The sequence below is a fragment of the Lactuca sativa genome, chromosome 2 (assembly GCF_002870075.4).
Source record: "Lactuca sativa cultivar Salinas chromosome 2, Lsat_Salinas_v11, whole genome shotgun sequence".
Taxonomy (NCBI): Eukaryota; Viridiplantae; Streptophyta; class Magnoliopsida; order Asterales; family Asteraceae; genus Lactuca; species Lactuca sativa.
In genome coordinates, this window is record NC_056624.2 from 114,235,151 (window position 1) to 114,286,740 (window position 51,590).

Sequence of the window (51,590 nt, forward strand, 5' to 3'; positions counted from 1 at the left end):
TCAAAATCTTTTGTGTCATATTTTAACATACCTTTAGATTGCATTTTTTCAATGTTTTTAACATTAGTGTGAGCTAAACGTTTATGCCATAAAGAAATTGAACAAACAATATAACCAGAAAAGTTCACTTCATTCACATTAGCAACCAATCCATCAATTACATCATTACCAACACCCGACACTCTAGCAACACTAGAAACACCACACTCAACACTAGGAACACTCACATTACCCTCATCACTAAGACACAAGCGATACATTCCCGAAGTATTGTTCGCCCTCCCAACATGTCTTCTGCCTTTAGTGATCACAATTTTGCCTCTCTCAAGCACCATCTTGAACCCACCCTTGTCAAACTTGTCCACAGAAACCAAACCCTTCGAGATGGTAGGAACATGAAGAACATCTCGAAGAGTCACCCATTCACCACGTGTGAACTTCAACCGAACATCACCCTTTCCTAGAACTTCAGCTCTGTGGCCGTCAGCACAGACGACAACCGTCCCTTGTGGCATGGGGTGGTAGGTGCTAAAGCTTTCTCGATGCCCACAAACATGCACAGTGGCTCCAGTGTCCACAAACCAACCTCGAGCACATATTGCTCGAGTAAGAGAGGAGATCATGAAAATCTCTCCAAGGTTCACACTGGCCACCATGTCAGTCACCTTCTCGACTGCGTGTGCAACCGGTACTGATTTGCGATCTTTGCATTCTCTTGCATAGTGCCCAATCTCTCCGTAGACGTGGCAAGGACCGGCCCTTTTTGGCTTTGAGTTAGGATTCTGATGACCCGGTTTCTTGAAGCTTTGTTTCTTGGGTCCAAAGTTCTTCTTGTTCTGTCCCCCAGATTTGCTTTTGTGGCTAGAACTCCCAGCTGACACTTGATGCACACTTTGTCCAACTTTACCTTTCTTGTCCCTGATGCGAGTTTCCTCCTCAATGCGGAGGTGTTTCATCAGATCATCCAAGGAGTAGTCCTCAGACTTGTGCATCATTCTCTTAGAGAAATCTTTCCACTAGGGTGGCAGTTTTGCGATGATCGCACCAACCTGAAAGAGTTCTGGAAGAGAGATGGTGAGTGCGTTCAACTTGTTGACCATGACTTGGAGTTCATGCACTTGCTCCATAATCGATTTGTCATCAACCATTTGAAACTCAAGGTACTTGGACACAAGGTACTTGTTAGTACCTTCCTCATGTGCCTTGTACTTAAGTTCCAACGCATTCCATAGCTCTTTTGGATCTTTGACCGGTGAGTAAAGATCATAGAGCCGATCAGATAGGGAATTCTTGATGTGACCCACACACAATTCCTCGGATTCTCTACGCAAAATCCTTTGCTTTTCCAGTTCTACAATGACCGCTGGGTCCACAGATTCCCCCTCCTTGGGAATTGGATTTTCAGGAATTGGTGCCAGTTTTGGGTCCAACACAAAGGAGAGCTTCAAGACATGAAGCATGAACTTGACCTTTTCGGCCCAACGGGTGTAGTTCAGACCATCGAATTGGTCAAGTTTGGCAAACTCTTGGTTCATGAAGTGGAGGCTAGCAGTAGTGTCCATTAGTCTGTTGATTTATCACAAATAAAAACCTTTAAGAATGTTGTATATCAAACTAAAAGACACGCAAGGAAACCGACAAATAATATTGTGAATTATATGTCGATTAGTTGCGAATAATAAATTCAATTATTATTATTAAATTTACCAAGTTTCGTCCAGAAACCAGATATATCCTTCTCGACTAGATCTGATTATAAGAAAGGTAGAAGAAGACTGTCCTGTTATTGGACGAATTAAACACAAGACAGAAAAGTAAAACCGACTTGTTGATAGCTGACTTGATCTTGAAGCAACTGCACGGATCAGATTCCTGTCCTTAAAGGTTTTTACTTCGCTTGTATAGGCTGTAAGCAACAGAGTAAACCCCCAGGATTTAATGCAACTAGATCGATATTCCAACAACACTGGAAATCGTCGGAAACTAGAAGAGAAAACGCAGAGAGAGGGAGAGAGCTTTGAGAATTCGTGTGTGTTCTGAATGGCTCCTAGGGGGCTATATTTATAGGTATCGAAACCCTAGAAGGCATAAAACAGGCCCCCGCAGGCCGGCCCCAGAAACCTTAGGGCGACGACTTGCTCTCTAAGCAAGCCATTTCCTGATCCTTCTAGAATGCCCCGATGACTTATCCTTCACGAAGTCAACGTCGGTCAACGATTTGACCGGGTTGGTCAAACCAGCTTGACCCGAACTCACCAAAAACAAAAGCTCCTCAGCTCCCAGCGACCGATGCGTCGTGCGCCTAAATCGTGCACTCGCGGCGTCGGCTAGTGCTAGGCGCGCGTGTGGGCTTGGCCCAATCCTTTGATCCACTAAAGCCTTTGAAGGCTTACCAAAGGAATAGGCTTATAAACCCTCAAAAGTTTCTTCTCTCCACCAATGTGGGATACAAAGGAAATTGCCAACTTGCAATTCCTTTATATATAAATTTCCAACATTAATTACATTTCTCTTATATTTCTATCTTAAAGCGACAAAGTGTGATTTTTTTTTGCTTTATGGTTATGCTTGAAAGTGATGAAAGACTTTTAAAAGCATCAATCTTGAAAATAGCTACAAAAATCAAGAAAATTTCTTAACCAAAGAAAACCATTGGCATACAAGAAGTAACAGAACGACCACGCGAATCGATGTCAAATGCAATTGCTAGTTATTGCATGTTCTCTCATATTTCTATCTTGAAGTGAAAAAGGTAATGTGTTTTTTGCTTTGTAGTTAACCTGTGAAAGTGGTGAAAGACTATTAAGAGCATCCATATTGAAAATAGTAACAAAAATCAAAAACTTTAACCAAAGGAAATCATAAGCATACAAGAAATTACAAAACCACTGGGTGAATTGATGTTCAATTTCACATCCCTTTTCTCGTCTTAGGCGTCAACAAATACCAATTATGCAAAACACAAATCCAACGAATTGGACTTTTCAGGATACTTAAAACTTGGAGTTATTACTCCAAATGAAACACAAATTGTCAATCTTTAAACTAATTTACGATAATAGTCCATGTTCCTTATGCTTCTTACCATGTTTTGTCTAAAACTGGAACTACTTGCAATTTGACTCCCAAATTGAAGGTTTTATATTCAATATGATTCCCACAACCTTGAAATACGAATCAAAAATCTATGAAACCTCTAAAATTAGAACCAAATTTAGGAAGCACAAGTAATAGAAATCAATATATTAAAGATCAATGCTGGAAAAAGGCTTCATTTTAAAGTAAGGTAAAAATCAGAAAACATGGGGAAAATAAAAAATTAAGTAATAGTATTTTTCAGATTATCAAACCCCAAATAGATAATGAAAATTGAAGAAAGAAACTTATCTCAAACTGCAAAAGTAATTGTTTTTCTACAATTTTACATGATTATTTTACAGCTTCAAATCAACCAATTAATCATTTTCTACAATTTTGTGAATCAGAATAGGCATTATACTTCAAAAAAGCTAAGTTTTAATCAAATGACTCAAGAGATTGTATGCAATTATAGTTTAAAAAAACTAAAAAGAATGGTATTGTACTTTAAAAAAATGTTTGGTACCATACTAAGTCCATAATAGCATTATACTTTAAAAAAGGGAAAAATGCAGAAAAGTCCAACCAATTATACATGTATATGATGAAAAACCCTTATATTATTTTATGTTCAGAAAAACCCTTATATTATTATTTACATTTCAAATAAAACCAATTTGTAGATTTTGAAGAGAAACGACGAGCTAAAAATATGATATGATATACATATCCCTTATACTTCTTCGATTATATGTAAAAACATGTCAAACCAAAATACATTTCAATTACTTTCACTTGATTGTATTCTCTATATGGTTGATTTTTCCCTCCTTAACTAATTGTTTTTATCCTAAATAAAATCCGTGTCATATTGATAAACAAAAATGTAAGCGACATTAGATTTTTAGTTGTCAATTTCTCTTAAAACCCCGTATTTTGGTCTTTTTCGAATGGTAACTATTAATATAAGGGTTTTTCTGAACATAAAAATAATATAACGGTTTTTCTGCATATACATTTATAATTGGTTGGGCTTTTCTACATTTTTCCCTTTAAAAAACTAAAAATAATGAACTTACAGTTTGTCAAATTGCAATAAAAATGTGTTTTTTAAACTACCTATTAAAATAGCTTAGGTAATTAAACTGAAACCATTATGTTAAATCGTGATATTTATATACAACCTAATTTTTAAAAAACTAATATGAAATTTCACATAAAAGGTTAAGACCTATTGATAAATGTATATATATCAAGTGGATAGAGATGTTAACATGTGTGGTACCTAAGAAGGAATCCTTTTTCGTAAGATGATAAGGTTGCACACCAGATATCCCAATTCTAATTCATCAGCATGTTAACTCTATTTCAAATACTTCATTTCTACAATCCTCTTTCTTTGAAGTTGAAACCTTTACGTTTCATTGTGGTGTAACAATAACATGCTTCAAATAATAAATAACTACCTTGTATAAATATTATAGTTTGATTTACTGAAAAAAAATAGAGTTTTATACATTTGTCGTCAATTTTAAATAAGAATATTGATCAGATAAATAATTTATAAAAATAAACGTATTAACACAAGTAGATTTACAAAAATTAATTATCATATTACTAAACAGAAAGTATAAAAATATGAGGGATTCAATCAAACGGCTAAAAAAAATTTGTGATATGGAATAAGAATAGCCTTAATGCAACACTTGAATTTGGCATGATATCTTATCTATCATATTTTTCAAGTTATTTTTCGTTATCTTACATGTTGGATGAATTTAGTAGTCTATGTACGTGACAACACCAACATAAACATTTGTTGCTCTAGATTTCTACCTTGTCCCGGATCCGTGGGTATGGGACTTGGGTGATTCGGGTTCTTTTCCAATGTCAGAAATGGTAGCATACTAAGCCCATAGTAGCATTATACTTTAAAAAACTAAAAATAATGGACTTAAAGTCTCCTGATGAAAATAAGCCGATAAAATTCATGTTAGCACCTAAAATTATCGAGTAAAGCAGTAAGATCGCCACGAAAATAATAAAAATGATCATAATAATAATTCCATTAAGTTAATTTGGGCTTTCTTATGTTTCCATTTATAAAGTAAGTTGCTGTTGTTTTTCTTAATCGCTAATTTAATGGTCTTTTCCTATGTAGCTTCTACATAGTTTAACACAATCACTTGGATATGCATTTCTTTGCATTGACTGGTGAGGTCATAGAGAAGATGGTTTGAATGAAATTGTCTAGGTTTTTCACAATTTTTTTCCGGTTATCAATACCCAGATTTCAAATAGACATTTTATCGAACAGAAGGTGTGCTTCCTCACTTTCTTCAAAATTTTGTAATAATAGTCTTTCTGATTTTTTTTTTGAACAACAAATACAAATATATACTAAAAAAAGGAGAAAGCATAAAAGAAATACTTTCTTAAGTGAGGACTTTCATTAACAAATACCCAACATCAAAGCCAATAATATTTATAACCCATAAAATATCACACTTTTTTCCGACTTAGAGCAAAGAAAGTTAAAATTAACATATAGAATTACAGTCAAGGAGAATTCAAAAGGCAGAGAGACATGCCGATTTTTGGCCGACTAGGAGCATGATTGAAGAAGTATTTTAGAAATCACCATATTAACATTTGAAGAACTTTTGTCAGTATTTTTGCACAAATTCAGATATATTTGTGAACTTATTATACAAATTGCTTACATTGTGTGTTTTTTGCCGACTGGGAGCATAATTGAAGAAGGGTTCTTCACAAATTCAGAAAGATATGTGAACTTATTTCACAAATTGCTTCCTGTGTGCGCGTATGATAGAGAGAAACGGATTGCAATTGGTATACCTTATATTAATCAGAAGATTTGCACCCCGTTCCCGAGTTGAACTTAACGAGAGAAAGGAAAGGAAATGGGTGGAAATGAGAAGAAAATGAAAAAAATTGGTGTTCCCGAGTTTCATTAAAGGAAGGAAGTGGAGAGAAATGGAATGATCACTTTCCCTCCTATCTTTCCTTCCGATTTGGGAGGATTTGGAAGGAAAGAAGAAAATGATTAGTTTTCCTTCCACTTCTCTCCAACTCGGGAACACAAAAGAAAATTTTGTTTTCCTTTCCTTTCTCTTCTTTTCTCTCGTGACTTTCTTTTCTCTTCTTTTCTTTTCTTTTGATAAACTCGGGAACGAGGCGTTGGAGTCAAGAGAAGGGTTATTCACAAAAACAAAACACTATGGCCAAAAATTCATGAAAATCGCACTGCAATCATACATATTCTCGGTTCTGTAACGAGCGAAGAAGAGAGTGGAACAGAAGATGGAGATAGCGGTGGAGACGGTGGTGGAGCAGACGCTGTAATGTAGTGGTGGCGGATGAAATGTGCCTGAAATACGTCGACGGATTCTCCGAGTTTTGACACTCTTGTGGAATCAAAACGATGTAAGGGTTGCAGGAGCGACATGTTTGTAGGGTAAAATAGCATTTACTCAAACTCATAATTGTTCATTACGGTCGAAAAAAGAAACATACCATCTCTAATCTCTAAATATTACTAAAACAAAACCTTAAATTCTTCAATGAAGAAACAACAACCCTTGATTGCATTTCCCTCCTTTAGTCTCCACCCTAGGATCATTTTGCTGACATCATCCTCACCCAAAAAAAATACACGCGCCTCCCGAATCAAACTTCCTTCTTACGATTCATTCCTAATTTCATTCTTATGTTTTCTCTCTAAACAATCAACACAATCAGCTCCCCATGAAACTCAATAGATATGAACCATAACCCCTTCCTTCTGCCGATATGCATAACCCCATTGATTTCATGTATACATGGAATCGATCCTATGTGTTCTACTTTTGCTGATATGGAATCGATCCTATGCGTAACCCTAGGAATTCCTGAGGGACAGCACGTCGACCATCAACGATTTTCCACCCTTCGTTCCCGATTCCCCATCAACTCTCCACCCAAATTCACCGGAAGTTTATGAAAACCTAGAAGAATGTTCTTTTCTCTATTTGGGAGAAGTTTTGGGCATTTCGTACAAGTTGTAAAGAAAGATGTCGATTTTCTCAAGAAGAATATCGGTGCAGGCATCAATTGGACGAGCGAAGCTCTTGGTTTACCGGAGATTTCGAAAAAGGTAGATGAGTTTGTTTGGTTACGGAACCTCGAAGATCCCCACTATTCTGGTGAATTTCAGTCTCCTTCTTGGCCTCAGCCTTATTATCCAGGTTTTGCTTTTTCTCACTTTCTCCCTAATCTCTATTTTTGGCGTAATTTACTTGTAATTATAATTTGAAGAAATCCTGCAACTATTTCTTCAAATTATTTCCATTTCCACATTTTGTTGATATCTACGCTAAATGACCAATTTCATTCAATCAAGCATGAATACAGATTAATTGCAGAATTGATTTTGGTCTGAGAGTTATTTTAACTTGAAATTCAGTTGATAATGTAAAACAAGTTCCCTTATTTTGGGGGTACTTTTAGCGTTTTAGCCTTTAAGCATTCACATATTTAATTGATAAATGTAGAGCAGAGAGAGCATCAGTTATTATACAAACATCCAAACGAAAATGGTATTTTAATGAGATAATTGTTTATTAATTGAACTATTTTCATGGGAATCACATGTGGTTTTCAAGTGCAGAATTGTGACCATCAGTTTCTTTTGCTTGTGATGAAGGTACTTGATTGATGGAATACAGGTGATGGAGATGAAATGAATGTTCATGGTGTTAAATATTAATTAAGTATATTGTTTTCATTTTATATCTATTTTTTATTACGACTTTCAGGAATAATATTTTGTTTCTATATGTTGTCAATGAGTAGGTATTGGTGTTTCAAGGTGGAGCAAGTTGGAATCTCTAACCACAAAAGGGAGATGAACTTTGTAATTGGTGTTTCAAAAATAGGTTAGTCAACTTTTTTCCTTCTTATATCGAGCTGACATTTTATTAAATTTCCAATTCAAATATGTAATGATATGTCATAACTCATAACTACTTTCTTGAAATAATGATCATCATATTTGAAAAGAACCAGGATTTTCTAATATATTAATTTAAAAATTGTCCAGATTTATGTGATTGGTGAAGAAGGAATATTGATAGAGCTTGAGCTAGCAGGCTTTTCATACCTCGGGGGTCCGGTATGTAAAATGACGAAACTACCCTTCTTTGGGTACTTGTTATTTTCAGCATGAAGTGAAGTTACATTTTTTTTTTGCAGGAAGATGGTGGAAAAAAGATAGAGCTCAAGCCTGGGTATTTGATGGAACATGACAAAGATGTATGTTTTTATTATTTCTTTCTTGTAAACTATAAATTTAGTTAGATAATATTAAACTTCAGAATTTGTTTTTTTTAAATGTTGTTTTCTGAAATGTATAGGTTGGTGCTGTTGTGGTTGGATTTGATCGTTACTTTAACTACTACAAAGTTCAGTAAGTTCTTTTTTTTTTAAATAATTAATCTAATTATGCATTACTCTTTATTAAACTAAATTGAAACATTTCCAATTTTTTTTTTAAAAATTGTTTTGATTTGTAAGGTATGGGACACTGTGTGTTCGTGAAAATCCAGGGTGTCTTTTCTTTGCTAGAAACCGTGATGCTGTAACTCATCTTACAGATGCACAAGAATGGGCAGGTTTAACATTTTTTTTTCAAATGTAACTAAAAAATATTTAAATAATATTTAATATTAATAAATAGGATATAATATAAATGTGGTTTTAGGTGGTGGTTCTATGGTTGGGGCTCTTGTTGGATCTACTCAACGTGAGCCACTTACTGTTGGGAAATCTTCAACATTCATGATGGATTACTTGGCAAACAAGTAAGATGCTATTTCTTTTTTACTTAATGTAAGGGTAAAATGGTCATTTAGTTTCTCTCATTCAGACGGTTTGTTTAATAATCTGGAAAAATTCTTATGTGAAAAACAGATTTGGAATCACCAAGTCGCAGATATGTATGGTTGGTGATAGATTAGACACTGATATTCTTTTTGGGCAAAATGGTGGATGCAAAACTCTTCTTGCTCTCTCAGGTGATATATAATTACACATATTTTTGGTTATTATATTTATAAATGTTTTTTTATTTGTATATACATTTTGATCCCTTTTATATTATATCATTTTTATAGGTGTAACAAGTCTATCGATGAAGGAGTTGTCCGGGAGATAGTAACTTCGCTATGGCTAGCAATGAAAGCGAATACATGCTTGTCCCTCATAAACATAAAATCAATTTCTACAAAACCACAAAAGTTCGTGTATCCAATGATTTTGTTGATACAGTAGATCCTTATCATTTTATCTCTTTCCTAGATTTGGTAGCCAGGAACTTTGACACTCGTGTTGCATTTGGTATGTTATTCATTTGTTAGTTTAACTTATTTCTATACTTCAATTTTTAATGTAATACACATTTGGATTATTATTACTAATTTATTAAATTTTTTCACATAGATTTTCTAGGTGAAGTTATGTCAACTGATCCCATGCGAGTCATTGTTGAGTATGGAAGAGAGAAAAGGTTAATGAATCTGATTGCTCATAATTTAAGGTACACATTCGTATTATTATTACACATTCCCCCGTTTATATTTATCTTTCATTAATAACCACCATGCATATTTAGTGGTACGAGAATTGCAGTCGCTTTGTGGGGCAATTTTGCAATGAAGTTGAATACTTACATTTCACAACATAATAATGACATTGCTCCTGTTATTATCCTGCTACGTTTGGCCAAACTCAAAATTTGGGGTGGTATGTATTTTTTACAACAAATTATCATTTCAACTTCAAAGTAATTACTGACAATATTATTTTACTTTTTTCTTGCAGGTCAACCTCAAGTTGGTAATTGTTTGTTTGGGTCTAGATTGCATATAAATGATGATATGGCTCAGATTTTGGAGTTCAAATCAAAGTATGTTATTTACCATATTTAACACATTTATCTTACTAAATCATTACTTTTGTTGAATAACCTCACTTTTTTGTTTATGTAGTCTTAATGCTTTGGATACGAATGTTGAGTCTTCTAGCCGTACATCCTAGCTCAACTCAGATACCGTTGTGGCTAATCCAGAGGATTACTACATCCGTTTTCAGATAAAAAACATTGATGAAATTCCTGATTTTAATGAGGTTTACTTAATATTTTTATATAACAGTTTTCGCATTCTATTATTGTTTTGATTTTATATCTACAATTTATATGAAATAATATTTTAATATGATTCCTTTTTTTCCTATATATGAAACAGGAAGTTGGTTTAACCATTATCGCTACTATCATTGGTTTTGATATGGATGATGGTTGGTATTCATTTTATTGCCGTGATTGTTCTAAAAAAGTTACTAAAAATGATGATGATGTTGATGTTGGCCCTTTTCACTGTGATGGTTGTGGATTTGTCTCGGATGTATTTGGAAAGTAAGTAATTATTATCTGTTTGACTATGCATGTATTTTACTTTTTTCATATATTTCATTGTGTATGTCAAGCTAAATATAAGTATTATGTTATAATTTTTAGGATTAGGATAGTAGTTCGTGTGCAAGATGAAAGTGGCTCTTCTTCGTTGGTATTGTTTGAGCGTCATGTAAAAGATCTTATTCATCGTGGAAACCAATGGTTGATGGACAAAATAGCTAAGGTTTGATAAAATATCTCCGTTATTTAAATGATTGACATATATGATTTTTCTTCTTTAACTTTTCCAACCATTTTATATGTAAATTAGGATCAAGGGCGACAACAGATACCTGATGAGTTCAAAATTCTTCTAAATAAGAAGTTTGTCTTCAAAGTTCAGATTTCCATGTTCAATCTGCAGAACAACTATCGTGCTTACACTGTGCATAAGTTAACCAATAATGAAAGGGTTCTTGCTGAGGTGAAAAAACGGTCACCAAATCATCAACATCATAATATAAATGATAATGGTACTCCTATTAACAAGCCAAATAAGGTTGGTAACTGTCATATATTTCCAAAGTCAAACCCTGTGCCCTCTCTTCAATATATTTTTCATGACTTTGTGCAAATATGGTATGTTTTGTTTTATATTTTTCTTGATCGATATTAATTATTTTCTGTTTTCTGCAGGAAAATACTAATTATGTGCATGATATATGACAATCTTGATGTTGTTGACCTTGAAGTTGTAACACCATCATCGAGTACGGGGAAGCGCCCTATTGAGATTGATACCAACACTGACTCTTTGGAGTGGTCTTCTTCAAAAACTCGTGCTATACGGGATACCTTGAAGATCCCAAAGTTGGAAAAGTTGGACTAATATGAAGCCGCCCATCAAAATTTTACATATCATCTTCGATATGTTTATAGACATTTTCTTTTTAATGTTTTGTGTGTCGCATTTTTAATTCTTTGTTTATTGATCTTTTGGTTGTTTTTAAAATTTTATTGAGTTTTTATTTGGTGTGTACACGATGATACAATTGGAGGTTATGACAATTTTAAGTTTTTCTAATATTATTATCTTATTATTTCTTTCTTTTGCAGTTATCATTATTGACTTCTGAACTAATTATTGAAATTCTTTCACGAACATCATTACAAACATTTGCTACTGTACGTTGTACAAATACATATTATGGAAATCTAACATACAACAACTATGTTCTTCATAACTACAACCGTAGAAATAATGTGGTTTGTGGAATTATCGTTCAACAAAAAAAACCATGGAGAAATATAGAGCGTTAGTTTCTTCCGTCTTTTGGTAGCAACAATCATGACATTAATTGGCTACCACATACTTGTACTATTTTAGCATCATCATTGTGTGGACTCCTTTTTGAATCCTATGATCCAAATGAATATGTTTCAAAGATTTTATTTGTTATCAAACCAACGACTTCAGATGCCAAATGGATACCGTTTCCGACCTCTGAATACACTGCAACAAAGTTTGCTTTGGTAGTTATCAGTTCGAACACGTTACATTTCAAGGTCATTCGATTGTCATACACAAAGCCATCGTAAGAGTTTATATGTAGTACATTTTATGTTATTAATTTACTTTATGATTTACTTATATGTTATTTTATTTGTAGTGATATGCCTACGGAAAAAGTGGACTATGATTACTACAACATAGAATTGTTTTCATCTACTACATGGCAATGGAGGGAGTTTCAAAATATCCGGTTACCATTATCTGTTTATCCTATCTCTGATGAGGCAGTTACAAGTGGTGGTTCCTTATACTTCTTATTATCTAATGATACCATATTGCGATTTGATATTTATTCAGAAGAACATATACTCATATTTGCACCTTCTACTATTAATGAATTAAAACCGTATGCATCGAGACTAATCAAGTTTCACGGAAAATTAGGATATCTCTCAGTGGAGATAGTTCGTGGGCTATTTGGATTTTCATTCGCAATCGGTGGGTTAAAGTAGATGATAGTACTTACAATGAAAGTGCACATGAATGGTGGGATTATAGAAACAATACCTTATATTTCTATAGACGAAATACGATTGAGTATGTGGTTCCGGAACATCACTCTCAACAAGTTTTTTCAATCCGTTCTTATTTTGATACAGTGACTATGCCAAGTCGATATTACTGATTATATATATTTTAATTTGGATTCGAACATACTTGTTTTTATTGTAATGAACTATTTTAATATTTTATATTATTCTATGATTTATTAGTTTTTTTTATTTATTCTTTTAATTGTTATGAAATTAAAATAGCTATTGTAATGTATGTTAATGAATTTAAAATACCTATGGTAATCTACTTTTAATTGTCATGCTTCCTATGATGTAATATATTTTTACAATTCAATGTTTTTTATATGCTCCCCGCGTTTAACGCGGGTTTTAATCTAGTTGAGTGTAAAACATATAATTATGAAGCGAAACCTATGTTCCCCATTTACTCACCAAGAATTAACATGTTTTTTCATAGGTTACTTATAAATGCCCTAGTAAACACAAAGGTAAAACAACCTTTTATTCATATTCAAAAAGTCCATCTAGTCCAAAAAACAAACTTAATGTATAAAACACTTGCTTTGAAAAATTTTCTTTATCCACTCAGCAAATAATGCATTATAAAGAAAATTTTCACATACCTGGATATGAGTTGCAACATTTTCCCTGGTAATTCTACCCATATTTGTCAAATTAAGAATCCTTTTAGGTAAATTTTCTGCAAAACTTACTCTTTCAAAAAAAAAAAAAAAAAAAAAAAAAACATTTTCTGCATGACTTCCACCAAAAAATCAAATTTTAGTCATTTTTTATACACACCTGCATGTAAAATAATGGACTCACCCTCAATCACCAATATAATTAAAAACAACAACAAACTTTCTATGAAGATCAATTTATCAAACAACACGGGGCTTCTTTTGAGCCTATGGATCATCACTTTCAAATTAAGAATCCATTTTCAGTTCCTTGATCTGATTTATCATGATCGTTGTTTGAATTTTACTTCGGCTTTGATTTTGATTTTGAATCGCCTAATCACATGTTGCATTATGTTCCTTAACTGCTCAACGTGAACATGCTTCACTAAATAATCACAAGCACCATGAGTAATCCGTTTCGTTATAGGATTTGGGTCACTGTTTTCTGATAACACTAAAAAAACCTTTTGAAAAACTTCACATTTATGAGAATACCCTTGGTGAAAAAAAAAACCATTTTGTTATATTTAACAATATGATTATCTTTTTGCACTATAGCACAAAATGATCACCAATTTGTTTCATTGCGAATGTAAAATTGGTTTATGGAAGGTCGTCCCTACCACAAAAAAAAAAAACCCATAAAATTGAAAGTGAAAATTTCATTTTGAAAACAAAAAAATCGAATATCAAAATTAATATTGTGAAATTGTTTTATAATAACAAAATTGTTCATATGATAGTGAAATTATTCATATAGTTGGAAAATTGTTGATAGTTGAGACCAACGAGTTCTAGAAGGTTGAAACCATGCATGTCTATCATATAAACATCACTAATGATCAATTTGAATATGTTTCTGTTTTCCCTTAGCATATACAATGTTGTTATTGCTTAATTTGTGGTTGCAATTGTGAAAAAAAGTTCAAAACGAATTGATTTTTAACACATAAAGCAATTTTAAGGTCAATGAATTGAAACCCCATTAGGAAAGTTCAATTTGAAGCACAAAAACTTAGGGAAAAAAACACAAACCTTGATCTTTGCATTTCTTACAAGTCCATCTATAACTTCAAGCAAGTTTTCGTCAACAAAAAGAACTCAAATACCAATATGAAACCTGTCAAATTCATTACCAACGTTACCAACGACCGTCACTGAGAATTAGCTCAAACGATTCGAGCTAACGCTAAGGGCGTGTTTGGCATGGAACTTTTGAAAGCGTTTGGGAGCTTCTAGCTTTTAGCTTTTGACAAAATGATCTAGTTTAAACAAAAAGTTTCGTTTGTCAGTACGAGCGTTTAGCTTTTAGTTTTAACAAAACGCACCGATTCTAAAAGCTACTTCATGTAGCTTTCAACAAAACGCTCCGGAGCTTTTGAAATCAATTTCCATAATTACCCTTAAAAATATATTTATATATTTTTTATTTTTAATCAATTGTCCTTTTATGTAATTTTATATATTTCAAAAGCTTCCAGCTACTTTTGCCAAACATTCATATAACAAATAAAAGTTACATCTTCCCGCTACCGGCTACCAGCTACACGCTACCAGCTAACCGCTACCCGCTTCCAGCTAACAGCTACTTTGCCAAACACGCCCTAAACATGATAGGAGCATAGGATTATATGACAGATAGAGATAGATGTGTACTATGAAATTTGAAAACCTGAAATTAGGGTTCAATTGAAGTATAACACAATCAAACAAAAACCCCCACCTGAAACATATAGAGTTCAAAAGTTACTAAAAAACTGAAGTAAGGTCGAGCCGAACAAAAAACATGGCCAATGGTTATGAAGAACCGATCCTCAGAGAACTCGATTTATGATGACCTATCCACGATAAAGAAAATATGTTTAAGTCATGATAAAAATCTAAGGGATTGATAATTAGAGCAAAAGGATAATGTTTTCTTATTTTGTTTATTGTGGCGGACTATGGTTTTCGAATCTTACCAGCAAAAGGAATAAATATTGCAATTCAAAAACGAATCAAGAAATCACATCTTGAAGGAAACTTAAGAAAAAAAGATACAGACCTAACCACCATTATTCCAACTATTCCAAGCTAGTCATCACTGAAACAAATCATATGAATGAGGTTGATGTTTTAAATCCAATTCCTGGATTTTATATGAAAAACATCAATTAAAAACCAAAATACACAGCTAAAAAAATCAATAAAATAAAATTTTCAATCACCATCATTACGCTCGTCCTTCCTCACCACTGCTACTGTCGTGCGATTGTGGAGATGACGAGGGTCGATGATAATGGTGGTGGTCCGTGTATGTGGCGTTGGCGGTGGCAGTGGCGGTGACCTCTAGCGTTTTCCAGAGAGAGAGTAGAATTTTTGAAGACATCAACTGGAAAAAGAAAGGGAAAGCGGTGGTATGGGGATTGGGGAGACGTGTGGGAGAAAACGAGGAAGTGGAGTACAGATGTCCCTCCAGACTTCTTCAACATTAATGATTAAGCTTCAAAAGTAAAGTAAATTAAAAAAAAAATGAGAAAACAGGAGGGATCGGAGCATTTGGATCACCCGCTGCTGACATGTCCTTTTCTGCAAATTCATCAAAATTCAACAAAAATCTTACAAAAACGCTTTACTACCTCTATTCATCTCCACTTATGTGAATTCTTAATCCACAGGGCTTACTTATATAAATAAGATATAATAATAAATAAATAGGAATCCCCTTTGGACATTAGCCACCCATCTTTTTTTATTTGTTATATTTTTTGGTCCCTCTATTAATATAGAATTGGCATATCCATTTGGGGAAAATGACTCTTGAGGGTAATTAACTTTTGCATTTGTACTCATTTGGTCCATTTCCTTTTTTTGTATTCAATATACCATTGAACTTGTTGTTTGTGTTCACCATAACCCTTTTGACCAGCTTTTGACCTATGATAGTCGGTCAAAGGGTTATGGTGAACATAAACAACAAGTTCGTTGGTATATTTAGTACAAAAAAAACGAAAGTGACCAAATGAGAAAAAACTCAACAGTTGGTTACCCTCCTGAGTCATTTTCTCCGAAAAGTTAAATGAAATTAAAGTTGCAAAATTATCAAAGATTGCAACCTTGTTTGGCTATAACGTACATGAAGAGCGTTTCAGAGTGGTAACTTCGTTAAAACATGGTCTATGCTATGCTTACTGTGGTTAGCTATCAACACCTCTCTTCAAAAGGATACGATTGTGTATGAGAGGTATATTTATCAGCATAAACGTTTACCTCAAGGTATATTATGGTGATGTGTCTGCAAAAGCAACATGATATTGTACATGTTGGTGTTGTATCACATCCCATGAATTCGATCTTAAAGCTAAGTAAACTCAAAAATCACAGCACTTGTGATTCCACTCGTTTGTAGACTTGTCTAGAATTCATGATACGATAAATCATTCGAATGGAAATGTAAATGTAGTCATGAAATGCGCATGCTTAGTCAAGATTCCCCTAATAAATATTCAAGTGCATTAGAAAGTTGTACATATATGAATAGTGTTCTTTCATGGGTTATGTTTTGAAGAGAAGCAATAATGAATCTCATAAAATCATTAATATCAGTAGGAGATGATGTGAGATTTGCTGTAAATGAGTAAAGGGAAAATGACTCAGGAGGGTAACTAACTGTTGAGTTTGTTCTTATTTGGTCCCTTTCCTTTTTTTTGTACTCAATATACCATCAAACTTGTTGTTTGTGTTCACCATAACCCTTTGACCGGCTATCACAGGTCAAAAGTCGGTCAAAAGGGTTATGGTGAACACAAACAACAAGTTCGATGGTATATTGAATAACAAAAAAAAAAAAAAAAATGGACCAAATGAGGAAAAACTCAGAGTTAATTACCCTCGAGTCATTTTCCCTATCTATTTTGACCTCCTTTTTTCCTAAATCGTTGTTTTCCTTTTCTTCTTCTGCGATTACGTCTACTTGCGATTCTTTTCTTATTGATTCCAATTTCCTGCTATTCATCAGGTTTGCTTCTAAATTCACTGCAACGGTGTTTCTCTTCGATGGATTTGATTTCGGTTCTTTTTCGCTTGGATTCGATGATCTCCGGTTCTCTCTATGGAAACTCAGTTGAATATGGTGATGAACTTCATGTTCTCACCGAGGCTATGAAGGATTAGTTTTTTCTGGGCTAAGATTAGGTTTTCATTCTTTATTTTTCTTGGTTTGTGAAAATTCAATTGAACAATAGAATTTCCGGAATCAATATCGAGATGGCGACCTCCAACTCTTGAAGATGAAGTCGCATTTTATGATAGATAGAGGTCGGTTGCAAAATTAATTTTCTTTTTTCACTATTGGTTCTAGGTATTTCGTTTTTTCTCCAACACGCTTCTACAATTCCATGAAATTGATTTTCTTTGTTCGCTTCTGTCTACGAATTTCGTTTGTTAATAGAGTTCCAATTCGTGATGGCCCGATGAAAAAACGAAATAGGTGGTGCTGAGAGGGTTACCGATGTTTCATTTTTGCTTGATGATGGCACAGGTCACGTAGACTGCAATAGATGGTATCACAATTTTCTTATGCTCAATTGCTTACATGGTGACATAACAGAAAAACATGAAGGTGACTTTGAGAAAAGCAAAACTTCTTAGAAATCCTAAAATCAAGCCTTCTCAGGCCTTATGGTGTTTTAGATTGTTGTCTTTTCTTTGCTTTGTTTTTTAGAGCCTTCTCTTTTCTTGATTTTTATGGCAGAAAGACTTTAAAAGAGATAGCTTTGTTATTTTTTTTTATGTAATTTACTTCGCTGGAAGTTGAAAACAGGGGTAAAAGAGTAATTTGCTTTGCAGAAGCCATGGAGTTCCTGCTTCTTTTCGAAGACATGGACTTGTTATGCAACATATCTTTTCTTGGAAAGATATTTATGTTGCTTAACTGAGTTAATAAAAGAGGTTGTTACTATTTTTAGTTATTATTGGTTAGATATCTTTCATATTTTATTTATTAATAATTTTCATTTCGTTTTTTCTCAATATAGATTCTACTTCTACATCATATTACTGTAAATGTCAATGATTTGGATGCTAAGGGTGTTGAATTTTTTTTCATCCATCAGAAATCAGGTGGCAGCATAAATATAATCCAAACTCAATTTAAACTTTGTTACTGTCTCTTTCAAAGTCCTTGTGACCAACATATTGTATGCCTTGTGAAGTTTAATAAATTAAAAAGAGACATTGCTTGTGAAAATTTTTATTTTGTTGCCGCAAGAATATAGACATTGCTTGTAACATACACGTTTTGAAATCCTGTTTTGTAATGAATAAAATTGTGAAATACTATGTGAAATTGAGTGTTGAGTTCTAACAGATGGTTTTTACTAGAAATGAAGTAAAACTATATTTAGAATCACTCAGAAAATATTGGAAGTCTTATGAGATTCCAATTAATAACCAAATAGCGAAATTTAGCAAAATATAAAAATTTTAAATAAGTAAAATTTTATTATTGAAAGTTGTAAATAATCTCGTTAGAAACTTGTAGGCGAAAACCTCGTCGAAATCCGAGTTATAACGAAGAAGTTATGATCAACCGAAGATCCGCGACAAAACCGGCACGGTGTCGAATGACGTAAAAAGTGAGTTTTTGATAAACTATTTTTTAGCCGTAGTGATCTAAATGAAAGTCGTAGTGTTCGTTAAACCGAGAAATTCGATAAAAAGAACGCCAAAATCTGACTTCGTATGAGGAAGTTATGATTTTTCGAAGTTTCAGCTTAGCAGTAGACAGCTAAAAACTCGAATTTTAGATCGAGTGATTTTTAGCCGACACAACCTAAACAAAAATCGAAGGTCTCGTCATTAGTAGTACAACGGTAAAAAGTCTGACGAAAACGGATGTCGGATGAAGAAGTTATGAATTTTTAACGGATTTTCCTGTCCCGGTCTGTTAAAAATAATAATATTAAAATTAAAGTCAAAATTAGCCGACGAAGTCTAAACGAAAGTTGTAGAGCATAATTTTAGCTACGCGTGCATATAAAGAACGTCAAAAAAGGAGCTCGTATGCGAAAGTTATGGATTCTAGAAGAGTTGGGTGCATTTCTCGAGAAATTCGCATGGTTAAGAAGAGGCCACGTCACCTCGCACGAAGCAGGTGCGTCACCGAGGTCGTGGCCCAATCCGAGATGCGATGCGTGTACCAATCCGAAGCAGCCACGGGCCTCTGACGCGCCCTTCGCATCGGAGCCACGTCCGAGCCTCGCAGCAGCCTCGTGGCCTTCGCTCCTCCTGCCGCGTGTCTGAGCTTCGCTGGAGCCATGTCCGAGCCACGCAGCCACTTCGTCACTCCTCGCATCCGAGGCTCGCAGATGCGACGTGGCTCTCGCTGCTGATGCCACCGAGCTGCTTCCTTCCCAGCCGACTTCGGCCTCGGCCCTATATAAAGGGAGGCTGCGAGATCTTCCGACTAGAATCCCAAATTTGGCAATTTTAACCCCTTTTTCCATATTTTACTATTTTGCCATTCGCCGAAGCCCCGGTATCGATTTTAGCACTTGAAACACGTCCCGAAGCTCCTGAGAAGCTCGGAAATTTTATCTTTTCGGTTTTGAAGCCCTACCTTCGCAGAGCCCGGTTTTCAATTAAACTCCCAATTTTCAACATAGAAAGTCATATTTAAAGACGAAGTGTTGCCCAAATTACTATTTTGACCCCCGGTTAATTCAAGGTGAGTTCAATATATAGGAACAATTGTATGTTATGTGTTATATGTGTTATGTGCTTTTCAGTGTTATTATTCCGGGTTATTTTTCCGTGTTATTTTATTCGCTATTTTTGTAGCAAATGTAATACCTTTGACCATGTGATCAGTGAAAGGACTTAGATTCACATTGGTACTGGTACATAGCCTCTGGCCATGTAGAACATGTCTCCGTAAGAGAATGACTTCTATTCTATGGTATTGGCAAATGGTTAGACAGGATTATAATCCTGAAATCTAACAAGATGTAAATCAGAAATTGTATGTCTTCTATGCCATTTGGGCCAAAGCTTTATTGATGTATATCAAGTATGGAAATTGTTTATGTCTCATTGATTGTATATCTTTGAATCAAGTCATCGCATGATATGAAAAGTTTAACACATGATTCTCATATGCCTTTGTTGTTCCTTGTTTCTCTTTGCTTCTGCCATATTGAAGTATATATATGGCATAACGTTATGTTGTATCTATTATTGAACTCACTAAGCGTCACCGCTTACCCTATCAATATTTATCATTTGCAGGTGATAAGTAACCAGTATGATCTTATACTGTTGAAAGATTTAGAATAGTTTGTAATAGTACTTTTGTACTACAGTTTATGTTTGTATAAATTACAATATCCTGGGTAGTTATGTAATATATATAACACTTTGTAATAGTCGGTTTGTATCTAGTAGTTTGTAATCTCTTTATCAATGTAATATATTGCTTTTATGAATATGCAGGTAGCATGTTTTGGAGTAATAATATTGTGAAGTATGAAAGTTTAGGTCTGCCAAAAATACGAAAATTGGGGTCTTTCATTGCTTGTGAAATTTTTCGTTGTTTTCCACCAATTTCAACATTCATAAATATTAAAATGGTTTTTACAAAAACTTTTATGAAAAAAAATTTACACACATGGATACGTATAGAAGTGTTAAATAGTAAATGTGGAGATAATTTCCATTGTTGAGGGGTGGATGATGAAAACCAAACCTATTCAACAAATTTAAATTGGTGAAATATTTGTTTGTGTATCAATATGTGCAAAAATGTGTATCCCAAATATAAGATGTGACATACCTGAAGGAACCATATATTGAAAAATTGGTAAAATAAAAGAAAATCTTGAAATTTATACGAAAAACAATACCCACAGAAAAGTCATTTTTCCTCCCTTATAGGTCCTTAAACATTGCAGACTATGACAAAGATGTTCCTATTATTCATAATATTTATATTTGTTATTGTTATGTTTGATGTTTTTCATGTTATTTTACATTAAATAACCAATTAATAATCATTATTAAGAAGTCTTTTGAGTGATAATAATTAAATTAGGAGGTTGCAAATGCATAAAAATCAAGGAAAATGTTTGCTTTATAAGATAGTAGACGTAATCCTCCGCGTTGCGCATGTTTACAATTATACAGTTAAAATAGTCATTGTGAATTTTTTATTTTTTTAGATATGTTCGAATTTACTTTTTTAACCATATTTTTTGTTTATATTTATAATCGTAATTTACGAAAGAATTTTTTTATACATATGTAAACCTAATTTAGAAAACAATAAGGAAAATTAATTTATTGGTTTTTTTCTTAGTATTTAATATAATCCAAACTCAATTTAAACTTTGTTTGTGATAATTATTAGATATTATCATTTTTTTCTATAACATTTATTTACTTTAAATATTTTAAAAACTTTGTTTTTATCAAACAAATTGCAAAAATTGTCTCGGTGGTTTGCTGACTTTTTTGTGTTTGCTGTCAAATGGGTTTTAAAGTTGTCATTTTTGTATTTTGGCCTAATTTGATTTCTGTATTTTAGCTTCCAAAAATTTTATTTTTATTTATTTTTGGTATTAATAGCGATTGTCATCGTATAAAGAGAAATGAATGATTTAATATACAAAAAACTACAACCTAACTCTTTTTTTGCCTATAAATATAAAACTACATCAATATCTATTTATTTCATACATTATTTAACAGACAATGTTAAAAGGATATTAACAATTATTCATTGGTATTTGAATTTTTTAGTTAACAATTACAACTCCTAATTAAAACTAACAATTTCTATTATGTATAATTAATAATAATTTATGCAAACTCATGAAGAAATTATAGAACATAATGGTTATAAATAAAAATATGGACTACAAAATTGTTGGACCAACACATATTACATTCATTGAACTTACAATCTTATATAGAAATCTTATAATAGAAGACCATAAGAACAATAATAATAAAAAATATCAATAAATGTGTTAGTGTAACACCCATAAAAATCATGCTAAATTTGAACTTTTAAAAACATTTCAAACCATTAAATCATTACAAACTTGTTTTCAAAAGGTATAATATCAGAGTTTTCCCAGAAACATAAACAAAACATGAGGAGTTGTACGATCACGCCTTTGCCTTGTCGCGATCCCCTGATGTACCTGAAACAATAAACTGAAACTGTAAGCCCAAAAGCTTAGTGAGTTCCCCCAAAATACCGATACACTGCAAACAACACATATACAAATAACAGCATGTACTAGGTCCACAGCTTTACAGACTGAATTACCCTTGGGCCCACAGTGTGAGTTTGGGTTGCCTTCCGGGCCCACAGCTCACATTTGGATTGCCATCGAGCCCACAGTACGAGTCTCCCTCAGCTCATATCTGGAATGCTCTTGGTTTTGTTGGTTACTGCACAGAGTAGTATCACCTCAACCCATCCTACATAATATGTCGACATATAACACAACTATTGCACATATAAATAATCACATAATACTACAGGTAGTCCTACAGATCTACCTAACTGGCATATCAACTAACATGCAACACTAACTCATACTCAACATACTACCAACTGCTGGGATATCATATCCAATGCGCCGGCCTTGGTGCCTTAGACCCCTTAGTATAATGAGGTAACTCACTTCTCAACTATCGACTCGAAATGATAAGCTCATACTCTCGGATCACCAACACAAACTCCACTACCTATATTCACCATAGAACCATATTCATAAGTTTCCAATTTTCCTAAAATGCCCAAGAAGTCAACTAGTCAATCCTTGTCAAAGTCAAAGTCAACGGTTAAGGTCAACAGTCCATGTTGACCCGACTCGTCGAGTGCAGTTCACTGACTCGTCGAGTCCTTCTAGAACTCGAGTAGTCGTGAAATCCCCTGTTGACTCATCGAGTTTCCCTGCAACTCGCCAAGTTCATGCATATCCAATAGTCAGGACAACCCTAGCTGACTCGCCGAGTCACCCTACTGACTCGCCGAGTCCATGCTGAAATCCTTTGCACAACAATCTTCATTGGACTCGCCAAGTTGACCATGCAACACGCCGAGTCCCTTTAGACCTTTATTCATTCAGATGCTTTGTAAGCCATCCAAAGGCTCCATATTGTAGATCAAGCTTCCCAAGGCATGTTTATCACGTAAAGTTGCAAACTTTACGTGCATGCAAGGTTCTAAAGACTTAGAATATCAAATCCAAGCTTGAAATGGGGTTTAACTCATAAGGAAGGGTTCATACTTTGTAAAGCTGGAAACTTTATGGACTTAAAGACCAAGGTGAGATCAGATCTGGAGTTGCAACTTCAGATCCTAGCTCATACTCAAGAAAGGCTACTTAACATGCTAGAAAAAGCCCTAATCTTCAACAAAATGAGATCTAGAAGGAAAGAAGGTCAAGGTAATGACTTGATACCTTCAAATGATGCTAAACTGAGGTAGTTTCAGATCCACACATGTTCCTTGCTTCAAGCTCCTCCCACTAAGATCAACCTCCCAAAGCTTAAATCACACATAATTGGAGCACACACACGGATTAGGGTTTCTGGACTCTTAAAAGGTTGTAAGGGAGGCTAAGGGGGCCTATGATCCTTTAAATAGGGTGCAAAACCCCGAAAATTAGGGTTTCATCCTCCAGCTCCTACTCTTCGAGTCCTAACCTAGACTCGGCGAGTAGGTCACTTAAACACGTGGCCAAACCCGCTTCTACTCGACGAGTCATGGCATCCAACTCGTCGAGTAGACCTTGCAAATTATGAAAATTAATGCCATAAAATTAATACCTAAGAGTCGGGGCGTTACAGTTAGCTTCTACAAATTAGCGTCTTTGAAAAATATAATTACCACTTTTTCATTCTTTAAAAAACATGCATCCTGATATTTGCATATTTAGCCTTATTTTAAGTATACATTTTTATCATTTGTTAGCTAATTAATTGCATATCATGGAAAAAGATACTTAAAAGTGTTTGAATTGTGTTTTCAGTCCAAAAGTGAAGCTCCGAAGCAAAAGGAAGCAGGAGAAGCGGTTGGGAGCTCGGGAGTTGAACAAAGAAGAAAAACACCAAAAACAACACCTACTCGGCGAGCCGGTACGAAGATTCGAGAAGATAAAGACTCCGTGACTTACCGTGTAAAGGGAATCAAGGGATGGACTCAGCGAGTCGGTCATGGACTCGGCGAGTCGGGTCAAATTTATAAAAAGAACTTCTCAGATCGACACGGTGACTTCTGGAACCTTTTTGGAGAGAAGAGTTGCGATTGGAGAGTCAGAAGAACCCTAGAGATCGAATATACAACCTAGAATCCAATTCCGAAGGAGATTTGAGGCAAATTCTCATCATTCTACTTAATCTATTGTTTTCAATCATGGTTAGACAATTAGAATTCGTTTTATTGTTGTTAATTACCTCAATCATGAGCTAAAACTCTTAAAATTCTGTTTGGGGATACAATATTGAAACTATGGTTTGATTTATGGTAGGATTAATTCAATATTGGTGATTTTGTTGATTTTAGCTTGTTAAAGAACCTTGTGTGAGAATGATAACTATTTTTCTGTTAATAGGAAGATAATTAAATAGTATGAACATCTTTTAATTGTCAACCTCATATGTTTATGTGACCACTTTATCATATGTCTAGGATTAATGAACGTGAAACTAGAATTAATAAGAAAAATAGGTAAATTCATGTGTGAGCTTGTGTGATGACCATCAACAAGAGGTTAACTAACGGACCAAATTAGTTAACTATTACAAGTCTAAATTAACCCGAATAAATAACCTAGTGAATTGAATTAAATTAGACAACTGGCCTTTGTTCTCTAAGGATTAGTGCAGCGAACGTGAATCTAATCACTTGAATCGATAGTCAGTAGAAGAATTAATCCATTGCACTATTAACATAATATCAACCATAGGATTAATTGCGTTGAACTAAACAGAAGTCTATTTCATTATTGAATTTAGTTGAATCTTAGCTTTTCTAGTTTTTAGTTAATTAGTTCAAGTATTAATTGTTTAAGTTTCTAGTCTTGCAAAACTAGAGAAAACTCCCTTTATTACTTAGTTTTTAGATATTATTAGTTTTTAGTTTTAATTTACCGTTCCCTATGTTCGATACCCTACTTATTTAGCTTTACCACAATTGATAGGTCCTCTACCTTTGTGTGTTTATTTTATAATTAAAAGTAGGTTTAAAACTAGTTGAGTTTACACACATCAAGTTTTTGGCGCCGTTGCCGGGGAGCGGTTCTATATTAGCACTAATTTCTAGTTTTATCGATCCTTTGTGTGGGATTTATCTTACACAAAGTTAATTTTTAGGTGACTTAGTAATTAGTATAGTTTTTGATAGTTTCTGTTTTTTTTAAATGTTAATTAGAAGTTTTTCTGTTTTTTGCCTTGAACTCGCCGAGTGCACTCGTGTCGACTCGGCGAGTCCATCGTTGTTCACAGTTTTAATTTTTATTTTATTTTTGTTCTTTTTATGCGTTTTGTTTTTGTTTTGTTTGCAGTTATTTCATGACCCGAGGATCTGATACACCTTTGGTCCCTCCACTCGAAGACCCGGAATCCGCACTAAAGAAGAATAAAGGAAAAGCTGTTGGAGAAACCGCTTCTTCGAAGAGCTCACCATTGAATAATTTAAAGTCCGTTTTCAGCAAGAAGAAAGGCAGCAAACTAGGAGCATCCAACACCTCATTAGCCATCGACGACCCTATCAAAGAGGACACCGAGTATGAATCCGAAGGAGAAGAAGAAGACCCCACTTTTAGGCACGAATCCGACTTTGAAGACGAATTAGCAATTTCCATGGAGAACATCGATGAAGTCCCCATGGGGAATGGAAGAAGAAGATGTGTGACGACACTAGCTTGGGACTTGTGCAACCCACAATTCCCGTTGCTGCTACTTTCGAATTGAAGGGCCACATACTCGCTCAACTAAAGGAAATCCCTTTCCATGGAAAAGATCACGAAGATGCATATAAGCATTTGGATGAACTCAATGATGTAGCTGATTACTTTAACGTTTCGAATGTGCCTCGCGAGACCCAACTACTTCGTATGCTTCCAGTGACATTCAAGGGTGTTGCAAAAGATTGGCTCAAGTCACTTCCGCCTGGATCCATCACCACATGGGCTAAGATGAAAGAGGAATTCATATACCACTTTTGCCCGCCTTCTAAAATAACCAAGTTGAAGAAAGCTATTGCCAACTTCGAGCAACAACCCGGAAAGTCCCTTTATGAGGCGTGGGAGAGGTACAAAGGTCTTCTCAGAAATTGTCCACACCATGACCTTAATAGCCAACAAGAAGTCTCCATCTTCTATGATGGAGTCAATGTTACCACAAGGCAATTGCTCGACTCGCAAGGCCCACTCACAAAGAAGGAACCCTCGGTAATCAAGGAATTAATTGAAGAATTCTCTAAACATTCTGGAGAATACCACAACCCAAGAAATGAAGTAAGTCGGGGGGTAGTGAACTCGGTCATTGATGGCATGGCGGCGATGATGGCTAAGCTCGATAGTTTAGATAGAAGGATGACAAAAATGGATCAAACAATCCATGCTATTCAAGTTGGATGCGAGAACTGTAGAGGACCTCATCTCACGAAGGATTGTGACTTGGATGAAAATGGAAACAAGAAGGCGCAAGTGTTCTACTCAAGCGGGGACAAATACAACGAGAATTGGCGGAAACCCAAGAAGGAATGGCTCCCGTACGAAGAATATAAAAAGGCAAAGGAAGAGAAATACAAGCAAAAAGAGAGGGGTTTCTATTAAAAGGAAGAACCGGTTGCGGAAAAAAGAGTTGATTTAGAAGAAATGTTCACAAGATTTATAGTCGCGTCCGAGAAAAGGCACAATGATCATGATGTTGCAATACAAGAGACCAGGACTATGCTTAGGAATCAGCAAGCATCTATTCTCAACATTGAGAAACAGCTTGGACAACTTGCACATCAAGTGAACGAGAGGAGGCCGGGTGAACTTCCGAGTAAAACCGAGAATAATCCGAGAATGGAGAATGTGAATGCTATAACCTCCAGCTATGGAAAAATTTTCACTCTTATGACCCCTGCACAGAAGGTCTCAACTAAGGTGCATGCAGAAAAGACAGAAGAGTCGAGTTCATCTAAACCCGACCAAACTCGCCGAGTCCCTCTAATGGAATCGACGAGTCCATGCCCTGATGACAAATCTGTTGTTTCCTTAAAGCCTTACAACCCTCCTTTTGTTGGATTAGTGTCTAAGTCCATAACTATTTTGGTATGTACTTGACCCGATGGTGCATGGTCATTTTGGGTTGCCTTCACCAAAGCAACTTGATAGGATGAATTATGGAGAGAAAGGATTAAATATGATTTATTAATATATTATGAGAATAATATATTAAAGGAGAAATTATATTGTTTAATTAATATTAGTCAATAATTAATTGGTAATTAGTTTTGTGACTAAAAGAGATTAATTAAACTTAAGGGACTGGAATTAAAATTATAAGATAATTGCAATTTGGGCCATGGATTGCCTTTTATTATAAGGTGGACGAATTCTATGGGGGAAGCCCATATGAAATCGTCCAAGGCCTTAAGGAAAGGGCTCCATGGGTTGCTTAGGGCTTAAGCAACCAAATTAGGGTTTCCTTGTTAGATAAACCTAATTGCCTCACTATATATAGACCCCTTAAGGACCAAAAACGGAAACAAGCAACCTTCTAGGGTTTCACACGTTTTTGGGCAGCCTCTAACCTCTCTCCTCTTCATCCTCTTGCTTATGGTGTTTGTGAACCATTAGAGGAGTGACACTTGTGACTCTAAGCTTTCCAAAGTCAATACAAGGAGATTTGGGATTGTTATTGCTACATAACAATCAAGGTAATATTATAAACCTATTCTCATGTTAATATGATTACTTGTATGCTAGAATTAGGGTTTATAGTCTTGGATAACTTGCATGTACAATAGAGAAACCTAGATCCAAGCATTAGGGTTTGTATGAGCACATAGGATGTTCTTAGGATCAAAACCCATCAGTGGTATCAGAGACTAGACTGGTTTCTATTGTATTGATGCTTGATATGTTTGAAAAATTCGATTTTTGGGTTTCTGGAGGCTGGACTCGCCGGGTCCATAGTTGAACTCGCCGAGTCCATGCAGACTCGACGAGTCCATGCTTGACTCGACGAGTCAACTCGTCAGATGGGGCTATCTTCGCGATTTCTTGCTGTTTTTGCTTATAGAAAGTTACCTTATCACATTAGATCAATATAAATCCAATTTTTTGATATATATATATATATATATATATATATGAGTATATTCTTGATCTAATTGAAGATATTTATCAATTAATAAAATATTTGTTTCCTTATGTGATAATTGATTAATTATTTTGATTAAATTGGTAAATTGTTTTGCAAGAAATCATTAAATAAATCAAATATGGATAGTTATGTGATTAAATGTTAATTTAGATTATTTGTTATTTGATCCTTGTTGTTATGAAAAGTTTCATGTTTTCCCCTTTAGGTTTTATCGTTTAAATTTGAACCCAAAGGTTTTGTTGTTTTGAAATTTAAATAGTTAAAACCCTAATGTTTTGAAATGTTTCAAAACTTGCCCTCAAGTTTTGGAATTTAAAAGTTGATTAAAAGTTTAATTAGGAATGTTAAATTCTAAAAAACCCCTAGTATTGTTTGAAAAGTTCAAATTACACCCTTATGGTTTTATTCATTAATTAAGGAATATAATTAAAAGAGGTTTAATAAATCCATAAAGGTTTAGGTTTAAAATTTAATTGAATTAAAAGTATAATTGTTAAATTTGACCACCTAATATTTTAAAAGTGTAAAATACACCCTATACTATATATATAACATTAAAAGTCTAACATTATATATATATATATATATATATATATATATATATATATATATATATATATATATGTATGAGTAAAAGTCAGTCTTACCGTTAGTAGGCCTCATTCACGAAGCTGGTCTATAAGGGGTGTTTAAGGAAATTGCCTATAAAATGGCAATTCAATGGGTATCCACTCTTACCCACCGCACTCTTGACTAGTGGAGGGTCGTTAGCCGAACGGGTAGGATAGGACGAAACCTTCCATTATAAGTATAATGAATTATTAAAGTAACTAAATGTTTTCATAAAATTCCCAATCTTAGTTACTTAGGCAAAAGTGAATTGATGCAATTCCATGAAATTGCACTTTGTGCCCTTGCAAAGACGTTAGTGGAGCGTGTGTGGTTTACCGGCACATTAAATGGTTCTAAGCAAAGGTAGCAAATGGTGACTCAATGTTTGTCATAGTTCGGTGGAGCGTGTGTGGTTTACCAGCACATCGAATAGGTGACTGTAACATGTGAGGGCACCATGTAAGTTTGCATGGTTATTCACACCCGCTTTGTGATCCTCGGCATATCGAGATTTAAACATGCCATTGAAAGTTCAATGAATCTCAAAGGATCTAGGATTTTTCATAGATTTAAAACTTAAATTCTCTTTCGTTTTTCGTGGTGGAAATTAGTGAATCGTCATTCACTTACCTTCAAATATTCTGCAATTAGGGTTATGGCATCCCTCTCCCGAGTTGTAGAATATTGTGTTGGGTCCTAGCCTTAGTATCTCATTTGGGTGATTTGCTAAGGACTCATTCAATCAACTAACTTGAATTCATTTTCTCCCGTATTGTAGATGTCAAAGTTCGACAACTATGGTTTTCCCAAATCCCGTGGAACAAGCATTCCACATGAAGATGATATTCCACGATTCGATCGAGGAACAAGAGATCATACTTCACTTCCTCCTCCTCCTCAAATTATTCTCCCTAACCCACAAGTTCAAAGGCTTGAAAAGTTCAAGATCACTCAAGCCCTTTTGGCAAGTAAACATAAAGAAGGAAAGTCGGTGTGTGCACACGTCCTAGGGATGAAGTCACACATTGATAGGTTAAGAATGTTGGGATCCGTTGTCTGTGAGGAAATGGCTGTTGATTGGGTTCTTCAGTCACTTCCTAACTCATATAGTGAGTTCGTAAGAGAGTACTATATGATGAACCGCGACGTGACCCTTATAGATCTCACCTATATGCTTATTGCTGCTGAATCAGCAATGGTTTGGCATAATAGAAAAGCAAAGTTGATTGGTGAATTTGTCTTCAAGACCTCTATGGATATAGACAATGGCAACAAAAGACATGCTATGATCGAAAAGTTTGATCATAAGAGAAAGGCAATGTCTGAAGTAGTTCCATGTCCTGTTCCAAGAAAGTCAATCTGCTTTTATTGCCAAGAGAAAGGGCATTGGAGACGAAGCTGCCCTATTTACCTAAGAGATCTAAGAGATGTGAGAGTCGAAACGTATGGATCTAATATAGGTAAAATCCATTAACGAACTCTTTTAAGCTTCTATTCTAGATTCGTAATACATAATGTGATAAGATTACAATTGATGTTTTGTAAGATCGAAGAAAAGAAAGGAAGCTTAAGGGAAGAAGTGAGCAAAATCTAACCGTGAAGGAATGGATTTCGATCGCATTTCTCGAAGATTAGATTCTTGAGCTACTACTTAGAGTTAGAATTAGATTGCTAAGAAAGATGTATTAGCATAGTTTTTCAATGAATTGCATTGTAAGGACAAAATTTTTCCGCAATAAAATAAATTTTGATTTTATATTATTTATTTATCCTTGCAATGGCATATATGAAAAATTGATGTTTGGATATTTCTATTATTAGCAATAATGGATTTGGTTCTTATTATGTTATTTATGGAAAGTTGAGAATTTACCAAATAGGGAGAGTTTCTCATCGCCCAAGTTTCAATTGGACAGAAACTTGGAATCATGCAACTTGGTTGCATGATGAATGAGAAATTTCATATTTGGAAATTAGACAAATTCATTAACAAAGTGTCAAGTGAAGGACTTGGAGATCGAATACACAAAGTTGCGTGTTGACCAAGTCCACCATAATAGTAACAAAGATAGTTGTCATGATTTACTAAAGGTTTAGTAAATATGATTATACTTACAAGATTAAGTGTAATTCTGAATTAATTGAAAAAGTTTAAATCAATAGCAGAACGAATAAGAAGAATCAAGTAGGCAGAAAGATAAAAGTTTTTCCATTCTAAGAAGAAGGGAGAGTACCTTTTATGCTTTATGATAGGTCTTAATGATTAAGAACCATATCTCAATTGATCCTCTATGTGAGTCTTAGTACAATTGTATGTCTAAGAAGAGGAATCAAGAATTGAAGAAATGGTTAAATCAAGAAGTCAATCATACTTCGTTCAAAAACAAGTCTTAGAGTAAAGATTGTGACATTGAGTGACAAGAATTAGAAAGGTTTATAACATTCATCAAATGTGGAAAGTTGTGATGTCTTGGATAAGACAAAGACCAACTAGGACCCATTTATGAAGTGTTTTGATAAAAGCTACACTAACTCTTGAATATTTGTTTGTCAAGAAATGTTTTGACAAGAGAATCTTATATGTCAAGGAGTCAGTGGGAGCCTTAATGGTCTCGAAAGGTTTCAATAACAAATCAAATAAACCTTATCGATCATCACTAGCACACGAGTTGAGGTTTACAACCTATCGTGTTGACATTATTTTGTTTCTGTGCCGTTCCACTTGAGTTAATTATGCATATGAGTCCTATGAGTTCTTATTTGAATGCATAAAAGGCAAGGAACTTGATCAATGGAAAGTACATTGATAGGAAAAGGTGAGCTGTTTAACTACTTGAAAGACATGGTGGGCAGCTGTGCTACCATAAGGCAAGAAATCAAGATTAAGAAAGTTTGATCCATATGAGTTTGAATTTGTCGTAAACTTTGGTTTTAACAAATTCACATGGATAGGAACACATACACCGTTTAAATCTAAGTGTCATAAGATTTCCTCCTTCATGAAAATGATTGTGAGGAAATGCTTTCACTAAGAAAGATTTTAAGAAGATAGTGATTGTAAAATTGCATTCTCGAATTTAATTATGGTTACGGTATCCCTTTCCATGATTTGAATTGTGAGGTTTGGCAATTAGTCTCAATTGTTTAGACACACATATGAACTATCTAAGGCAAAGGTGTATAAGTTCAAAAAGCCTTGATAAAAGGTTATCAAAGCATTAAGTATTAGAAACATGGACTTATGAAATTCAATAGGTATTGTTTTTCTGAAAGTTAAGATGTTTATGAATACATGTCGAAGCTAGTGGGAGCATAAGTGTTATGTTTATAATAATCATCATGATAGTGGGAGCATAAATGTTATGATTGTATGATTATTATGGAACGTATTGCAAGTTGGCAATATTAATTATAGAAAACAAGAGTTATACCTTGCAAAGTCATAAGGGTTGTAAAGTTGTTTTGCTATAATTAAGGGAGAGAATATTATGCTTCATTTCAAATCTAAAGGATTAGGTTGAGACATGTTAATAAATTTAGTCAAGGGTACATAGTGTGTTCTTAAAATTTCGATTATGATTACGACATTCCTTTTCACAATTCGAATTTTGAGAACATATCAAATAAAACATTATGCGTCGTGTCCCATACGCTTCGGGTATAGGATCGATTGCAAATGCTTTAATATTTGGCCATTCTAAAATTTTACAAATGTCAAGCGCATTTAGAGGGAAAAGGGACTAGAATTGGTTTTGACTAAAATAATTAAACAACTATCAAAGGACAATCCAAAGTTTGACGAGGATTCTTCGCTTGTGAGTAGTTGGAAGCATGGTATTGGATGGACCATATCGACATTATTATGAATAGAAAAGATTCTATTAAGAATGAGTTGTCATATGGAAATTATGGAAATGTTTCCATATTGGATGGACCATATCGACATCATTACGAATAGATAAGATTCTATTAAGAATAAGTTGTCATATGGAAAATATGGAAGCGTGTCCATATTGGGAATTGAATATTGAAAATCTATGACTAGATTAGAAACTTTTATGCAAAAGGATGTTCAAAGGAATTTACTTTGAGTGAGAGACATCACGTCTATGGAATTGTTTTGTAACAATATCCGATAGAGGACTTTGTAATATCACTGGCAATAGTCTTTGTGACTTTGGTGCAGTGACATTACGAAAGGATCATTGCATTAAATGTTAGAATCTAGCATATTCTATAAGTAGCAAGAATTTGATATTTTTTCACTTATGGAAAAAGGATTTGGAGTTGTGAAATGAGAATGATTGGGAATGTGCTCAATTTGGTCTATTTCACAAAGTAAGAACCATAGGTAAACATTGTGTGCATGCTAAGAGCATGGGACAAGTGTAGTAATTCAAGTAAGAAGTTGATTACCCGAAATGACAAATAATGAGTAATCGATATGGTGATAAATAAAAGGAGTTTTATTTATACTCAAAGTTTTGAGGCCATATGGGATTAGTATTATTCTTGTGTTTCACATTTGCATGTTTTGACTTCCAGAATAATTGAATTTATTAAGAATAATCGAATTATTCGAACGGGCCACAGTCGTTCATATGTTGGAAGTAGATATGAATGAAGACTGTCGTGAATTGGTGTGTGGATTGTCTAAAAGAGTATTAGACATAAGCAAATGTTTGCTGCAACGTTCATGAGTGCTTATGAATATGATTTGAGCATTGGATTAAACCCACGCTCACTTGGATCACTCCATGAATTGTATCACGAGTGATTGGTGAGACGATAACATCTTATATTCTTGAAACGGAGATGTGTGAGTTGTATCTTTCAAATCGGTTGCACATTGATAATATGTAAACGCACTAGTAACTTGGTGTTATAAAACATATTGTTGTGTGTGATTGGGTGAGTAAGTGCAAGCAAGCATTGTATCAAAGTTTATCCGTTCCTTTTATCCAAGGTAGGATAAAAGCGATATCTTTGGGCCCCTCGATGATTTAGTGATGACAAACGTAAATGCTCGGCCGGGCTAGGGCTAATTTGATTTGTTCAATTAGTCAGTCGTCATAAATCGGAAATCGAGATATAGTACAAAGAGAATGATTTGAAATCATATCTCATATGATATCTAGAATGGAGGAATATATGATCCCTTATCTAAGGACACGCGTATCTGATATGATCAGAGTTGACAACGGCTTTGGAAAGCTACGATTGCAGATCAGGATATGAAGTCATACGCAGAATAGTTATTAGACTTATCCAAGTGGGAGACTGTTGGATTAGTGTCTAAGTCCATAACTATTTTGGTATGTACTTGACCCGATGGTGCATGGTCCTTTTGGGTTGCCTTCACCAAAGCAACTTGATAGGATGAATTATGGAGAGAAAGGATTAAATATGATTTATTAATATATTATGAGAATAATATATTAAAGGAGAAATCATATTGTTTAATTAATATTAGTCAATAATTAATTGGTAATTAGTTTTGTGACTAAAAGAGATTAATTAAACTTAAGGGACTGGAATTGTAATTATAAGATAATTGCAATTTGGGCCATGGATTGCCTTTTATTATAAGGTGGACAAATTCTATGGGGGAACCCCATATGAAATCTGTTGGATTAGTGTCTAAGTCCATAACTATTTTGGTATGTACTTGACCCGATGGTGCATGGTCCTTTTAGGTTGCCTTCACCAAAGCAACTTGATTGGAGAAATAAATAAAGAGAGAGGTTATTATGATTTATTAATATGTTATAAGAATAATATATTAAGGGAGTAATCATATTTGTTTAATTAATATTGGTCAATAATTAATTAGGAATTAATTTTGTGATCAAGTGTAATTAATTAAACTAGAGGGGCTGAATTGTAATTATGTGATAGTTACAAAATATGGTAATGGTTATAATAAATATGGGTTGAACGAATTCAAGGAGATAAGGATCCTTGAAATCGTCCAAAGGATAAAAGATAAGGGTTTTCAAGGCTTATCTTATGGTTGCTTGGTGGGCAAGCAACTAGATAAGGATAAGGACTGAAACCTAATCTCTACACCTATATAAAGCCCCCAAGGCTCATGAATTCGTCCATGCCTTCCCAAGAGGTCCTAGAAACGAATTTTTATACCTCTTCCCTCTCTCTCTTGCTTCTCCATTTGCTCTTGGTGTTTGTGAACCATTAGAGGAGTGACACTTGTGACTCTAAGCCTTCCAAAGTCAATACAAGGAGATTTGGGATTGTTATTGCTACATAACAATCAATGTAATATTATAAACCTATTCTTATGTTAATATGATTACTTATATGCTAGACTTAGGGTTTTATTATGTGTTCATAATGTTGTGTATCTAATAGTGAAAACATAGATCCAATGCTAGGGTTGCATGTACACATAGGATTGTTTGTATAAAACCCATCAAAATCGTCCGAGGCCTTAAGGAAAGGGATCCATGGGTTGCTTAGGGCTTAAGGAACCAAATTAGGGTTTCCTTGTTAGATAACCCTAATTGCCCCACTATATATAGACCCCTTAAGGACCAAAAACGGAAACAAGCAACCTTCTAGGGTTTCACACGTTTTTGGGCAGCCTCTAACCTCTCTCCTCTTCATCCTCTTGCTTATGGTGTTTGTGAACCATTAGAGGAGTGACACTTGTGACTCTAAGCCTTCCAAATTCAATACAAGGAGATTTGGGATTGTTATTGCTACACAACAATCAAGGTAATATTATAAACCTATTCTCATGTTAATATGATTACTTGTATGCTAGAATTAGGGTTTATAGTCTTGGATAACTTGCATGTACAATAGAGAAACGTAGATCCAAGCATTAGGGTTTGTATGAGCACATAGGATGTTCTTAGGACCAAAACCCATCACCTTTGCCATTCCCAATCAGAGCCATACCTGATGAAAAGGTTAAAGCATACAGAGCTTTCATGGAACATGTCAAAGCCCTTCAAGTCAACATCCCATTTGTGGAAACGATGCTTCAAACACCCAAATATTTGAACTTGCTAAAGGGTCTCTCTGCTGCTAGAAAAGATTTGGTTGAAGTTGCGGAGATAGTATTGAGTGAGCTACCAGAAAAGAAGGGCGATCCGGGAAGCATCACAATTCCTTGTCAATTTGGAAATATACTTACTACTCAAGCATTGACCAATTCGGGTGCAAGTATTAACCTAATGTTTTTTTCTTTCTTCAAGAAGTTGAATTTACTGGAGCCAAGGCCTGTTAATATGAAGATCCATTTAGCGGATAAGACGATTATTCATCCAAGAGGTGTTTGTGAAGATCTTCTCATTAAGGTGGACAAATTTGTATTCTATGTGGACTTCGTAGTGCTTGACATGGAAGAAGACCCCAAAATTCCAATCATTTTGGGGAGACCATTTTTGAATACCGCATGCGCATTGATAGATGTATGCGAGTCCACGCTAACATTGAGGGTAGGAGATGAGTCAGCAGTGTTTAAAGCTCTACCAGAGATTAAGCAAGAAGACACAAGAAAAGAAGAAGTTTCCTCTATTGATTTGGATGAAGAAATACTACAAAAAGAACTTGCACTCTTGCAAGAAGAAGATCCAAGTAAGTTTTTGCTATCATCTGAAGAAAACTTTGATGCTGATAAAGACTTAGAAGAGATGGAGAGGTTGCTTGGGGGAGCTGATCCAGAAGAAACAAAGGATTCTATGGAATATGCTCCGAATCACCGAGTCGCTTTGACAGACTCGACGAGTCCCGTCGAAAAGTGCAGAAAAGAAGACAACCTTGACTTGCTTGTTACCAGCTCCTTGCATGTTCTTGACAAGAAGATCTGTCCTAATACTTTGGAAGGTCTAGCAGCAGATGGCTGAGTTTTTGAAAAACATTATGACTTCCAAAATGTTCAAATAGCTTACCTTAATTCAACTATGCAAGAAGATGAGGGAACTCAACTTGACGAGGAGGCAAGCTTGGGAGAAAAGGCGAATGCAAAGGCGTGGAATGGTAATACTAATAACTCATCCACAAATAGAGTGATCAAGTTAGCCAAACCTCGAGCCCGAGTGTTTTCTACATATGAAGTCATTAGGTTTGAAGAAAAGGAAGTTCAAAGGATGGGTCCGAAGAGTGGGGTGAAGAAAAAGAAGGCTGGAAAACGGATCAAACATACAATTAAAGAAGATGCCACACGGAAAAAGAGAGAAGAATTACAATGGGCATACAAGAGGAAGGTGCACGCTTATAAGACAAAGTATAAACCACAAAAGATAAAGCGTGAGTTCCCGATGCAGCACAACGAAGAAACGTAGAGCGGGAAGGAGTCCAGCTAACGACTCCTTAAAAAGAAGCGCTTAGCGGGAGGCAACCCGTCATTAGAGTTTGATTTCTTTTATTTTCTTATTTAGTTTAGTTTTTCGCTTTTAGGATTTTTAGATCTTCATCTTCTTCATTATTCAAAATGATTGCTTGAGGGCCTGCATGGTTTGAGTGTGGGGTGGGCTGCAGTTAATTTTTAAGAGGAAATAAAGTTTAATAAAATTTATTATTAGTTTTTGAAAAAAATCAGTGACTCGGCGAGTGGGGTGACTTACTCGACGAGTCCATTCAAAACTCAGAGATCTAAAATCGCAACACGACTCGGCGAGTCAAACCCCGACTCGACGAGTCGATTTTATTTAGTGAAAAAAAGATAATAAATATTTTACATTGGGTAAATAGGGTTTTAACCCTAATTTCAAACACACACAGCTGACACACTCGACGGGTGCATCTCTCTCTCTCTCAAATTTTTATCTTTCTCCCCATTTTCTCCCATTGTCTTCTAAGTTTCAAAATCTAGCAATCAAGGTATGTAATCTCTTCTATTTTATTGTTAAAGTTTCAATTTTTAGTGTTTTAAAGTGTTAATTTTGTGGAAACCCCGTTTTGAAAATCTAGGATTTTTAGGGTTTCGATTTTCACTCAATTAGGATGTTTTACATGAAATTTATTGCACTAGTATACTGTATGAACATCCCGAGATAAACCCCAGTAGGAAATTTTGAGTGTTATGGGTAAAATTGGACTGAACCGTCGACTGACTCGTGCAGTTCGTCGGACTTGCCGAGTCTTTTCATGGACTCGCCGAGTCGAGTCGTGGACCCAGATATATCCGTTTACTGTATTCCTGTGATACTGGATTTTTGGTGTTTTATGTTTTGCAGGAATATGTTTTCAAGAGGTCAGAGCTCAAGTGGAAACCAAGGAGATTTTCCTTGGTTGAATTTCCTTCAGATTGAATCTGCTTCCACGATGACAAGATGGAGGAAGAAGCTGGCTGAGATCAGGAAGAAAGAGGTTTATGCACCTAATAGGATTGACTGGGATTGGTTAAAGAATGTCCGATATGAGGAAGAGTCGGCGCCTTACCTTGTTAAGGAATTTACTTACGATGGGGTGTCAATTATATGTGATGAATGGAGCTGAGTTTTCAGAAGTCAAGAGCCGGTGTTTCGAGAACTCTGCTGGGAATTTTTCTCCACGGTATCTTTCCGAGGAGGAGATGATTGCTACCACCCCGGGAGCTTTAGTTTTTGTCTTGGGGGTGAATACCATCAATGTTCAGTCATTGAACTTGCATGTCGATTGGGGATTTATGACCAACCATTGGTCACTACTGCTGTCTTCCGCGCCTTCTTGGAACAATCTCATAAGGTGTTCCTCGACGGTGTTACAAGTACTGGTTGGTGGAACACAATCACCAAAAAATCATATATTCCGAAATCGGCTCAAGAAGGGAGCATTAGGTCGCCCACACACCGCCTCATCCACCGCCTTATCTCCACTACAATCAATCAAAGAAAGGACGACGACAAGGTTTCCAATCTTGACGTATTTTATCTTTGGAGTATCGTCACGCCCGACACCTTTTGCAACATTCCATGGTGTTTGGCCTCTTACTTGGCGGAGGGCGCGGTCAAGGACCGGAAAACCTCCAAGATTAACGGTGGAATGTTCGTGACCCGGTTAGCCAACTCCTATGGGTTGATGACCCGCGGTGCATGGAACTTGATGACAATGATTACTGCCCCTCCCTTTAATCCTATTCTTTTTTGGAGGGCAAGAATTATTGCAGATTATGGCGGTGGACATTATGCTATTCCCAATGACGATCCGGTGATCGGGCCCGAGGCACCGGGACGGAGGGTTAGATCGAGACGTGCACGGGAAGTGGAAGAGGAACCGTCGGTGATTCCGGTGGACAATGATGAAGTACCAATGGATTGGTACAATGTCGAGATGAGGCGGCTACAAGACCAAATGGCGAGGGGTATCAATTTTAGCAACGAGACCCATGTTCGGCTTTTTGACCACTTTCATATTCCACACATTGATGGGGGTAACTTCCCCTACATATCATCTTGGGACGAGATCATTAATGAAAGACGGAGTGGAGCTGGTGGGAGCGGGGCTGCACATGGCAATGATGAGGAGGAGGATGATGATTAGTTTTTTTTTATGCTTTGTTGAACAATTTATTTTTGTTTTTATTTTGTTTGGTTTGTTTTGAATTCTTAGTTAAGACTTTAATTTATATGCTTGATGTTTTCCTTGGTATCTTTCATATTTTGGATTAGGAATACTTGCATAAAGGGTTTAGAGTTTGAGAGAAAGAAAAAAGAGTGGAAAAGAGTCAAGAAAGGGCGAAGTTTAGAGTTAAGGTGTTGAGTCCGGTCCTAAGGGACAAGAGTGAATAATTCTAGAAGTTATGGGAAGTTCTTGAGGTTTATCACAAGCTGGAACGAGTGCATAATTTTTATTTTCCACCCAGCACAGACTTGCCGAGTGCACTAAGTAAACTCAACGAGTCGTAATATATTTTCACACTTTCGAGACTTTCCACGACTATACTCGACGAGTCGTTTATATGACTCGACGAGTCACTTATTTTTACACCGTGAAGACTGTTGATTCGATGCTGTTGGACATATCACTTGACTACTTTATCTTTGCAATCAATTCCTGAGGATTTTACAATATTTTTCCTGCACATTTGGAGCTACCCTTATACGATTTGATGCCCAAGACACGGATGAGTTGTTCCCATGTCTAAAGTTGATTGAAGTAGGAGCTTAATGGAAGAGGATCAGCCTAACGACTGCTACCCCAGGGGAGTTTGTTCCAATTCCCTTTACATTTCATGTTTTTTTTATTTTATTTTTCATGTATATCATGCAATGGGGGCATTGCATGAATTAAGTGTGGGGTAGGGGGTTGGTTATGTTAGTTAATTAGAATCCTAATTTTACGCTTAATTTTGAAAAAAATTTGCATAAATAAATTGCTAGGACTTAATTTAGAAAATTTTGGTAAGAATAATTAGGATTCCATGTTGGAATTATGTTGACGATTGCATGAAGACCCAAATGTTTAGTTGAGCCTATATACGTTCTAGTGCATTTGTGGCTTCCCTATTCCAATGAAATCATGGGACAAAAACACGACCTTGTTTAGCCCGAAGGATGCAATATGTTTAGCATCGTGTACCAGAAATGTATCCAGGAAAATTATTATATTAGCCAATAAAGGTTGAAGTTGAGCGCCCTTGCTTAAGCATGTAGGTTTGGAGTGAAAAAAAAAAGTGAGGTACATGTAAAAAAAGAGAGAATTACAAGAAAAGTTTGAAGAATTTTGGAGCTTTCAAAGTGAAGATCAAAAGATCAAAATTCCGAAGATTCAAAAAGTTGAAGATACCAAAAATCAAACAACAAGGTGGTGAATTCAAAGAAATCAAAGGACAAATTATCAAAGAAGTGATGAATTCTGAAGAGTTTTATAGTGGTATCATAATTTGTAATTCTAGATTATGTATGCTTGGGTTGCTCAACCAAAAATACCTTGAGGATAGGAGGTTTTCTGCGGATGGATTCGGAAGGATGCATAAAATGAGTATTGTTCGGGATAAGTGGGTGAATGTTTATGAGGATTGTAAGTATTTGGAATATTGGGGGGTTTTTAGGAAAATTTAGACACAAATGCATGCGTTGCGGTTTTGGCGTAATGGATAAGTTAGATTGGAGTTGTCCTATGTGATTCTAATGTGCTAAAATTCAGTTTTGCTTGAGGGCAAGCAAAAGTCAAGTGTGGGGTATTTTGATATTTGCATATTTAGCCTTATTTTAAGTATATATTTTTATCATTTGTTAGCTAATTAATTTAATATCATGGACAAAAGATATTTAAAAGTGTTTGAATTGTGTTTTCATTCCAAAAGTGAAGCTCCGAAGCAAAAGGAAGCAGGAGAAACGGTTGGGAGCTCGGGAGTTGAACAAAGAAGAAAAACACCAAAAACAACACCTACTCGGCGAGTAGGGTCGACTACTCGGCGAGTCGGTACAAAGATTCGAGAAGATAAAGACTCCGTGACTTACCATGTACAGGAATCAAGTGATGGACTCGGCGAGTCGGGTCGAATTTATAAAAAGAACTTCTCAGATCGACATAGTGACTTCTAGAGCCTTTTTGGAGAGAAGAGCTGCAATTGGAGAGTCAGAAGAACCCTAGAGATCGAAGATACAACCTATAATCCAATTCCGAAGGAGATTTGAGGCAAATTCTCATCATTCTACTTAATCTATTGTTTTCAATCATGGTTACACAATTAGAATTTGTTTTATTGTTGTTAATTACCTCAATCATGATCTAAAAATCTTAAACTTCTGTTTGGGGATAAAATATTGAAACTATGGTTTGATTTATGGTAGGATTAATTCAATATTGGTGATTTTCTTGATTTTAGCTTGTTAAAGAACCTTGTGTGTGAATGATAACTATTTTTCTGTTAATAGGAAGATAATTAAATAGTATGAACATCTTTTAATTGTCAACCTCATATGTTTATGTGACCACTTTATCATATGTCTAGGATTAATGAACGTGAAACTAGAATTAATAAGAAAAATAGGTAAATTCATGTGTGAGCTTGTGTGATGACCATCAACAAGAGGTTAACTAAAGGACCAAATTAGTTAACTATTACAAGTCTAAATTAACCCGAGTAAATAACCTAGTGAATTGAATTAAATTAGACAACTGGCCACTGGTTGATGTAGTTTGTTCTCTAAGGATTAGTTCAGCGAACGTGAATCTAATCACTTGAATCGGTAGCCAGTAGAAGAATTAATCCATTGCACTATTACCATAATATCAACCATAGGATCAATTGCGTTGAACTAAACAGAAGTCTCTTTCATTATTGAATTTAGTTGAATCTTAGTTTTTCTAGTTTTTAGTTAATTAGTTCAAGTATTAATTGTTTAAGTTTCTAGTCTTGCAAAACTAGAGAAAACCCCCTTTATTACTTAATTTTTAGATATTATTAGTTTTTAGTTTTAATTTACCGTTCCCTGTGTTTGATACCTTACTTAATTAGCTTTACCACAATTGATAGGTCCACTGCCTTTGTGTGTTTATTTTATAATTAAAAGTAGGTTTAAAACTAGTTGAGTTTACACACATCACATCCCAAAATGGATGTTTGTTAGTTCTTAGTCATCTTTCTCTCCATATTATTCTACAAACTTTAGCAACATGATCTACATATGTGAACTATGTATAATAAGTAAAATTAAGTCCCATAAATAAGAAAAATCGTGATTTGTAGTAACTTATTAGTTGAAAGTTAATATGTAATGTCCTAATTTTCAAAACGAATTTTTCATTTTTATTTATTTAAAATATAAGTCTTACAAATTATATTATACACCGATGTCACATATTTAATTATAAAAGAGTATTTTAGCGGAAATTAATTAAAACATTATTATCACCTCGATGCAGATACACTCATGTATGAGCCTTTCTTCGATCCGATAAACAACCTGAAAAGTAGTTATTCAATGATGCGACCTTGCTCCTATCCTGTTCGCCAAATCCTCTTGAATGTTCAGCTATCACTACAAGATCACAAAGAACAAGGGCCGTCAGCCGCTTTCTGGGAGGAGCTCCCGGAAGAACGCTCTGACGGTCAAGTTAGAGGGTGTTTTAGGGTTTGTGTGTATTCTCTCCAAAGAGTCGAGAGAACTTACCTCGTAGGTCTGAGAGCGTACCCTTATATACCTAGCTCCCTTGCCTGATCCGTACCAGACAAGATCGCTTTTTGGGGAGACAGGATCAGGGGCGCTGATTGGAGGCTCATGCGCATTTATCCGTCAAGGCGCTCTTATTGGCTCTGACGGTAATGGGGCGATCCCCCTGCCTGTCTCCTGACCGTTTCTTTTGTCTTGGAGCTGGGAGCGTCTCTAGGTGGGCACGAGCCTTTCACCTGTGTGTTCCGCTCCAGAGGGCACCAGCGGACGCTAAGCCTGCAGGGCCGGGTTGGTGTGCACGATCCTTTCGCTTGTGCCTTCCACTCCCGGGCGTGCCAGCGGACGCTAAGCTTGCTGAGCTGAGCCCGGTTGGCATGTCCGGCTCGTGTTCCTACTGTGCTGTCCTAGGCACGTCATCATTCAACAACTGTAAAAGGAGGTGTAACACTTGAATCCTGGTATGTTTCATTATTTCCCTTGTGTTATTTAAAAGTTTCATTTTAGTCCTTGGCCAATACGAGGGTCGTACCAAGTGGTACACTTAGCGTACAAGCCGAAAAGCCAGTACGTGGGGTGTACCAAAGGGTACGCTTAGCATATGCGAGGCTTGGTTGTCACTCCGGACACTACATGCATGTACATGGGGCGTACGTGAGAGTTAATGAAACCCTAATTTGGGGTGATGCACCCTATATAAACACTTTAAGTCATTAGGGCTGGCCTCTTAACCAGCCCCTAAGCCTCCAAAACCCTAGAAATTGTTCCTTAGCCTCCATTGTTGTGTTTTGAGCTCATTGTGTGCATCTTGGTATGTTTTGATTCATATTCAAGAAGAAGGAGTTTTATGGCCATTTTCTCGATACCCTTTGTCGTAGGCGTTTGCCCTCGTCATCTTCCCCAAATATAGTCATCAATTTGTTGCGGTTACCATTTTTTGCCTGCTATTGCCTATTCATAGTCTATTTGTTCACCGCCTCCTTTTTTTTCTCCATCCATCGCAATCGCGGTTTCATGTTTCATCCAACTGCAGTAATCGATCGACTCTTTTTGTCCGGTAATCGTTCGGCTCTTTTTGTCCGTAGACCATCGATCTTCTCTCCCACCTCCACCATCACTTGCTTTCTCTGGTGGTCATATTGTTCTCTCTATTAGTCACTGTTGATTTTGGGTTCAAAGTTTATACCTTCGTCAATCTGTAATATGCAGGTATAAATACTTATATTATATACTAAATGATTTTTAGATCAATAATTTGAATCATATATATAGATAAAAATGTTTCCTTAGGAATAGTTCTCTATTGCTATTGGTTGATTTTTTTTATTTTCTATTTTATTTTTGTTTCTTTCATAATTTTTAAATTTTTTCAGTTTAATCCTTACGTGTTATGTTCCAAGTGATGCGCAGATACTCACCTTCTTATCCTTCCACGTTTCCTTTACCGCTTTTGTCAGCGGCTAATATCTTTTGCTTCTCTTTCTACCGATATTTGTTCTCTCTTCCACCGCCATCCATTTTCTTCACGACCTTTCTCTTCTTGAAGAATCGATCTTGCAGGCTCCACTGCTCAGACGTGAATCCCCCAATCTACAAGTACCTTCGATTTTATCACATCTTTTCCCATCAATCCATCCTCCCCTTCATCGAACCCTCCACTACGACGTAAGAAGTTCTCCATCAACACCTCCCTTCCAGCCGCAACAGCGCATTCCGTAGAGACGTAAAACTAAAATGATGTCGACCGCAACCACTCCACCATGGTCCATCAATGGCGACAAAACTATTATTTGGTGAAAACGATAATCGGATGCTACAAATATGCATTACAGTTACTTAAGGTTCTTTTTGTATACTCAGTGTTACTTGAAATCCATTTTCCTTATGTTATATTTTACCGTTTGATGAATTTATGGAATTTGTAGTGTTCAAAAAGCATATCCAAATTCCATGCATAAGTCTCTCGGGTTGTTTAAATCAGGTTATTCCATCTGTAATAAACTGCAACCATTATTATTAGCCTTTAACTTTTCAATAAAAAATGGATATTTCAAGTCTTTATAACTTATATACATTTGTTTTTAAAAGAAAACCAAAAGGAGAAATATCTCACACTTCTCACAAAAGGATGGCATTCGTGGCCATACTTGCTTTGATCAAGCAGACAAAGATCTTAAACTGTTAGGGATATTTCTTTCTTTATAGATCAAATCAAGACTATTGTGATCTTCGAATTCCAATGATCATTCATCTTATTATTATTTCTTTGTGATCATTTTCTGGATAGCGTTTGTAATGGTTTTGTTTTGCTCTTACAGGAAAACAACAATTAACCTGACATTTTCAATGGGGAAGACAATTGTATGTATTTCATTCTTTAAATTGATTTATTTATCCTATTCTTTTTACTTAGTTTACACTTCTTAGTTGTGGTAGTTCTATCGATATTTACAGCAATTTTAGTCGTTTTAATTTTGGATTCAATTTTGGGCTCTGATTGAAACCCTTAAATCTTTGTAACTATTGTTTCAGATATGCTTCGGTAATTTCTTTAAATTGAGGTATTGTCTCCCTTTTATGTTATTAACCCTTTAAATAACATGAGTTATTAAGAGAACATGGATTAAAATATGTGTATTTGGCTGGATGAGCATGTGCTATATATGATATATCATTTAGTACCATAGGATACCATGCATACTGCAAGATGTACTAAAAGCAATGCCCGAGTGGAATATTTGTCCATAGGATACCATATGATTATATACATATAGTATGAAGTTTTAAAAGTTGAGGCATCTCAAAATGAAAACAAAGTGAGACTCAATTTGAATTTGAATTCAAATAATAATAATAATTTTTTTTTGTTTAGATTTGGAGTATGAAGGAGGAGAAACACACTCATGATTTAAGATACCATACTATGGTAATTAAGTGGTTGATTTTGAGTAATAGATTGTGCTTATTTTGAATTCGAAATCTTTGATTTATTACTAACCGAATGTAGTGAGATTAAGTTCAATTGGGCTACTCATCATTAATCCAAAAAAAAAAATGTTGGCAAGGTACGTATAACGATTTGCAAATTATTTATTTATTTTAATTTGCCATTTGTGCTGACTAAATTACTTAATTAGTTATGTGACTGCATGAGTTTTAATTTATTTTACAATTTGCTGTGAATGATCTAGTCATTAATAAATCTTATGGGATGTAGTATATGGAAGAACAATTGTAACATTGAATTGGCATATGTATTAATTGATTAACTTATAATTGGATAGATTTGTCTAAGTATGATGCCATAATAAGAAAAGAAAACATGCATAAATTTCAACGTACAATTTCTAAATATGAAACATTTTAAAACAAAAAATCGTAATAAGATAATTTGTGATTTCAGTTTTAAGACGTACTTCTTACAGGTTTAAGACGTACTTCTTATTATGGACCGAAACTCAAGGTGCTCAAAAGGGATTTTTTTTATTACTTTTACTTTAACTTTTTTCCTTATTAACACTTTGTAGTTGAAAAACTACAAAATGATAAAATTATATGTTTGATTAGTATTTCTCTAAGGAGGAGGGAGTCACTCCCTCGCAACTCACTCAACCCACTGTCATATTAGTTTTTCTTTTTCAATTTTCTTCATATTTGTCAACCCACATGACATGGAAACCCTATCTTTTTCAACTCACTTAACTCATTCAATTAAAAAAATATACAAAACAATCAAGGTAAAATCTTAATTAGCAATAGAGTTATCGTCGGTATCACTCCCTCTTCTACGGGTTGTTTAATTGGTTTCACTAACACATTTCATCCTCTCTCATTTTCTCTTGTACTATGTATTTTAAGACTTATACCTTAGTTATTTTGTGTTTTTTTTAATTGAGGGGGTTGAGACAGATAAGATTTCCGTGTGTTGTGGGTTGGGAGAGATGAAGATAAAAAAAAAAAAACAACAATTGATGTGACAGTGGGTTCAGTGGATTGGGAGGGAACGACTCCCTCCTCCCTTAGAGATGCAAATAGTAGCAACGTCCTTTCATTTGTCATTATTCTACTTTCATTTCTTCCTATTATGACATTCACTTTGAAAACCGAAAGTAATTAAAATTAGCATGCAAACCAATTTTTACTTATGTGATATGGTAGATTTCCCGATGTATATTGACTGTTTTGAAATGGAGAAATATGTGTGATGTAAGCCATAAACCATTGTCATCAAATATTTAGGGGAAATAATCAAAACTAAAAAAAGACTAATCTATAGGTGGTTATAAGCTAATAGCAATCCAAACAATCCAAATATTAAGTAAAGACCTGTAATAATATTCCGCCCCATGCAACGCACAAGAATACTTTCTAGTTTGTATATAAATTTCAAAATTATAAATACTTTATTTAAGTTTATATATAAATATTAATTATATGTATCACTAAATAAAAACAGAAATAATATTATATTTATTATTATATTTATTATTTTTTCATATTTATTTATTATTATATTTTTAAAAAATTAAGTTATTGCTATACATGTGACTCCATCGCCTCTTATATTCTGATTGAGTCGACCAAGATACAGTAATCACCTACACCTACCCACGTCTCTTAAGGGGGTATTTGGCTTAGCTTTTGAATGACCAAAAGTCGTTTAGAAAAAGATCATAGGTAAAAGATGTTTGACAAAAGACTTTTAAAAACTACTTTTGGATTTTGCAAAAAAAAAAAATCAATTTTTTGGAAAAGTCAGAAAAACTAACTTTTTGTAACTTTTCCAAAAAAAAAAATATTTTTAATCACACCCGAATTAGAAGGTAAAAACCATATTTGATAAAATGAAAACCACTTTGACTTTTCAAACCCATATTGATATGACATTTATAATCATTATTTGCCTATTTAATACTTATTAAATTACACAACATTTAAAACTTTATTTTGCCTAATATTTACGATTTTCCTTTTTATATTTTTTTAGTACAATCAGTTTTATATGTAATTATACATCTTCATGTGGTTTATATATATATATATATATATATATATATATATATATATATATATATATATATGAAAAAAAATATATTATTTTCTTTATTAAAAATATTTTGGACAAACGAAACCTTAATATTATATGAAACAAATATCTTATTTCCTAGTTTACAAAACGCTGAAAAATTAAGGGAAATAATTTCAAAGGGTATTAGCCAAAACTAATAACTATATTTACATTTATGGTCTTTTAACTTATCCCTATATTTATAATAAATATTTTATCTTTATTTTAATGCAGTGTAAAGGAGGAGAGTGTAAGCAGGAGAGTGTTCTCTGGTAGCTGACGATGGTGGGTTTGATAGAGGTGAAATTAGGTTCAAGAAACGGGGAGAAAGTATGTTCAATAAATATATATAGAGAGAGAGAGAGAGAGAGAGAGAGAGAGAGAGAGAGAGAGAGTATTCTTTAGATGGATGGTGCAATGGTGGATTTCTTTTAACTTACCCCTATATTTATAATAAATTGTACGTTTGATACCTAACTTTTATTCTGCACTCGGATCGTCCATTTGGTTTGATTTTGTTGTGTTTTTCGTCTTTATGGTTTGGTTAAAATTGCACATTTGGTCCATAACTTTACGTATGTAAGGTCATAACTTTATGTATGTAATGGACGAAAAACGCAATAAAATCAAAGCACATGAACAATCCGAGTGCAAAAAAAGTTAGATACCAAACATGGAATTTCGATAAAACGTAAGAACGCTTTCAATATTTTACTCTAATAAAAATGACATAAATTGATCGATCACTAAAATTATAAATTTAAAATGTTAAAATATATCATTAGTAAAAAAAAATTTATTGGAAATGGATTTACATTTAAAGCAACACTAAAAATAAAATGCTGAACGTTTTTAATCAATATTATTTAAAGATTTTTTTATTACTCGGATAATTTTTTAAAAATTTATAATTATTTTCGATCTTTTATATTTTAATAAATTAATAAAATGCAAATGGTACTAATTAAGAAATATAAAATATAAATACCCGTCAATGATACAAACTTAAAGATTATCGACATATATTTTTATCTATATATTTCAAATAAATAATCAAGTTATTAGATTTTGAAATGAAAAAAAAAAAAAAAAAAAAAAGTCTAAGGGTTTGTTTTAAAACTTATATAGAAGTTAAAGGAGTTAAAAGAAAAAAAAAAGGTAAGAAGAATTGAAATCCTGTAAAAATGATGATGCCGCAATGATGAGGAATGGTGGTTTTGACTTTCTTAAGTGGTTTTTACCATGGTGCGATTAAAATCCCCCTCATAAAGTCATCATGTCCGACGAAGGTTCTAACTTTTATCTTCGCCTCCACCACGATTTCCGATTCCAGGGTTGTACGCAAAAATCCCACGCAGCCTTAGTTATCTCTTCTTCCCACAAATTTAATTCGAATTGAAACCCTGGAACACCATCACTAAAGGTCGGAAGATCATCTGCACGCATTCAGATCGAAATCGAGCCTTATAATTTGGGCTTTAGTTCGAAATCGAGTACAACAGGTCATTTTTTCCATCCTTTTTTTTGTTTCTAAAATTTTAAAGTTGCTCATGCATATATCAGTTTGGTAGTTTGTAATAATCTATGTTTGGTTTGTTTTGGTTTGTAGCAATGCTTAACGCCTACCAAGTGCTCGACGAAATGCCGTCCATATGGGTTTGATTTCAATTTCGATTTTTACTTGGACCAACATCAGGTATGTGGTCTTTTAAAATTTCCAGTGAAGTTTTTTTTGTCTATCTAGGAAAACCTTGCAACTATTTGATTGTTATTGTGAAGTTAATGAAACGGAAACAGGAAGCAATCTTTCTGTGTCATGAAAATCTCTGGATCAATAGCGACCCATTTAGATAGAGTTCTTCTCACTTTTACTTTGTATTTTCCAAATTTTGACTCTCTTATCTCTTTGACTCTTTAGTATTGCAAACCTATCATTGTCTATTAGATATTACTTCCAAATCTTGACTGCAAACCTGTGATCATAGATTCGGATGCCTCATTTGATGTGAGCCACAATTTGATTATTCATTTCTTTAAATCTTGACTGCCTCTTGTTGTTCTTCATTTGGTAATTAAGTGTTGCTGTTTATCGAACTTTACAAAATGTAATTTGTAATAATATTGCTCCACTAACAACGAAATGAGGTATTTGCTTTTGTAAAGAAGATTCAATGCTAATTGTCATAATTGTTGAGAAATATTAATTCCACTAAAGGTCACAAGGTTAGATTGTAGAATTGTTGAGGCGTTTGGTGTGCTATTTGAGAGTGGTTATCTGATCTATTATTTAATTCATAAAAACAATATAACATTTTTAGATAAGGTTTAACATACAAATACAAATTAATATAAACCATAGATATATTATATTTTGTTGACAATATCTATTTAAGAAGCATAAAAGGAAATTTATATGTAAGAAAAAGTTATTGAGAAAAATAAGTTTGACGAATAAAAAAAAAAAAAGATGCCGCTGCCAGGAGTCGAACCTGGGAACCTCACGGAGGAAACTTTTATCCAATTGTTTTCCTTCAGCGGCTTATGTTGCTCCATCTTTATATTATATATTTATATATTAAATCATATGGAGTTGGTCAACAGAAACTTTTGGGATTTAGATTTCTGCCACAAAACTTTCTAAGATTTAAACATTTGCCACAATAGCCCCCCGCTTCCTTACATTACATCCCAGTCATAAATCCTCCACCGACTCCAATATTTTTGCCCTCAACTCCGTTTTCCCTCTTAATTTTCATTCCCACCTCCATCAACACACCACCGCCTCCCTCAGCCTTCCTCCGACGTCGTTTTCCTCTCCGATGCTTTTCTGCTTCAAACCTGGACCAGAAGACGGAGTTGTCCCTCTGTACCCCTAAATCCACACAGCAGCCACCACTTCTCATGTCGCCAACCACCATCATCTTTTTATTCTTTTCAGAGAAGTTATGCGTGTGAATTTGGAATATGTTAATAATTGCTTATCGTTTTTTTATATTCCAACAGCGATCGCCCCTCTTTTTCTCTATATCTCTCTCTCTCTTTTATTATTGGTCAAGATATCGGCTAATCAGTGATAAAACCAATTTCTCTTAGTGGGTGATTAATTTTTACTTTCGATTTTTATGCTTTTGGAGAATCTTATGTTGGTTTTGATGGTTTTTTGATGATTT

General features: G+C 34.7%; 2 protein-coding genes, 4 long non-coding RNA genes and 1 other non-coding gene across 27 annotated transcripts in view; 5 read left to right on the forward strand and 2 right to left on the reverse strand.

The window, feature by feature from the left end:
* Window positions 1–7,093: 7,093 nt before the first annotated feature.
* Window positions 7,094–9,292, forward strand: LOC111893893 (phosphoglycolate phosphatase 1A, chloroplastic). Its single transcript, XM_052768897.1, has 9 exons — window positions 7,094–7,325; window positions 7,896–7,993; window positions 8,180–8,251; window positions 8,332–8,391; window positions 8,493–8,545; window positions 8,653–8,750; window positions 8,840–8,939; window positions 9,049–9,152; window positions 9,252–9,292. The coding sequence occupies exons 1-9, from the start codon at window positions 7,094–7,096 to the stop codon at window positions 9,290–9,292; spliced, it is 858 nt and encodes a 285-aa protein (XP_052624857.1).
* A 10-nt stretch (window positions 9,293–9,302) lies between these two features.
* Window positions 9,303–11,420, forward strand: LOC111893894 (uncharacterized). The gene is made up of 9 exons (XM_023889981.2): window positions 9,303–9,474; window positions 9,577–9,673; window positions 9,749–9,879; window positions 9,958–10,042; window positions 10,125–10,146; window positions 10,383–10,552; window positions 10,655–10,775; window positions 10,863–11,170; window positions 11,228–11,420. Exons 1-9 carry the CDS (start codon window positions 9,303–9,305, stop codon window positions 11,418–11,420), a joined length of 1,299 nt encoding a protein of 432 aa, XP_023745749.2.
* A 233-nt stretch (window positions 11,421–11,653) lies between these two features.
* Window positions 11,654–15,932, reverse strand: LOC111893879 (uncharacterized). 18 transcript variants are annotated; one of them, XR_008230224.1, is made up of 7 exons: window positions 15,510–15,932; window positions 15,347–15,430; window positions 15,026–15,140; window positions 14,823–14,906; window positions 14,338–14,422; window positions 13,243–13,319; window positions 11,654–12,044 (listed from the first exon to the last, which is right to left on the reverse strand). It is a non-coding gene; the product is annotated as an uncharacterized LOC111893879 (long non-coding RNA). The 18 variants fall into 18 exon arrangements; XR_008230227.1 differs by lacking the exon at window positions 13,243–13,319; XR_008230219.1 differs by having other exon boundaries at window positions 14,338–14,906.
* A 1,263-nt stretch (window positions 15,933–17,195) lies between these two features.
* On the forward strand, window positions 17,196–18,440 carry LOC111893904 (uncharacterized). Its single transcript, XR_002851036.2, has 2 exons — window positions 17,196–18,231; window positions 18,318–18,440. It is a non-coding gene; the product is annotated as an uncharacterized LOC111893904 (long non-coding RNA).
* An 8,100-nt stretch (window positions 18,441–26,540) lies between these two features.
* LOC111893908 (small nucleolar RNA R71) lies at window positions 26,541–26,647 on the reverse strand. Its single transcript, XR_002851038.1, has one exon. It is a non-coding gene; the product is annotated as a small nucleolar RNA R71 (small nucleolar RNA).
* Window positions 26,648–44,684: 18,037 nt separating this feature from the next.
* On the forward strand, window positions 44,685–48,340 carry LOC111893901 (uncharacterized). The gene is made up of 3 exons (XR_002851028.3): window positions 44,685–45,193; window positions 45,671–45,913; window positions 46,225–48,340. It is a non-coding gene; the product is annotated as an uncharacterized LOC111893901 (long non-coding RNA).
* Window positions 48,341–49,641: 1,301 nt separating this feature from the next.
* The window catches only part of LOC111893862 (uncharacterized), a 3,881-nt gene continuing 1,932 nt past the window's right edge, over window positions 49,642–51,590 (forward strand). For 2 of the 4 annotated variants that reach the window (XR_006188079.2, XR_006188078.2), the window contains exons 1-2: window positions 49,642–49,922; window positions 50,030–51,590. The exon at window positions 50,030–51,590 is cut by the window's right edge. This is a non-coding gene — a long non-coding RNA (uncharacterized LOC111893862). The remainder of the gene's footprint in view (window positions 49,923–50,029) is intronic. The other 2 variants (XR_006188077.2, XR_002850992.3) reach the window with 2 other exon arrangements.

Bases quoted from the DNA above. Each gene is read 5' to 3' on its own strand.
- LOC111893893 (XM_052768897.1), top strand. From the start codon at position 7,094: ATGTTCTTTTCTCTATTTGGGAGAAGTTTTGGGCATTTCGTACAAGTT. The intron at 8,392-8,492 runs GTATGTTTTTAT...TGAAATGTATAG, and splicing joins TGATGGAACATGACAAAGAT to GTTGGTGCTGTTGTGGTTGG. The intron at 8,940-9,048 runs GTAAGATGCTAT...TGTGAAAAACAG, and splicing joins ATGGATTACTTGGCAAACAA to ATTTGGAATCACCAAGTCGC.
- LOC111893894 (XM_023889981.2), top strand. From the start codon at position 9,303: ATGGCTAGCAATGAAAGCGAATACATGCTTGTCCCTCATAAACATAAA. The intron at 10,147-10,382 runs GTTGAGTCTTCT...TATATGAAACAG, and splicing joins TTAATGCTTTGGATACGAAT to GAAGTTGGTTTAACCATTAT. The intron at 11,171-11,227 runs GTATGTTTTGTT...TGTTTTCTGCAG, and splicing joins CATGACTTTGTGCAAATATG to GAAAATACTAATTATGTGCA.